This window comes from Bombina bombina, chromosome 4 (genome assembly GCF_027579735.1).
Source record: "Bombina bombina isolate aBomBom1 chromosome 4, aBomBom1.pri, whole genome shotgun sequence".
In the NCBI taxonomy this organism is placed as follows: Eukaryota; Metazoa; Chordata; class Amphibia; order Anura; family Bombinatoridae; genus Bombina; species Bombina bombina.
In genome coordinates, this window is record NC_069502.1 from 449,006,621 (window position 1) to 449,078,709 (window position 72,089).

Below are 72,089 nucleotides of genomic sequence, written 5' to 3' on the forward strand. Positions count from 1 at the left end.
GCATGTGACGTCTTACGCAGCATGGCGCATCCGATATCGTGGAACAACGTGATCCAATCAAATGACGAAATTTACACCTTTGCATGTGACGTCACGCAACATGACGCATGCAATATCGCGGAACAACGTGATCCAATCAAATTACGGAATTTGCATGTCAATAACAATTGTATTTCTATTTAAAAAAGTAAATTTATGCTTAACTGATAAATTAATTTCTTCTATGGTATGACGAGTCCACGGATTCATCCTTTACTTGTGGGATATTATCCTCCTGCTAACAGGAAGTGGCAAAGAGCACCACAGCAGAGCTGTCTATATAGCTCCTCCCTTAGCTCCACCCCCCAGTCATTCGACCGAAGGTACAGGAAGAAAAAGGAGAAACTACAAGGTGCAGAGGTGACTGAAGTTTCAAATCAAAAAATATAATCTGTCTTAAAATGACAGGGCGGGCCGTGGACTCATCATACCATAGAAGAAATTAATTTATCAGGTAAGCATAAATTTACTTTAATTCTATAAGGTATGACGAGTCCACGGATTCATTCTTTACTTGTGGGATACAATACCAAACCTAAAGGACACAGATGAATGGTAGGGACAAGACAGATGGTTAAACAGAAGGCACCACTGCTTGAAGAACCTTTCTCCCAAAAATAGCCTCCGAAGAAGCAAAAGTATCAAATTTGTAAAATTTGGAAAAGGTATGAAGCGAAGACCAAGTCGCGGCCTTACAAATCTGTTCAACAGAAGCATAATTTTTAAAAGCCCATGTGGAAGCCACCGCTCTAGTAGAGTGAGCTGTAATTCTTTCAGGAGGCTGCTGTCCAGCAGTCTCGTATGCCAAACGGATGATCCTTTTCAGCCAAAAAGAAAGAGAGGTAGCGGTAGCTTTTTGACCTCTACGTTTTCCAGAATAGACAACAAACAAAGAAGATGTTTGACGGAAATCTTTGGTTGCTTGCAAGTAAAACTTCAAAGCACGAACCACATCCAAGTTGTGCAACAGACGCTCCTTCTTAGAGGAAGGATTAGGACACAGAGAAGGAACAACAATTTCCTGATTGATATTCCTATTAGTAACAACCTTAGGAAGGAATCCAGGTTTGGTACGCAAAACCACCTTATCAGCATGGAAAACAAGATAAGGTGAGTCGCATTGCAATGCAGATAGTTCAGAAACTCTTCGAGCCGAAGAGATAGCAACTAAAAACAGAACTTTCCAAGATAGAAGCTTAATATCTATGGAATGCATAGGTTCAAACGGAACCCCTTGGAGAACTTTAAGAACTAAATTCAAACTCCATGGCGGAGCAACAGGTTTAAACACAGGCTTGATTCTAACTAAAGCCTGACAGAACAACTGAACGTCTGGAACATCTGCGAGACGCTTGTGCAGTAGCATTGATAAAGCAGATATCTGTCCCTTTAAGGAACAAGCTGATAGCCCCTTCTCCAATCCTTCTTGGAGAAAGGACAAAATCCTAGGAATCCTGATCTTACTCCCTGAGTAGCCTTTGGATTCGCACCAATAAAGATATTTACGCCATACCTTATGATAAATTCTCCTAGTGACAGGCTTTCGAGCCTGAATCAAGGTATCTATGACCGACTCAGAGAAACCCCGCTTGGATAAAAAAAGTGTTCAATCTCCAAGCAGTCAGCCGCAGAGAAACTAGATTTGGATGCTGGAACGGACCTTGAATCAGAAGGTCCTGTCTCAGTGGCAGAGTCCATGGTGGAAGAGATGACATGTCCACCAGGTCTGCATACCAAGTCCTGCGTGGCCACGCAGGGGCTATCAAAATCACCGAAGCTCTCTCCTGTTTGATTCTGGCAATCAAACGAGGAAGGAGAGGAAATGGTGGAAACATGTAAGCCAGTTTGAACGACCAGGGTACTGCTAGAGCATCTATCAGTACTGCCTGAGGATCCCTTGACCTGGACCCGTAACAAGGAAGTTTGGCGTTCTGACGAGACGCCATCAGATCCAATTCTGGTGTGCCCCATTGCTGAATCAATTGTGCAAACACCTCCGGATGGAGTTCCCACTCCCCCGGATGAAAAGTCTGACGACTTAGAAAATCCGCTTCCCAGTTCTCCACTCCTGGGATATAGATTGCTGATAGATGGCAAGAGTGAGTCTCTGCCCATCAAATTATTTTGGTAACCTCTATCATGGCTAGAGAACTCTTTGTTCCCCCCTGATGATTGATATATGCTACAGTCGTGATATTGTCCGACTGGAATCTTATGAATCTGGCCGAAGCCAGCTGAGGCCACGCCTGAAGCGCTTTGAATATCGCTCTCAGTTCTAGAATATTTATCGGGAGGAGAGGCCCCTCCTGAGTCCACAAACCCTGTGCTTTCAGGGAATTCCAGACTGCACCCCAGCCCAATAGGCTGGCGTCCGTTGTCACTATGACCCATGCTGGCCTGCGGAAACACATTCCCTGGGACAGATGATCCTGTGACAACCACCAAAGTAGAGAGTCTCTGGTCTCTAGATCCAGATTTATCTGAGGAGATAAATCTGCATAATCCCCATTCCACTGTTTGAGCATGCATAGTTGCAGTGGTCTGAGATGCAAGCGAGCAAACGGAACTATGTCCATTGCCGCTACCATTAGTCCGATAACCTCCATACACTGAGCCACTGACGGCCGAGGAATGGAATGAAGAGCTCGGCAGGTGGTTAAAATCTTTGAGTTCCTGATCTCTGTCAGAAAACTTTTCATGTCCACCGAATCTATCAGAGTTCCCAGGAATGGAACTCTTGTGAGGGGGATAAGCAAACTCTTTTTTACGTTCACCTTCCACCCGTGAGATCTTAGAAAAGCCAACACGATGTCCATGTGAGACTTGGCTAGTTGGCAAGTCGACGCCTGAATTAAGATATCGTCCAGATAAGACACCACTGCTATGCCCCGCGGCCTTAGAACCGCCAGAAGGGACCCTAGCACCTTTGTGAAAATTCTGGGAGCTGTGGCCAATCCGAAGGGAAGAGCCACAAACTGGTAATGCTTGTCCAGAAAGGTGAACCTGAGGAACTGGTGATGATCTTTGTGGATAGGGATGTGTAGGTCCTCATCTTATTTGTCTTATCCTGAGGAAGGGCATGGCCTTTCCCTCCAGTGATGTCTGAAATGATCTCTTTCAATTCAGGCCCGCATAGGGTCTTACCTTTGAAAGGGATGGCTAAAAGCTTACATTTTGATGACACATCAGCAGACCAGGACTTAAGCCATAACGCTCTACGCGCTGAAATGGCAAAACCTGAATTCTTTGCCGCTAATTTAGCCAGTTGAAAAGCGGCATCTATAATGAAAGAATTAGCTAGCTTGATAGCCCTAATTCTATCCGGAATATCATCTAATGTGGTCTCAACCTGAAGAGCCTCCTCCACAGCCTCGAACCAAAAAGCAGCTGCAGTAGTTACAGGAACAATGCACGCTATAGGTTGGAGAAGAAAACCCTGACGAACAAATATTTTCTTTAGGAGACCCTCTAATTTTTACCCATAGGATCTTTGAAAGCACAACTGTCCTCAATAGGTATAGTTGTACGCTTAGCCAGGGTAGAAATAGCGCCCTCCACCTTAGGGACCGTCTGCCATGAGTCCCGCATGGTGTCTGATATGGGAAACAATTTCTTAAAAGTAGAAGGGGGAGCGAACGGAATACCTGGTCTATCCCACTCTTTAGTAACAATGTCCAAAATCCTCTTAGGGACCGGAAAAACATCAGTGTAGGCAGGAACCTCTAGAAATCTGTCCATTTTACACAATTTCTCTGGAACTACAATAGGGTCACAATCATCCAGAGTCGCTAAAACCTCCCTGAGCAATAAGCGGAGGTGTTCTAGTTTAAATTTAAAAGCCGTCATATCTGAGTCTGTCTGAGGGAACATCTTTCCTGACTCAGAAATCTCTCCCTCAGACAGCAAATCCCTCGCCCCCAACTCAGAACATTGTGAAGGTACATCGGCTATGGCTAATAAAGCGTCAGAGGGCTCAGCATTTGTTCTCACACCAGACCTACTGCACTTCCCCTGCAACCCAGGCAGCTTAGATAAAACCTCTGTGAGGGTAGTATTCATAACTGCAACCATATCTTGCAGGGTGAAAGAATTAGACGAACTAGAAGTACTTGGTGTCGCTTGTGCGGGCGTTAATGGTTGTGACACTTGGGGAGAATTAGATGGCATAACCTGATTCCCTTCTGACTGAGAATCATCCTGCGACATACTTTTAGTAGCTAAAATATGTTCCTTGCAATTTATTGACCTTTCAGTACATGAGGGACACATTCTAAGTGGGGGTTCCACAATGGCTTCTAAACATATTGAACAATGACTTTCCTCAATGTCAGACATGTCGAACAGGCTAGTAATGACTACAAACAAGCATGAAAACACTTTATTTAGTGAAAAAAATAACAATCTTAAAAAACGGTACTGCGCCTTTAAGAGAAAAAAAAGCATACACGTTCTTCAAAACTGCTTTAAAATGCACCAAATTTTTCAAATTTTTGACAGCAGACCCAATATGTGTAGTTAAGTTTGCCCCACAAGAAAATTTAACATTTAACCCTTTATTGTGCAAACCGGATTGAAATAAGGCCTAAATTCGGAAAAAAAACACCCCCAGCACCTTGCCACAGCCCTGCTGTGGCGACTACCTGCCCTCAGGGATTGAAAATATGGGGTTAAAGCTTCGATTTGGCCCAAAACATCCACAAGGGCCCTCAGGAGTTGGAGCTTGCTGCGTGAAAACAACTGCGCATCTGAGGCGTGAAATTAGGCCCCGCCCATCTCACTCGATGTCTCTACAGCCTCAAAGAACCGCACCAGAGCGGTTTTAAACTAGCCATGTGGGTTCTGAGACCCAAAAAAGAAGCCAAGTGTACCCTCAATAAAGATGTCCAAAAACGTTATTGCCCACAAAACGTTAACAGCACTCCCAGTTCATCAAACGTTTGCCCACAAACATTCAAAAACTCTGTGTCAACCATTTTTTAATAGCCCCTTATGCAAGCTTAGTAATGCCTTTCTATAGCTCTTAGGATTACTGCTTACCCTTACCCTCATGGGGATACTGTCAGCCTTTCTGAAATACACAGTCACTCCAGAAAAAATGACTGAACATACCTCACTGCTGTATAGCATGAAAACGTTCCTCACACTGAAGTTTCTTGTACCCCTCAGCCTCTGTGGGAACTGCACTGGATCTTAGTTATAAATGCTAAGATCATCATCCTCCAGGCAGAAGTCTTCATCCATCTGCTGCCTGAGAGTAAATAGTACACACCGGTACAATTTAACACAAAAAACTCTTGCTTGAAGAAATGAAAAACTAATATTTTATCACCTCTTTCACTTTACCCTTCCTAGTACTTAGAGAAGGCAAAGAGAATGACTGGGGGGTGGAGCTAAGGGAGGAGCTATATAGACAGCTCTGCTGTGGTGCTCTTTGCCACTTCCTGTTAGCAGGAGGATAATATCCCACAAGTAAAGGATGAATCAGTGGACTCGTCTTACCTTTATAGAAGACATTTATATTTAAATCTGATGTTTTTTCAGTAAATATTTATATCTATATGATTATCTATAGGTATAGATATATACAGATTTATATAGGAATATCTATTTAAATATACAGTCCTGGTCAAAAGTTTTCAGAATGACACAAATATTAATTTTCCCAAAGTCTGCTGCTTCAGTGTTTTTAGAACTTTTTGACAGATGTTACTATGGTATACTGAAGTATAATTACAAGCATTTCATAAGTGTCAAATGCTTTTATCGACAATTACATTGTTTATGCAAAGAGTAAATATTTGCAGTGTTGACCCTTCTTTTTCAAGACCTCTGAAATTCACCCTGGCATGCTGTCAATCAATTTCTGGGTCACATCCTGACTAATGGCAGCCCATTCTTGCATAATCAATGCTTGGAGTTTGTCAGAATTTGTTTGTGTGTGTCGGGGGGTTTCACCCGCCTCTTGAGGATTGACCACAAGTTCTTAATCGTATTAAGGTCTGGGGAGTTTCCTGGCCATGGACCCAAAATGTTGATGTTTCTTCTGTTATGTGTGATCAGTCCACGGGTCATCATTACTTCTGGGATATAACTCCTCCCCAACAGGAAATGCAAGAGGATTCACCCAGCAGAGCTGCATATAGCTCCTCCCCTCTACGTCAGTCCCAGTCATTCTCTTGCACCCAACGACTAGATAGGATGTGTGAGAGGACTATGGTGATTATACTTAGTTTTTATGACTTCAATCAAAAGTTTGTTATTTTAAAATAGCACCGGAGCGTGTTATTACTTCTCTGGCAGAGTTTGAGGAAGAATCTGTCAGAGTTTTTTACTATGATTTTAACCGGAGTAGTTAAGATCATATTGCTGTTCTCGGCCATCTGAGGGAGGTAAAGGCTTCAGATCAGGGGACAGCGGGCAGATGAATCTGCATTGAGGTATGTAGCAGTTTTTATTTTCTGAATGGAATTGATGAGAAAATCCTGCCATACCGTTAAAATGACATGTATGTATACACTTCAGTATTCTGGGGATGGTATTTCACCGGAACTACTCTGTTAAAGGTCACTAATCCTTTTTAATAACTATTTATCATGTTAAACGTTTTTGCTGGAATGTAGAATCGTTTACATTGCTGAGGTACTGTGTGAATAAATATTTGGGCATTATTTTCCACTTGGCAGTTTTTTTGCTTTAATTGTGACAGTTTCGTTTCTCCTCACTGCTGTGTGGGAGAGGGAGGGGCCGTTTTTGGCGCTCTTTGCTACGCATCAAAAAATACCAGTCAGTTACTTTTATATTTCCTGCATGATCCGGTTCATCTCTGATAGATCTCAGGGGTCTTCAAACTTCTTTGAAGGGAGGTAAATTCTCTCAGCAGAGCTGTGAGAATTCTTATAGTGACTGTGAATAAAAACGTTGCTTTGTATTTTTTATGTCAAATTTAATTATTGTTATTTTCTAATGGGAACAAACCTTTGCTAAAAGTTTTGTTGTTTTAAAGTTTGATGCTATAACTGTTTTTTTCAGTTCATTATTTCAACTGTCATTTAATCGTTAGTACCTCTTTGAGGCACAGTACGTTTTTTGCTAAAAAAGATTATAACCAAGTTGTAAGTTTTTTGCCAGTGTGTTAAACATGTCTGACTCAGAGGAAGATATCTGTGTCATTTGTTCCAATGCCAAGGTGGAGCCCAATAGAAATTTATGTACTAACTGTATTGATGCTACTTTAAATAAAAGTCAATCTGTACAATGTGAACAAATTTCACCAAACAGCGAGGGGAGAGTTATGCCGACTAACTCGCCTCACGCGGCAGTACCTGCATCTCCCGCCCGGGAGGTGCGTGATATTTTGGCGCCTAGTACATCTGGGCGGCCATTACAGATAACATTACAAGATATGGCTACTGTTATGACTGAAGTTTTGTCTAAATTACCAGAACTAAGAGGCAAGCGTGATCACTCTGGGGTGAGAACAGAGTGCGCTGACAATGCTAGGGCCATGTCTGATACTGCGTCACAGCTCGCAGAGCATGAGGACGGAGAGCTTCATTCTGTGGGTGACGGTTCTGATCCAAACAGATTGGACTCAGATATTTCAAATTTTAAATTTAAATTGGAGAACCTCCGTGTATTACTAGGGGAGGTCTTAGCAGCTCTCAACGATTGTAACACCGTTGCAATACCAGAGAAACTGTGTAGGTTGGATAAATACTTTGCGGTACCGGCGAGTACTGACGTTTTTCCTATACCTAAGAGACTAACTGAAATTGTTACTAAGGAGTGGGATAGACCCGGTGTGCCGTTCTCACCCCCTCCAATATTTAGAAAGATGTTTCCAATAGACGCCACCACTCGGGACTTATGGCAAACGGTCCCCAAGGTGGAGGGAGCAGTTTCTACTTTAGCTAAGCGTACCACTATCCCGGTGGAGGATAGCTGTGCTTTCTCAGATCCAATGGATAAAAAATTAGAGGGTTACCTTAAGAAAATGTTTGTTCAACAAGGTTTTATATTACAACCCCTTGCATGTATCGCGCCGATTACGGCTGCGGCAGCATTTTGGATTGAGTCGCTTGAAGAGAACCTTAGTTCATCTACGCTAGACGACATTACGGACAGGCTTAGAGTCCTTAAACTAGCTAATTCCTTCATTTCGGAGGCCGTAGTACATTTAACCAAACTTACGGCTAAGAACTCAGGATTCGCCATACAGGCACGTAGGGCGCTGTGGCTAAAATCCTGGTCAGCTGATGTTACTTCTAAGTCCAAATTACTTAATATACCTTTCAAGGGGCAGTCTTTATTTGGGCCCGGTTTGAAAGAGATTATCGCTGACATTACGGGAGGTAAGGGCCACGCCCTACCTCAAGACAAAGCCAAAGCTAAGGCTAGACAGTCTAATTTTCGTCCCTTTCGGAACTTCAAAACAGGAGCAGCATCAACCTCCACTGCACCAAAACAGGAAGGAGCTGTTGCTCGTTACAGGCAAGGCTGGAAGCCTAACCAGTCCTGGAACAAGAGCAAGCAGGCCAGGAAACCTGCTGCTGCCCCAAAGACAGCATGAACCGAGAGCCCCCGATCCGGGACCGGATCTAGTGGGGGGCAGACTCTCTCTCTTCGCCCAGGCCTGGGCAAGAGATGTTCAGGATCCCTGGGCACTAGAGATCATATCTCAGGGATACCTTCTAGACTTCAAATTATCTCCCCCAAGAGGGAGATTTCATCTGTCAAGGTTGTCAACAAACCAGATAAAGAAAGAAGCGTTTCTACGCTGCGTACAAGATCTGTTAATAATGGGAGTGATCCATCCGGTTCCGCGGTCGGAACAAGGACAAGGGTTCTACTCAAACCTGTTTGTGGTTCCCAAAAAAGAGGGAACTTTCAGGCCAATCTTAGATTTAAAGATTCTAAACAAATTCCTAAGAGTTCCATCGTTCAAAATGGAAACTATTCGGACAATCTTACCCATGATCCAAGAGGGTCAGTACATGACCACAGTGGATTTAAAGGATGCTTACCTTCACATACCGATCCACAAAGATCATCACCGGTATCTAAGGTTTGCCTTCTTAGACAGGCACTACCAGTTTGTAGCTCTTCCATTCGGATTGGCTACGGCTCCAAGAATCTTCACAAAGGTTCTGGGTGCCCTTCTGGCGGTACTAAGACCGCGAGGGATTTCGGTAGCTCCATACCTAGACGACATTCTAATACAAGCTTTCAAACTGCCAAGTCTCATACAGAGTTAGTTCTGGCATTTCTAAGGTCGCATGGATGGAAAGTGAACGAAAAGAAGAGTTCTCTTTTTCCTCTCACAAGAGTTCCATTCTTGGGGACTCTTATAGATTCTGTAGAAATGAAGATTTACCTGACAGAGGACAGGTTAACAAAGCTTCAAAATGCATGCCGTGTCCTTCATTCCATTCAACACCCGTCAGTAGCTCAATGCATGGAGGTGATCGGCTTAATGGTAGCGGCAATGGACATAGTACCTTTTGCACGCCTACACCTCAGACCTCTGCAATTATGCATGCTAAGTCAGTGGAATGGGGATTACTCAGATTTGTCCCCTACTCTGAATCTGAATCAAGAGACCAGAAATTCTCTTCTATGGTGGCTTCATCGGCCACACCTGTCCAGGGGGATGCCATTCAGCAGGCCAGACTGGACAATTGTAACAACAGACGCCAGCCTACTAGGTTGGGGCGCTGTCTGGAATTCTCTGAAGGCTCAGGGACTATGGAATCAGGAGGAGAGTCTCCTTCCAATAAACATTCTGGAATTGAGGGCAGTTCTCAACGCCCTTCTAGCTTGGCCCCAATTAACAACTCGGGGGTTCATCAGGTTTCAGTCGGACAACATCACGACTGTAGCTTACATCAACCATCAGGGAGGGACAAGAAGCTCCCTAGCAATGGTGGAAGTATCAAAGATAATTCGCTGGGCAGAGTCTCACTCTTGCCACCTGTCAGCAATCCACATCCCGGGAGTGGAGAACTGGGAGGCGGATTTCTTGAGTCGTCAGACTTTTCATCCGGGGGAGTGGGAACTTCATCCGGAGATCTTTGCCCAAATACTTCAACGTTGGGGCAAACCAGAGATAGATCTCATGGCGTCTCGCCAGAACGCCAAACTTCCTCGCTACGGGTCCAGATCCAGGGATCCGGGAGCGGTTCTGATAGATGCTTTGACAGCACCTTGGGACTTCGGGATGGCTTATGTGTTTCCACCCTTTCCGCTGCTTCCTCGATTGATTGCCAAAATCAAGCAGGAGAGAGCATCAGTGATTCTAATAGCGCCTGCATGGCCACGCAGGACTTGGTATGCAGATCTAGTGGACATGTCATCCTGTCCGCCTTGGTCTCTACCTCTAAGACAGGACCTTCTGATACAGGGTCCATTCAAACATCAAAATCTAACTTCTCTGAAGCTGACTGCTTGGAAATTGAACGTTTGATTTTATCAAAACGTGGTTTTTCTGAGTCGGTTATTGATACCCTGATACAGGCTAGGAAGCCTGTTACCAGAAAGATTTACCATAAAATATGGCGTAAATACCTATACTGGTGCGAATCCAAACATTACTCCTGGAGTAAGGTTAGGATCTCTAGGATATTGTCTTTTCTACAAGAAGGGTTAGAAAAGGGTTTATCAGCTAGTTCATTAAAGGGACAGATTTCAGCTCTGTCCATCTTGTTACACAGGCGTCTGTCAGAAAATCCAGACGTCCAGGCTTTTTGTCAGGCTTTAGCTAGGATCAAGCCTGTGTTTAAAGCTGTTGCTCCGCCATGGAGTTTAAACTTAGTTCTTAACGTTTTACAGGGTGTTCCATTTGAACCCCTTCATTCCATTGATATAAAATTGTTATCTTGGAAAGTTCTGTTTTTAATGGCTATTTCCTCGGCTCGAAGAGTCTCTGAGTTATCAGCCTTACATTGTGATTCTCCTTATCTGATTTTTCACTCAGACAAGGTAGTTCTGCGTACTAAACCTGGGTTCTTACCTAAGGTGGTCACTAACAGGAATATCAATCAAGAGATTGTTGTTCCATCCTTGTGTCCAAATCCTTCTTCAAAGAAGGAACGTCTTCTACACAATCTGGATGTAGTTCGTGCCCTCAAGTTCTACTTGCAGGCAACTAAAGATTTTCGCCAAACTTCTTCCCTGTTTGTCGTTTATTCTGGACAGAGGAGAGGTCAAAAAGCTTCTGCTACCTCTCTCTCTTTTTGGCTTCGTAGCATAATACGTTTAGCCTATGAGACTGCTGGTCAGCAGCCTCCTGAAAGAATTACAGCTCACTCCACTAGAGCTGTGGCTTCCACTTGGGCCTTTAAGAATGAGGCCTCTGTTGAACAGATTTGCAAGGCTGCAACTTGGTCTTCGCTTCATACTTTTTCCAAATTTTACAAATTTGACACTTTTGCTTCTTCGGAGGCTATTTTTGGGAGAAAGGTTCTTCAGGCAGTGGTTCCTTCTATATAATGAGCCTGCCTATCCCTCCCGTCATCCGTGTACTTTTGCTTTGGTATTGGTATCCCAGAAGTAATGATGACCCGTGGACTGATCACACATAACAGAAGAAAACATAATTTATGCTTACCTGATAAATTCCTTTCTTCTGTTGTGTGATCAGTCCACGGCCCGCCCTGTTTTAAGGCAGGTAAATATCTTTTAAATTATACTCCAGTCACCACTTCACCCTTGGTTACTCCTTTCTCGTTGATTCTTGGTCGAATGACTGGGACTGACGTAGAGGGGAGGAGCTATATGCAGCTCTGCTGGGTGAATCCTCTTGCATTTCCTGTTGGGGAGGAGTTATATCCCAGAAGTAATGATGACCCGTGGACTGATCACACAACAGAAGAAAGGAATTTATCAGGTAAGCATAAATTATGTTTTTGTTCCCCAAGCCACTTAGTTATCATTTTTTGCCTTATGCCAAGGTGCTCCATCATTTTGGAAAATGCATTTGGTTTTTTTCTATCAATCAAGGTCGAAACATAATGTTTTAATTGCCAGTAACAGAACTGATATGACATGGAAACATTATATAACGATTGATACAAATAAAAATCAATAGATTTCTGTGTTAAACAATTTATTATTGCCGATATATTATTAATTCCCTTTTCTTCCCATGTTTTAAATATTTTACACATATATTCTACTGGAAAGGCTGGATTCCCTGTAATAGGCAAATAGGGAGAACTTCTATAATTTATTCCTAGGATCTTGTGAAATGTATAAATACTTTAAAGGGACATGAAGCCCAAATTGTTTCTTTCATGATTTAAACAGAGCATGCCATTTTAAACAACTTTCTAATGTACTTCTATTATCTAATTTGCATTCATTCTCTTGATATTCTTTCTAGATAGGCTCAGTAGCTGCTGATTGGTTGCTGCACATAGATGCCTCGTGTGATTGGCTCACCCATGTGCATTGCTCTTTCTTTAACAAAGGATATCTAAAAAATGAAGCAAATGAGATAATAGAAGTAACTTGGAAAGTTGTTTAAAAACAGAATTTATGCTTACCTGATAAATTACTTTCTCCAACGGTGTGTCCGGTCCACGGCGTCATCCATTACTTGTGGGATATCCTCCTCCCCTACAGAGAAAGGCAAGGAGAGCACACAGCAAGAGCTGTCCATATAGCTCCCCCTCTGGCTCCGCCCCCTAGTCATTCGACCGACGGTTAGGAGAAAAAGGAGAAACTATAGCGTGCTGTGGTGACTGTAGTGTATAAAGAAAAAGAATTTTTTTTTCAAACCTGATTAAAAAACCAGGGCGGGCCGTGGACCGGACACACATTCTGTTTTCTCCAACATTGGTGTGTCAGGTCCACGGCGTCATCCATTACTTGTGGGAACCAATACCAAAGCTTTAGGACACGGATGAAGGGAGGGAGCAAATCAGGTTACCTAAACAGAAGGCACCACGGCTTGCAAAACCTTGTTCCCAAAAACAGCCTCTGAAGAAGCAAAAATATCAAATTTGTAAAATTTGGCAAAAGTGTGCAGAGAAGACCAAGTCGCTGCCTTACATATCTGATTAACAGAAGCCTCGTTCTTGAAGGCCCATGTGGAAGCCACAGCCCTAGTGGAGTGAGCTGTGATTCGTTCAGGAGGCTGCCGTCCGGCAGTCTCATAAGCCAATCGGATAATGCTTTTCAGCCAGAAAGAAGGAGAGGTAGCAGTAGCTCTTTGTCCTCTCCTCTTACCAGAGTAAACGACAAACAAGGATGAGGTTTGTCTAAAATTCTTTGTTGCTTCTAAATAGAACTTTAAAGCACGGACTACATCTAAATTGTGTAACAAACGTTCCTTCTTTGAAACTGGATTCGGGCACAGAGAAGGAACAACTATTTCCTGGTTAATATTCTTGTTGGAAACAACTTTTGGAAGAAAACCAGGCTTGGTACGCAAAATAACCTTATCTGAATGGAACACCAGATAGGGTGGATCACACTGCAAAGCAGATAATTCAGAAACTCTTCTAGCAGAAGAAATAGCAACCAAAAACGGAACTTTCCAAGATAGCAACTTGATATCTATGGAATGTAAGGGTTCAAACGGAACCCCCTGAAGAACTGAAAGAACTAAATTTAGACTCCAAGAAGGAGTCAAGGGTCTGTAAACAGGTTTGATTCTGACCAAAGCCTGTACAAAAGCATGTACCTCTGGCACAGCTGCCAGTCGTTTGTATAACAAGACAGATAAAGCAGAAATCTGTCCTTTTAGAGAACTCGCTGACAATCCCTTATCCAAACCTTCTTGGAGACAGGAGAGGATCTTAGGAATTTTAATCTTACTCCAGGAGAATCCCTTGGATTCACACCAACAGATATATCTTTTCCATATTTTATGGTAAATCTTTCTAGTCACAGGTTTTCTGGCTTGGACCAGATAATCTATCACTGAATCTGAAAACCCACGCTTGGATAAAATCAAACGTTCAAGTTCCAAGCAGTTAGCTGCAGAGAAATTAGATTTGGATGTTCGAATGGACCTTGTACTAGAAGATCCTGTCTCAAAGGTAGCTTCCATGGTGGAGCCGATGACATATTCACCAGGTCTGCATACCAAGTCCTGCGCGGCCACGCAGGAGCTATCAGAATCACCGAGGCCTTCTCCTGTTTGATCCTGGCTACAAGCCTGGGAAGGAGAGGGAACGGTGGAAACACATAAGCTAGGTTGAACGACCAAGGCGCCACTAATGCATCCACTAGAGCGGCCTTGGGATCCCTGGATCTGGACCCGTAGCAAGGAACCTTGAAGTTCTGACGAGACGCCATCAGATCCATGTCTGGAATGCCCCATAATTGAGTCAACTGGGCAAACACCTCCGGGTGGAGTTCCCACTCCCCCGGATAGAAAATCTGACGACTCAGATAATCCGCCTCCCAGTTGTCTATTCCTGGGATGTGGATTGCAGATAGGTGGCAGGAGTGATCCTCCGCCCATTTGATGATGTTGGATACCTCTCTCTCATCGCCAAGGAACTCCTTGTTCCTTCCTGATGGTTGATGTAAGCTACAGTCGTCATGTTGTCTGACTGGAATCTTATGTATCCGGCCTTCGCTAGATGAGGCCAAGCCCGGAGAGCATTGAATATCGCTCTCAGTTCCAGGATGTTGATCGGGAGAAGAGACTCTTCCCGAGACCATAAACCCTGAGTTTTCAGGGAATCCCAGACCGCGCCCTAGCCTGATAGACTGGCCTCGGTCGTGACAATGACCCACTTTGGTCTGCAGAAACTCATTCCCTGAGACAGGTGATCCTGTCTACTGGAGCATGCACAGTTGTAATGGTCTTAGATGAATTCGAGCAAAAGGAACTATGTCCATTGCTGCAACCATCAACCCTACTACTTCCATGCACTGAGCTATGGAAGGCTGCAGAATAGAGAGAAGAACTTGACAAGCGTTTAGAAGCTTTGACTTTCTGACTTCTGTCAGGAAGATCTTCATTTCAAAAGAATCTATTATTGTTCCCAAAAAGGGAACTCTTGTCGACGGAGACAGGGAACTCTTTTCTACGTTCACCTTCCACCCGTGAGATCTGAGAAAGGCTAGAACAATGTCTGTATGAGCCTTTGCCGTGGAAAGAGACGACGCTTGAATTAGAATGTCGTCCAGATAAGGTGCCACTGCAATGCACCTTGGTCTTAGAACCGCTAGAAGGGACCCGAGCACCTTTGTGAAAATTCTGGGAGCAGTGGCAAGTCCGAATGGGAGAGCCACGAACTGATAATGTTTGTCCATAAAGGCGAACCTTAGGAACTGATGATGATCTTTGTGGATAGGAACATGTAGATACGCCTCCTTTAAATCCACGGTAGTCATATATTGACCCTCCTGGATTGTAGGTAAAATTGTTCGAATGGTTTCCATTTTGAACGATGGAACTCTGAGAAATTTGTTTAGAATTTTTAAATCCAGAATTGGTCTGAAAATTCCCTCTTTTTTGGGAACTACAAACAGATTTGAGTAAAAACCCCTGACCTTGTTCCACAGTTGGAACTGGGTGTATCACTCCCATCTTTAACAGGTCTTCTACACAATGTAAGAATGCCTGTCTACTTATTTGGTTTGAAGATAAGTGAGAAATGTGGAATCTTCCCCTTGGGGGTAGTTCCTTGAATTCTAGAAGATAACCCTGAGAGACTATTTCTAGTGTCCAGGGATCCTGAACATCTCTTGCCCAAGCCTGAGCAAAGAGAGAGAGTCTGCCCCCTACTAGATCCGGTCCCGGATCGGGGGCTACCCCTTCATGCTGTCTTGGTAGCAGCAGCAGGCTTCTTGGCCTGTTTACCCTTATTCCAGCCTTACATTGGTTTCCAAGCTGGTTTAGTCTAGGAAGCGTTACCCTCTTGTCTAGAGGCTGCCGAGTTAGAAGCCGGTCCGTTCCTGAAATTGCGAAAGGAACGAAAATTGGAATTATTCTTAGCCTTGAAAGGCCTATCCTGTGGGAGGGCATGGCCCTTTCACCCAGTGATGTCTGAAATAATTTCTTTCAATTCTGGCCCAAAAAGGGTCTTACCTTTGAAAGGGATATTAAGCAATTTTGTCTTGGAAGATATATCCGCCGACCAAGACTTTAGCCAGAGCGCTCTGCGCGCCACAATTGCAAACCCTGAATTTTTCGCCGCTAATCTCGCTAACTGCATAGCAGCGTCTAAAATAAAGGAATTAGCTAACTTAAGTGCGTGAATTCTGTCCATGACTTCCTCATACGGAGTCTCCCTACTGAGCGACTTTTCCAGTTCCTCGAACCAGAACCACGCCGCTGTAGTGACAGGAATAATGCACGAATATAGGCTGAAGGAGGTAACCTTGCTGTACAAAAATCTTTTTAAGCAAACCCTCCAATTTTTTATCCATAGGATCTTTGAAAGCACAATTGTCCTCAATGGGAATGGTCGTGCGTTTGGCTAGTGTAGAAACCGCCCCCTCGACCTTAGGGACTGTTTGCCATATGTCCTTCCTGGGGTCAACCATAGGGAACAATTTCTTAAATATAGGAGGAGGGACAAAAGGTATGCCTGGCTTCTCCCACTCCTTATTCACTATGTCCGCCACCCGTTTAGGTATCGGAAAGGCATCAGGGTGCACCGGGACCTCTAGGAACTTGTCCATCTTGCACAAGTTTTCTGGGATGACCAGATTGTCACAATCATCCAGAGTAGATAGCACCTCCTTAAGTAATGCGCGGAGATGCTTTGATTTAAATTTAAATGTCACAACATCAGGTTCTGCCTGCTGAGAAATTCTTCCTGTATCAGAAATTTCTCCATCTGACAAACCCTCCCTCACTGCCACTTCATACTGGTGTGAGGGTATGACAGAAAAATTATCATCAGCGCCCTCCTGCTCTACAGAGTTTAAAACAGAGCAATCGCGCTTTCTCTGAAATGCTGGCATTTTGGATAAAATATTAGCTATGGAGTTATCCATTACTGATGACAATTGTTGCATAGTAACAAGCATTGGCGCGCTAGAAGTACTAGGGGTCGCCTGCGCGGGCATAACTGGTATAGACACAGAAGGAGAATATGTAGAACTATCTCTACTTCCTTCATCTGAGGAATCATCTTGGGCAACCTTACTATTTGTGACAATACTGCCCTTACTGTGTTTGGACGCTATGGCACAATTATCACATATATTTGAAGGGGGAACCACATTGGCTTCCATACATACAGAACATGATCTATTTGAAGGTACAGACATGTTAAACAGGCTTAAACTGGTTAATAAAGTACAAAAACCATTTAAAAACAAAACCGTTACTGTCTCTTTAAATGTTAAACAGGGCACACTTTATTACTGAATATGTGAAAAACTATGAAGGAATTATCTAATCTTTACCAAATTTTCACTACAGTGTCTTAATGCATTCAAAGTATTGCACCCCAATTTTCAAGCTGTTAACCCTTAAAATGTGGAAACCGGAGCCGTTTGCAATTTTAACCCCACTACAGTCCCAGCCACAGCCTTTGTTGTGACTTCAACTATCCCAGAGGGGTATTTCAAGCCTTCTAGGAACGTTTTCAGAGGACACCAGACCCTCTCACATGCATGTGCATGCACTGTACTTAAAAGAAACTGCGCAATAATGGCGCGAAAATGAGGCTCTGCCTAATACAGTGAAAGGCCCTTCCTGACTGGGAAGGTGTCTTAACTAGTGCCTGGCGATAAAAAACGTTCCCCAAATAATAAAAGTGTGAAATCCACTACAAACTTTAAATAAAAACTTAAATAAACAATCGATTTAGCCCTTAAGAGTGTCCACCAGTTAATAGCCCATAATTAGCCCTTTATTCTATCTGAGTCTAAGAAAATGGCTTACCGATCCCCATGAGGGAAAATGACAGCCTTCCAGCATTACACAGTCTTGTTAGAAAAATGGCTAGTCATACCTTGAGCAGAAAAGTCTGCAAACTGTTCCCCCCAACTGAAGTTCTCTGAGCTCAACAGTCCTGCGTGGGAACAGCAATTGATTTTAGTTACTGCTGCTAAAATCATACTCCTCTTTAAAACAGAACTCTTCATCTCTTTCTGTTTCAGAGTAAATAGTACATACCAGTACTATTTCAAAATAACAAACTCTTGATAGAAGAAATAAAAAACTACAACTAACACCACAAACTCCTCACCATCCCCATGGAGATGCTACTTGTTCAGAGCGGCAAGGAGAATGACTGGGGGGCTGAGCCAGAGGGGGAGCTATATGGACAACTCTTGCTGTGTGCTCTCCTTGCCTTTCCCTGTAGGGGAGGAGAATATCCCACAAGTAATGGATGACGCCGTGGACCGGACACACCAATGTTGGAGAAAATGTATTCTGAATCATGAAAGAAATCAAATTGGGTTTAGTGTCCCTTTAAACTATCCACTTCTGTAAAAGGGTAGGATATTTCAGATTTACATTTTTTTGTAACCAGAGTATTTCTAATTTAGAAACATTTATTTTATATACAGAAATTCTTCCATATGTTTCATTTAACGGAAATATCTTTGGAGTATAAATATTAGGATGTATCACAAATATCAAGAGATCATCTGCAAAAAGTGCTAGTTCTATTTTTTTCATTTCCCATTTTGATACCTGGTAAAAGTGCCCTAAGTTTAATTGCCACTGATTCCAAAACCAAGTTAAAAAGGAGTGGGGACTGTGGGCAGTTTTGCCTTGTTCCTCTTGTCAACGAAAAAAACCAAAACGGTTTAGAAACCACTTGATTGATTAAAATATATGCTGGACTCCTAGCATCCATTTTCTTGATCATATGCATAACTGAAAAAAAATTTTTTTTCTAATGTGTGAAAAAGACACGACCATTCTACTTGGTTGAAGGCCTTCTCTGCATCTATTGATAGGAGGAAGGCCTTGTCCGAGAACTAATAATCTCTTCTCTTGCTGTGTATGATTCATTAGCAATAACTTGCAATATTTTCCTAATATTTGTTTTACCAGAATTCCTTCCTGGAACAAATCCTGATTAATCTGGATGAATTAAACTAGGGATAACATTTTAAAGTGACATTCCAGTGCTAAGCGCAATTAACCAGAGGTCAGGTTAGTGGGACTGAGAACCTCACGTAAAGGGTTAGGGTTAAAAAAAAAAAAAAAAATTTCATTAAACACAACATAAATAGATTAAAAATCCATTTACACTCATACATATACACTATCTAATAAAAATGATTCATACAAATATTAATAAAATAAAGTTATAATGGTTAAAATGTATATGGTATATGACAAGGTGTTTGACTGCAGATGGCTATATATATATATATATATGAGATCACTGCAACATTATCACTGTCTCTAGTTTTACTATTTATAGGTATGTGTTTGAGTAAAAATTAAAAATGTTGTTTTATTCTATAAACTACTGACATTTCTCCCAAATTCAAATGTCATTCAGAGCATTTATTTGGCGAAAATGAAACTGGTCAAAATATCTAAAAAGAGAAGATGTCCTGGAAACAGGCAGAGTCTTCTTTATGAAGGACACATGAATCAAGCGAAGTACAAGGTTATTCTGGAAGAAAACGTGCTTCCTTCTGCTCTGACAATGTTCCCCAAATCTGAGGATTGGTTTATCCAGCAGGACAATGCTCCATGCCACACAGCCAGGGGGGTGGAGGACCATCAGATCAAAACCCTGTCATGGCCAGCCAAATCTCCAGACCTGAACCCCATTAAAAACCTCTGGAATGCGATCAAGAGTAAGATGGCAAACACCCACATTTGCACATATATACAGACACCCACATGCACCCAGAGACACAAACACCCACATTTGCACATATATACATGCACCCAGAGACACAGACACCCACATTTGCACATTTATACAGGCACCCAGAGAGGCAGATACCCACATTTGCACATATATACATGCACCCAGAGATGCAGACACCCACATTTGCATGTATATATATATATATATATATATATATATATACACATATATATATATATACACACACAGGCACCCACATGCTTCCAGAGGCACAGACACCCACATTGGCACATACATACAGGCAAGCATATGCACATACATACTGACAGCCACATGCACCCAGAGAAGCACATATATACAGACACCCACATCCACCCAAAGATGCAGACACCCACATATGCACATAAATACAGGCACCCACATGCACCTAGAGGCACAGGCACCCACATGCACCCAGAGACACAGATAAGTAGCCACAATCACATGTACAACTATACAGGAATTTAGACATTCACAGGGACTCATAAAACACCACATACACAAACCTAGAATGGAAATCCAAACACAATCAAACACACACATATATATAGGCAAGTTTGATATAGAAGCTTAGGGGGGGTTAAAAGGCTTTTATAAGGAACATTTTAATTCCAGCAAGTGTTGCATAAGTAGATTGAAATGGTTAACAACTGTGTTCAAACAAGAATCCCCAGACCCATTCTTCACTATACTTTTTCTTTCATGATTTTTTTTAATGATATAGCTTTCACAACGCCTTAAAAAATGTAATCCTATCTTATAGCAGACATTTTCCTGCAGTGAAGTGTGCTCCTGGAGTGAGGCAGGACAGGCAGATGAAACGATCATTGAAAAGGAGGGAAGGAGATCAGAGCCGGCTGAAAGTGAGGGGAAATAATGAGCCGCTTCAGCTTTGCTCTGAATTGCTACCCTGTTCATCCTGCTAGCTGGTGCACCTGGCAAACTCTAGTTTGTATAATATGAAGAAGCACCCTCTTTATCAGTGGTTCGCAAACTTTTTCCAGTCACTCTCCCATTGGTTCTATTAACTCACCACCAGCACCCACTATCTTACCTGGTAAAAATATTATTCAGATGAACAGCATAATACCAAAGAGTGTAAATTAATTAAACATTTTAAAATGAAACCTTTTTTTTATTAAATATGTATTATTTTGTGACGCAAACTATTTTATGTCGTGCAAGAGTATTATACACCAGTGTTTATCAACTTCAGTCCTCAAGTACCCCTAACAGGACAGATTTTCATGATACTTTAACACAGGAGAAATAATTTGATGAATGAGAGCAAGCCAGTAACCATGGTTACTGATTAGCTCATTATCTTACCTGTGCTCTAGCTCAAATATCATTAAAGTCTGGCCTGTTAGAGGTACTTGAGGAATAGATTTGAAAAACACTGTTATACACCACATTTAGAGCCAGATTACAAGTGGAGCGATATTTAACGCTCCAGATCGAGCGCTAACTCCGCTAGAAGAAAGCTTTTTGCGCACGTCGGGTAGCACTCGTATTACAAGTTGAAAGAAAACTATTTTTGCTAGCGCGCTAACGCAACAAGCATAAAGAGCCGAACTTATTTATAATGTATTTATATGTGTATATTTGCCTGTAAATACATATAAATACATATCCATGTTTAGACATGTATGTGTATGTATCTCTATGTTAAAGCACTTTGTCTACTTTTTTTTCTCTAACACCTGAGAACTCATATCTTTGGGCCCTTATAACTTTTTTGTGCCATTTTTATTTTAAATATGTTTAATCAGATAGTGTTATTATGAGTATAACTGCACTTTGTAATGTATTTCTGATGTGTTTTGTGACACCTTTTATAATTTTGTGAGTCAAGGCAGTTCCAGATTCATTTTGGGTAGGATGATGGTAAGCCTCTCTGTATAGGTGGGTTTTCAAAGATTGTGTGAATCTATGCCAGGCTGGAGTCTGATGGAGCAGGGTAGAACGTTCCACAGGAAAGGTGCAGCTTGGAGGCGTACTGTACTGATCTCACCAAAGTCACTGCCAGATACACTCTCACAATAATCGCAATACTGAGAAAGATATATATATATTTTTTTTCCTTATTCATTTGGTAAATTATGAACCAACAGTCCGCATACCAAAATAATCCTAGAAACTCAAGGGGTTAAATTGAACTAACGTAAATTTATATGACAGAGCGCAATTTTGTGAGGTGCAACACTCATTGCGTAATATAAGTCAACTCAGTTTAATTGCAGACTGTAATCACAAATTTATGTGCTCACCACATTAAAACTGTCACATAAGATACTCTGTGTTGTACACACAATTGCATTATAGATACACATGTTTGTACAATAAAGTAATATATCAGGATATTATTTGAACTATAACAGTCGCAAATAAATAAGGGGGTTGAAAACCATGAGCCCCTAATTATATGATCTAATGTAAGTCTGTACCTCTTAGTGTAGATATTAACAACCACTGTACAACTGATGAAAGTATAATCTAAGTGTTGAAGTCATAACAGCATCAACATTGTTACCAGTGTAACGGTTGAAACCTAACAACACACATTAATCTGGGAGATGGTAACTAATTGTATCACAATAAAGTGGTGTGCTACTAGGATAATACATACATTAGTAAGTCACAAGACTATGGGGCCAATTTATCATATGTCTGTCCGACATGATCCGCTCAGACATTGCTGAGTGAACTGCTTGTGCAATGCCGCCCCCTAGCAGGGGATGTCAATCAACCCGATCGTATCTGATCGGGTTGATTGCTGTCCACCGCTTAGAGGCAGTGGACCAGTTAAGGAGCAGCAGTCTTCGGACCGCTGCTTCTTAACTGCTGTTTCCTGGAGTGCCTGAAGGCCCGCACGGAAACAGATGTTCTAGGCACCATACAGTGCTTAAAGGGCCAGTAAACCCACAAAATAATGTTATATAATTCAGCACATAGTGCATATTTCTACCTTAAAAGATTTTAGTGAAAAATTGCTATGAAAGTTGCACCAGGGCCCTGTGAATTCTAGTTACGCCTCTGCTCGCTCCTGCTACCAGACCAGGAGCGAGTTACATTGAGTTTAATTGCGCGATCGGGCCAGCTGTAAATAGACAGCGTGGCCGAAGGTTTAGGGAAAACAAACAGACCCGCTCAGTAGAGCCAGGAGCAATTTTTCACTAAAATCTTTTAAGGTAGAAATATGGCGCTAAGATGATGTTATATAATTCTGCACTATGTGCAGAATTATATAACATTTTGTGGGTTTACTGGCCCTTTAATAATTAGGCCCCTATATATCAGAAGTGGAACTATTAACAATTATTAGTTTACACATTATCATCGGCGAGATTGTTGCGACATTTTGGATACGATCACACTATAATTGTGTTATTTATTGTGTTTCCCTATATTACACACTAACGATAAATGCCGGATTGTTTGCAAATAGGAAACACTCACTCTATTATTGGAACACAGCAAGTTATTACTCTTGATATACATTTTTATTGTTCACCCATCTTTTAAAATTAATTAATAAATTTTGTTGATTTAGTCTGGACACAGAGTGCTATTAGGGCATTTCTTATTTTTGGAATTCTTTCCAATTTTTCTTTGGAGGCGAGAGAGGGACAAAGAGATTATATAAATGGAGAGACATAGGTCAAAGGTTGGTTGAAGAGGACAAGTCGGGGGGTATTTGGAGATGAGAGGAAATATAGTTGGGAGTAAGTCTGTTGAGTGCTTTATAGGTTAGTGTTATGAATTGTATTTCTAGAGTGTTTGGGGAGCCAGTGTAGAGACTGTCAGAGTGGAGCAGCTGATGTAGTTTGGCAACTTAGGTGGATTAGTCTAGCTGAAGCATTCATGGTAGATTGGCAGGGGAGAGGGTTTGGGAAGGCCATTTAGAAGTAGATTTCAGTAGTCAATGCATGACAAAATGAGGGAATGAATTAGTATTTGTGTAGTTTCTTGAGTAAGGAAAGAAAAAGGGTATTAATGCTGGTGTTTGCGCACATCGAGTTTATCGCTCGTATTAAAGTTGAAAGTAAACAAGATAAAAGGTGTCACTATGTGCAGAATTATTTAACATTATTTTTTAGGTTTACTGGCCCTTTAATATAACTGTGTTGGTTATGCAAAACTGGGTAATGGGTAATAATGGTATTATGTATCTTTTAAAACAATAAAAATTCTATTGTGGACTGTCCCTTTAAATAGCTCTACTAGACAGGTTCCTCTCTTTATTGTACTAGAAGCAGGATTAATTACCTTTCTGCCTACAGTTAAAGGGATAGTCTACAATAGAATTGTTATTGTTTTAAAAAGGAAATTTATGCTTACCTGATAAATTTATTTCTTCTACGATACGACGAGTCCACGGATTTCATCCTTACTTGCGGGATATTATCCTCCTGCTAACAGGAAGTGGCAAAGAGCACCACAGCAGAGCTGTATATTTAGCTCCTCCCTTCCCCTCCACCTCCAGTTATTCGACCGAAGGTTATAGGAAGAGAAAGGAAAAACTAAAAGATACAGAGGTGACTGTAGTTGTAAATAAAAATAATCTGTCTTAAATTGACAGGGAGGGCCGTAGACTCGTCGTATCGTAGAAGAAATCAGTTTATCAGGTAAGCATACATTTCCTTTTCTTCTACAAGATACAACGAGTCCACGGATTTCATCCTTACTTGTGGGATACAATACCAAAGCAACACGGATGAAAGGGAGGGACAAGACAGAGACCTAAACAGAAGGCACCACTGCTTGAAGAACTTTCCTCCCAAAATCAGCCTCAGAAGAAGCAAAAGTATCAAATTTATAATATTTGAAAAAGTATGAAGGGATGACCAAGTCGCAGCCTTACAAATCTGTTCAACAGATGCATCGTTTTTAAAGGCCCATGTGGAAGCCACAGCCCTAGTAGAATGAGCCGTAATTCTTTCAGGAGGCTGCTGTCCAGCAGTCTCATATGCCAGGCAGAAGATACTTCTCAGCCAAAAAGAAAGAGAGGTAGCCGTAGCTTTCTGACCCCTACACTTTCCAGAATAAACAATGAATAAAGAAGATGATTGACGGAAATCCTTAGTTGCCTGTAAGTAAAACTTTAAGGCACGGACCATGTCCAGATTATGCAACATACGCTCCTTCCTAGAAGAAGGATGAGGACATAAGGAAGGAACAACAATTTCCTGATTAATATTTTTGTTCGAAACAACCTTAGGAAGAAATCCAGGTTTAGTACGTAAAACCACCTTATCAGAATGAAAAATGAGATAAGGCGAATCACACTGTAACGCTGAAAGCTCAGAAACTTTTCGAGCAGAAGAAATATCAACCAAAACAGAACTTTCCAAGATAATAGCACATCTGCCAAACGTTTGTGAAACAAAATTGACAAAACAGAAATGTGTCCCTTTAAGGAACTTGCTGATAACCCTTTCTCCAGTTCTTCTTGGAGAAAAGACAGAATTCTAGGAATCCTAACTTTACTCCATGAGTAACCCTTGGATTCACACCAATAAAGATATTTACGCCATATCTTATGATAGATTTTTCTAGTGACAGGCTTTCTAGCCTGTATCAAAGTATTGATGACCGAATCAGAGAATCCTTGCTTCGATAAAATCAAGTGTTCAATCTCCACGCAGTCAGCTGCAGAGAAAGTAGATTTGGATGTTGGAAAGGACCTTGAATGAGAAGGTCCTGTCTCAAAGGAAGTTTCCACGGTGGCAGAGAGGACATGTCCACTAGATCCGCATACCAAGTTCTGCTTGGCCACGCAGGCGCTATCAGGATTACTGAAGCTCTCTCCTGTTTGATTCGAGCAATCACGCGTGGAAGGAGAGGAAATGGTGGAAACACATAAGCTAGGCTGAACAACCAAGGCACTGCCAAGGCGTCTATCAGTTCGGCCTGAGGATCCCTCGACCTGGATCCGTATCTTGGAAGCTTGGCATTCTGTTGAGATGCTATCAGATCCAATACCGGTCTGCCCCATCGTAAAATCAGTGAGGCAAACACCTCCGGGTGGAGTTCCCACTCCCCCGCATGAAAGGTCTGTCGACTTAGAAAATCCCCTTCCCAGTTCTCTACTCCTGGGATGTAGATTGCCGACAGATGACAAGAGTGGGCCTCCGCCCATCGGATTATCTTGAATATTTCTATCATCGCTAAGGAACTCCTTGTTCCCCCCTGATGATTGATATATGCCACAGTCGTGATGTTGTCCAACTGGAATCTGATGAATTTGGCCGAAGCCAACTGAGGCTACGCCTGAAGCGCATTGAATATTGCTCTCAGTTCCAGAATATTGATTGGAGTCCACACACCCTGAGCCTTCAGGGAATTCCAGACTGCACCCACAGCCCAGTAGAATGGCGTCCGTTGTCACTATCACCCACAAGGGTCTGCGGAAACAAGTTCTTTGGGACAGATGATCCGGCGACAACCACCAAAGAAGAGAGTCTCTGGTTTCTTGATCTAGATTTATCTGAGGAGATAAATCCGCATAATCCCCATTCCACTGTCCAAGTATGCACAGCTGCAGTGGTCTGAGATGAAAGCGAGCAAACAGAATGATGTCCATTGCCGCTACCATTAATCCAATTACCTCCATACACTGAGCCACTGATGGCCGAGGAATGGACTGAAGTGCTCGGCAAGTATTTAGAATCTTTGATTTTCTGACCTCCGTCAGAAATATCTTCATGGCTACCGAGTCTATCAGAGTTCCCAGGAAAGGAACCCTTGTCTGTGGAATTAGTGAACTTTTCTCTATGTTCACCTTCCAACCGTGAGTTCTCAGAAAAGACAACACTGTGTCCGTGTGAGATTTTGTCAGATGATATGTTAACGCCTGGATCAGAATATCGTCCAAATAAGGCGCCACTGCTATGCCACGCGGTCTGAGAACCGCCAAAAGAGACCCTAGAACCTTTGTGAAGATTCTGGGTGCTGTGGCCAACCCGAAGGGAAGAGGCACAAACTGATAATGTTTGTCCAGGAAGGCAAACCTTAGGAACTGATTATGATCCTTGTGGATAGGAATATGAAGGTAAGCATCCTTCAAGTCCACGGTAGTCATATATTGACCCTCCTGGATCATTGGTAAAATTGATCGTATAGTCTCCATCTTGAATGATGGACTCTGAGAAATTTGTTTAGACACTTGAGGTCTAAGATGGGTCTGAAAGTTCCAACTTTATTGGGAACCACAAATAGATTTGAGTAGAACCCCTGTCCCTGTTCCAATTGTGGAACTGGACAAATTACTCCCATGGTAAAAAGGTCTTTTACACAGCGTAAGAACGCCTCTCTTTTTATCTGGTTTGCAGATAATCTTGAAATATAAAATCTCCTGCTTGGGAGAAAATCCTTGAATTCCAATTGATAACCGTGGGTCACTATTTCTAGTGCCCAGGGGTCCTGAACATCTCTTGCCCAAGCCTGGGCAAAGAAAGAGAGTCTGCCCCCTACTAGATCCGGTCCCGGATCGGGGGCCGCCCCTTCATGCTGTCTTAGTAACAGCAGCGGGCTTTTTGGATTGTTTATCTTTATTCCAGTTCTGGTTGGATCTCCAGACTGACTTAGATTGGGTAAAATTCCCTTCCTGATTTGTGGAAGAAGAGGAAGCGGAGGGTCCTCCTTTAAAGTTCAGAAAGGAACGAAAAATATTTTGTTTACCCCTCATCTTAACAAACTTATCCTTAGGTAGGGCATGGCCTTTACCTCCTGTAATGTCAGAAATGATTTCCTTCAATTCAGGCCCAAAAAGGGTCTTACCTTTAAAAGGAATAGTTTTTGATGAGACATCAGCAGACCAAGATTTGAGCCACAACGCTCTACGTGCTAGGATAGCAAATCCTGCATTTTTCGCCGCTAATCTAGCAATTTGAAAACCAGCATCAGTAATAAAAGAATTAGCTAGCTTGAGAGCCTTAATTCTATCCAAAATGTCATCTAATGGGGTCTCAACCTTAAGAGACTCTTCTAGAGCTTCAAACCAAAAAGCTGCTGCAGTAGTTACTGGAACTATGCAAGCCGTAGGTTGTAAAAGAAAACCCTGATTATTAAATAATTTCTTTATTAGACCCTCTAATTTTTTGTCCATAGGGTCTTTGAAAGCACAACTGTCCTCAATGGGTATAGTTGTCCACTTAGCCAGAGTAGATATTGCTCCCTCTACCTTAGGGACCGTTTGCCACGAGTCCCGAATGGCGTCTGAGATGGGAAACATTTTCTTAAAATTAGGAGTGGGAGAAAATGGTATAACTGGTATATCCCATTCCTTTCTTATAATTTCCTAAATTCTTTTAGGAACCAGAAAAACATCAGTGTAAGTGGGCACTTCTAGATATTTATCCATCTTACACAACTTCTCTGGAGGTATTACAATAGGGTCACAATCATCCAGAGTCGCTAAAACCTCCCGGAGTAACAGGCGGAGGTGTTCAAGCTTAAATTTAAAGGACATAGTGTCCGAATCTGTCTGAGGTAGTACATTCCCTGAGTCTGAAATTTCTCCCTCAGACAGCAATTCCCTGACCCCCAACTCAGAACACTGTAAGGGTACATCAGAAATAGCTAATAAAGAATCAGAGGATTCAGTATTTACATTAATACCTGGCCTACTGCGTTTACCCTGTAACACTGGTAATGTAGATAATACCTCTGTAAGGGTAGTTGACATCTCCTGCAGAGTAAAAGAATTAGACGCACTAGAGGTACTAGGCGTCGCTTGTGTGGGCGTTAAAGGTTGTGGGGAGAATTAGATGGCATATCCTGATTCTCTTCAGACTGAGAATTATCCTTAGACACACTTTCATTACGTGAAAAGTAAATTTATGCTTACCTGATAAATTAATTTCTTCTATGGTACGACGAGTCCACGGATTCATCCTTTACTTGTGGGATATTATCCTCCTGCTAACAGGAAGTGGCAAAGAGCACCACAGCAGAGCTGTCTATATAGCTCCTCCCTTAGCTTCACCCCCCAGTCATTCGACCGAAAAAGGAGAAACTAAAAGGTGCAGAGGTGACTGAAGTTTAAAATAAAAAAATATAATCTGTCTTAAAATGACAGGGCGGGCCGTGGACTCGTCGTACCATAGAAGAAATTAATTTATCAGGTAAGCATAAATTTACTTTTCTTCTATAAGGTACGACGAGTCCACGGATTCATCCTTTACTTGTGGGATACAATACCAAAGCTACAGGACACGGATGAACGGGAGGGACAAGACAGATGGTTAAACAGAAGGCACCACTGCTTGAAGAACTTTTCTCCCAAAAATAGCCTCCGAAGAAGCAAAAGTATCAAATTTGGAAAAGGTATGAAGCGAAGACCAAGTCGCAGCCTTACAAATCTGTTCAACAGAAGCATCATTTTTAAAAGCCCATGTGGAAGCCATCGCTCTAGTAGAGTGAGCTGTAAACCTTTCAGGAGGCTGCTGTCCAGCAGTCTCGTATGCCAAACGGATGATGCTTTTCAGCCAAAAAGAAAGAGAAGTAGCCGTAGCTTTTTGACCTCTACGTTTTCCAGAATAGACAACAAACAAAGAAGATGTTTGACGGAAATCTTTGGTTGCTTGCAAGTAAAACTTCAAAGCACGAACCACGTCCAAGTTGTGCAACAGACGCTCCTTCTTAGAGGAAGGATTAGGACACAGAGAAAGAACAACAATTTCCTGATTGATATTCCTATTAGTAACAACCTTACCACTAGATTTAGAGTTTTGCGTTAGCCGTCCAAACCAGCGTTAAGGGGTCCTAACGCTGGTTTTGGCCGCCCGCTAGTATTTAGAGTCAGTCAGGAAAGGGACTAACGCTCACTTTCCAGCCGCGACTTTTCCATACCGCAGATCCCCTTACACCAATTGCGTAGCCTATATTTTCAATGGGATCTTCCTAACGCCGGTATTTAGAGTCTTGGCTGAAGTGAGCGTTAGAACTCTAACGACAAAACTCCAGCCGCAGAAAAAAGTCAGGAGTTAAGAGCTTTATGGGTTAACGCCGGTTAATAAAGCTCTTAACTACTGTGCTCTAAAGTACACTAACACCCATAAACTACCTATGCACCCCTAAACCGAGGTCCCCACACATCGCCGCCACTATAATTAAATTTTTTAACTCCTAATCTGCCGACCGCACACCACCGCAACCTACATTATCCCTATGTACCCCTAATCTGCTGCCCCTAACATCGCAGACACCTACATAATATTTATTAACCCCTAATCAGCCCCCCCCAACGTTGCCGCTACCTTACATACACTTATTAACCCCTAATCTGCCGACCGGACCTCGCCGCTACTCTAATAAAGTTATTAACCCCTAAAGCTAAGTCTAACCCTAACCCTAACACCCCCCTAAGTTAAATATAATTTAAATCTAAAAATAAAATAAATCTTATTGGGGGGCGGAGCCAACAGCCAAGCAGAGAAGACGTGTTTTAGAGAGCTCCTGTAAAGATTTATTTAAAATAACAGCAAAATGGCATTTTTTCATTGTAATCTGTCTCAACCCTAATAGTGTGCAAGCAGGACTGTTCTTGCAGTGATTGTGAATCACCTTACTTGTTGATCAAGTCAGATAATTATCCTACTTGCCTCCGCTAACTGATAGATGCCTAGCCCGCTGCGGCCTATAGCAGTTGTGGTGTCAGATATGGAGTGAGACTTCGCAGATATATATGAAGCACTGTGGAAGCTTGGCATACAACTGGATGCTGGCTATGAGGAACTATCAGCCTGCCTAAGGCCCACAGTAAATCAGCAAGTGTCCCTGACGCAAGACAGATGGGACAATAAGAAACTGCCGACTCTCAAAAAGCAACACCCTTTACGAGGGGAACAGATAAGAGAGGTGACTGGAGAAGTTATGCCTAGAATAGCCGGTATCACGATGGGACCGATTCTGCTGCACAGTGGCCATATCACGGATGCTAGAGGAACACCATGCGCTCAAACCAAAATTCCTGCGCTGACACAGCAATCCGGAGATCTATATGCCCAAGGAGAGTTTGTGCACCTTCAAGTTGGCGCCATTACCTCTGCATCCTCTGACACAGAGCCTACAGAGCTGTTAACAGGGTCACTCATAGCTCTGCACCTGGTCGAGAAGAGCAAAAGACTTGTGGTTAGTGCCACGGATATCAGGGAAGATATCGGAGCTATGCTGTGCAACGCTGATTGCCCGACACGCTTATGTAAGAATCCTACATGCACTGACACCGGTCATTTTACGTTTACTAAACCAGGCTGGTTTTTTGAAATGACAATCCTCATGCAGTCTCAATTAGTGCCTATATTGCTTTTGAGGGCTTTTAATCTACGGGCCGTTGTGCAGTGTGGGAGTTGGGTCCGCCTGGGTATTGGTTAGAGTGGAGGCTTTTGCCAAGATGGGTATGGAGGCAAGCTGAGGCTGGATTGCCCTTCTTTCTTTACTGGTACCTCCTGGATGCCTACGTATGCCCAAGGAAATAACTGCTAACTTGGACTGTTTTATAGTGTCTAGGGCAATCTGAAAAACCCCAAGTATCCCACACAACGTATCCCCAGTCACTGTAAACTGCAGCATATATGGCAAGCTTTATTTTACATGCTGTTTAACTGTTCTTAGTTACAAGATGGCAATCGCCCGAGTTGTATTAACCCTCCATGACTATTAAGTTAGATCTCTCTGTTCTCATTCCTGCACCCCATTTGCTGCTGAAGCTGGACTCTTGACACATGGTTCACCTAGCCGGAACTTCCCTGCTGAACTTTTGCTGAGGCTAGACTTTTGTAAAGTTTAGACTAATATAGCATGTAGCTATAGTTATATAAATGATGTAATACTGTTGAATATGCATATTAGCTGTCTGCTGTGATGATATTACCTCTTTACTGACCCTAAGTTTGAAGTATACATGGTGCTCTCACCTTCTTACCCTTGTACTAACAGGCATGCTCATATCACATAGGATTGGGTCTAATATTCCCAAGTACTACATTAGTATGTAGGGTGGCTGAGCTAGGTGCCTATTTAATGTGCAGCTGAACTTTATATAGATTTAGAGAATGCTGTATACACATGTTTATATATGCAACATAGTAATGTCCTAAGCTTGACATTAGTAGCTCTAAAAACTTTCAGCATAGTGTAATCTCCCAATACTAATAAGTTTATACCCCTCTGTTTAGTTTAGATAGAGTGGTGCTCGCAGCCAGGATAATACACCACTGTCTTGCTTATGAGTTCATTGCTTTCCCTACTGAAATGCTGGTAAGCCTCTTATAAGCGGGGTTTTGTTACCAATACTGTCTTATGAACTGAGATCCTCCACTTGCTCCTATTTCCTGCATATTTCAGGACATCTAATTCTGCATAGTTCTGTTGTGGGGCCTAGTTCTTTTATATGCCATAAAGGATTCATTGTAAAATTGGAAGGTCATATATTTGACCATGCTTAAACTGTATAATGTGGTGTTTTCTAAGCCCAAGTTGTAGCTATTTAGCTATTCTATGGCCAATTTCCCTTTCCCAGTTCGAATAGCACTAGCTTAGACCACATGTCTGTTTATCCCTCCACAGTTTTTATAGCATTTACCAATTCTGTTAATTATTGCATTAAGATGTTTTACATTCATATACATGCTCCAAAAGGTTTGTTAAAGCCCCAGTAGTATAATATCTGACTTACACCAGTGGCTGACCTATACCACATATTTAACTTTTAGTTCCTCTTGTATCATGCTGTAGTTTAATACCATGTTCTGTATATATCAAAGGTCTCAAGTTTGTATTTGAATCATAATTAACCTGAACATAAGTGTTAGATTTATGCCCGGCTTAGTTTAAGACTAGATGTAGTATTTATTATACAATAGCATTTAGGATTGATATATTAATATATGCACGTATTGGCTAACAACTGTTTTACAGTACTATCGTGATATAGTAGATAGCTACCTTTAACTTCTGAACCCATCTCTGTTTATTAGTCTTATAACTGGAAGGTTTACTCTCCATTCAGTTTAGTACATATGTCACCTGTACATATAGTAATAACGGAATTCATTGATAGGCTGATGGCGTATTCAGAGCTCACTAATATTTATATGCTTTTTATCTACACCTATATGTCTCTGTTATATTGCCTGATAGGTAGTTCCCCCAATATGCGGAACCATTCTACTCACTATATGATTGTACCTTATAATCGTTTTGCTTCCACCTATAACAGATATAACAGTCATTTTGTTTGCATAAGTTAAAATTACTACCACTGTTCTATATTAACTACTTCCTATTAGTCTAATGACAACTCTCTCTTACAAAGTTATGTAATACTGCGATGTCATATGTTACTCCATATATTTTAGAGATGTTACTAAAAATCTTATCGCTTACATGCTTCAAACTGGAGCTCCCAAGCTAGATAGGGTTACTCCTATATAAGGTGTTTTTCTTTTGCTAATGTCGACCTAAGCTTTGTGTTATATAATTCCACCTCCACATACTCCTTATAATCTTTATGGCCCATGACATCTATGGTTAATGCGCATTACCTATAGGTTTATTGTTACTTATAACATAAATACTTCAAATAACCTTCTATGTGCCTTGACCTTATGCCAGGCATATACAAATATGTCCTACTAGGGGAGATTCTCAACTTTTGTTAAACCTCTTATATGATATGGGATATCCGTAAATTTATTAACTCCCGTATAGCTTAGTCTTGCACGCCACGCATTATGTTGTAATGAATAATTGACCTAGTCAATTAACATCTCTATGGTCTTCTGCCCCCCCCCCCCCCATTATTGGTGACCATAGCTAGTTACATTGCTATCCCTATTATTTTCATCAAATAACTTAAGCACGTAATAATATAAATACATCGAAAAATCATTTGTATAAGCGGTGCTTACCCGATGACATTTCCCTAATTTCCCCACTCGCTCTTTATTTTGCTCTTGATATCATGACCCTACCCTTAACAATAAGAAGCATTCAATCATATGACGAATTAGTTCATAAAAAATTGGGTCTATCTAGTAGCTACAGTGCTCTTTCAGAGCATCTTTTACCACTATGGCCCGGAATAATAGCTACCCACAGTATCCTATAAAAAACATAAATGGAGGGTTTCAGATATGTTTTGACATTCATGTTATGTTTTCTTTTCCTGTCATATTGTTGTTAAAACAATCACTGCTATGTTTTGTAATATGTATATGTCATGGTTTTATGTTGTCATTTTGAAAAACCCTCAATAAAAATTATTCAAAAAAAAAATAAATAAATAAATAAATCTTATTAAATAAATTAATCCTATTTAAAGCTAAATACGTACCTATAAAATAAAACCTAATATAGCTACAATATAACGAATAATTATATTGTAGCTATTTTAGGATTTATATTTATTTTACAGGCAACTTTGTATTTATTTTAACTAGGTACAATAGCTATTAAATAGTTAATAACTATTTAATAGCTACCTAGTTAAAATAATTACAAAATTACCTGTAAAATAAATCCTAACCTAAGTTACAATTAAACCTAACAATACACTATCAATTAATTAATTAATTAACTAAACTACCTACAGATTAGGGGTACATAGCTATAATGTAGGTTGCGGCGGTGTACGCAGCGGCAGATTAGGGGTTAATAAGTGTAAGGTTAGGGGTGTTTAGACTCGGGGTTCATGTTAGGGTGTTAGGTGCAGACATAAAATGTATTTCCCCATAGGAAACAATGGGGCTGCATTAGGAGCTGAACGCTGCTTTTTTGCAGGTGTTTGGTTTTTTTTTTCACCTGGCTCAGCCCCATTGTTTCCTATGGGGAAATCGTGCACGAGCACGTTTAGCCAGCTCACCGCTACCGTAAGCAGCGCTGGTATTACAGTGAGATGTGGAGCTAAATTTTGCTCTAAGCTCACTTTTTTGTGGCTAACGCCGGGTTTTAAAATAACCTGTAATACCAGCGCTGTCTTAAGTGAGCGGTGAGAATAAAAGGCTCGTTAACAAGGCAAGCCTTACCGACAAAAACTCGTAATCTAGCCGAATGTGTTCACGCCCGAGTAAATGTTAGGGTGTTAGGTGCAGACTTAGGAAGTGTTTCCCCACAGGAAACAATGGGGCTGCGTTAGGAGCTGAACGCTGCTTTTTTGCAGGTGTTAGGAGCACGTTTTTGAAGCTGGCCGCGTCCGTAAGCAACGCTGGTATTGAGAGTTGAAGTGGCGGTAAATTATGCTCTACGCTCCCTTTTTGGAGCCTAACGCAGCCCTTCAGAGAACTCTAAATACCAGCGTTATTTAAAAGGTGCGGGGGAAAAAAAACATGTGTAGCTAACGGTTAGGAAGGAATCCAGGTTTGGTACACAAAACCACCTTATCAGCATGGAAAACAAGATAAGGCGAGTTGCATTGCAATGCAGATAGTTCAGAAACTCTTCGAGCCAAAGAGATAGCAACTAAAAACAGAACTTTCCAAGATAGAAGCTTAATATCTATGGAATGCATAGGTTCAAACGGAACCCCTTGAAGAACTTTAAGAACTAAATTCAAACTCCATGGTGGAGCAACAGGTTTAAACACAGGCTTGATTCTAACTAAAGCCTGACAGAACGACTGAACGTCTGGAACATCTGCCAGATGCTTGTGCAGTAGAATTGAGAAAGCAGATATCTGTCCCTTTAAGGAACTAGCTGATAGCCCCTTCTCCAATCCTTCTTGGAGAAAGGACAAAATCCTAGGAATCCTGATCTTACTCCATGAGTAGCCTTTGGATTCGCACCAATAAAGATATTTACGCCATATCTTATGATAAATTTTCCTAGTGACAGGCGTTCGAGCCTGAATCAAGGTATCAATGACCGACTCAGAGACACCCCGCTTGGATAAAATAAAGCGTTCAATCTCCAAGCAGTCAGCCTCAGAGAAACTAGATTTGGATGCTGGAACGGACCTTGAATCAGAAGGTCCTGTCTCAGTGGCAGAGTCCATGGTGGAAGAGATGACATGTCCACCAGGTCTGCATACCAAGTCCTACGTGGCCACGCAGGTGCTATCAAAATCACTGAAGCTCTCTCCTGTTTGATTCTGGCAATCAAACGAGGAAGGAGAGGAAATGGTGGAAACACATAAGCCAGGTTGAAAGACCAGGGTACTGCTAGAGCATCTATCAGTACTGCCTGAGGATCCCTTGACCTGGACCCGTAACAAGGAAGTTTGGCGTTCTGACGAGAAGCCATCAGATCCAATTCTGGTGTGCCCCATTGCTGAATCAATTGTGCAAACACCTCCGGATGGAGTTCCCACTCCCCTGGATGAAAAGTCTGACGACTTAGAAAATCCGCTTCCCAGTTCTCCACTCCTGGGATATAGATTGCTGATAGATGGCAAGAGTGAGTCTCTGCCCATCTAATAATTTTGGTAACCTATATCATCGCTAGAGAACTCTTTGTTCCCCCTGATGATTGATATATGCTACAGTCGTGATATTGTCCGACTGAAATCTTATGAATCTGGCCGAAGCCAGCTGATGCCACGCCTGAAGCGCGTTGAATATCGCTCTCAGTTCCAGAATATTTATCGGGAGGAGAGCCTCCTTCTGAGTCCACAAACCCTGTGCTTTCAGGGAATACCAGACTGCACCCCAGCCCAATAGGCTGGCGTCCGTCGTCACTATGACCCATGCTGGCCTGCGGAAACACATTCCCTGGGACAGATGATCCTGTGACAACCACCAAAGAAGAGAGTCTCTGGTCTCTTGATCCAGATTTATCTGAGATAAATCTGCATAATCCCCATTCCACTGTTTGAGCATGCATAGTTGCAGTGGTCTGAGATGCAAGCGAGCAAACAGAACTATGTCCAATGCCGCTACCATTAGTCCGATTACCTCCATACACTGAGCCACTGATGGCCGAGGAATGGAATGAAGAGCTCGGCAGGTGGTTAAAATCTTTGATTTCCTGACCTCCATCAGAAAAATTTATGTCCACCGAATCTATCAGAGTTCCCAGGAATAGAACTCTTGTGAGAGGGATAAGTGAACTCTTTTTTACGTTCACCTTCCACCCGTGAGATCTTAGAAAAGCCAACACGATGTCCGTGTGAGATTTGGCTAGTTGGTAAGTCGACGCCTGAATTAAGATATCGTCCAGATAAGGCGCCACTGCTATGCCCCGTGGCCTTAGAACCGCCAGAAGGGACCCTAGCACCTTTGTGAAAATTCTGGGAGCTGTGGCCAACCCGAAGGGAAGAGCCACAAACTGGTAATGCTTGTCCAGAAAGGCGAACCTGAGGAACTGGTGATGATCTTTGTGGATAGGGATGTGTAGATACACATCCTTTAAGTCCACGGTGGTCATATATTGACCCTCCTGGATCATTGGTAAAATAGTTCGAATGGTCTCCATCTTGAAGGATGGGACTCTGAGGAATTTGTTTAGGATCTTGAGATCTAAAATTGGTCTGAAGGTTCCCTCTTTTTTGGGAACCACAAACAGATTGGAGTAGAACCCCTGCCCTTGTTCTGTTTTTGGAACTGGACAGATCACTCCCATGGTATATAGGTCTTCTACACAGCGTAAGAACACCTCTCTTTTTGTCTGGTTTACAGACAATTGAGAAAGATGGAATCTCCCCCTTGGAGGAAAATCTTTGAAATCTAGAAGATGCCCCTGGGTTACGTTTTCTAAAGCCCAGGAGTCCTGAACGTCTCTTGCCCAAGCCTGGGCAAAGAGAGAAAGTCTGCCCCCTACTAGATCCGGTCCCGGATCGGGGGCTACCCCTTCATGCTGTCTTGGTGGCAGCAGCGGGCTTCTTGGCCTGTTTACCTTTGTTCCAAGTCTGGTTAGGTCTCCAGACTGACTTGGATTGAGCAAAATTCCCCTCTTGCTTTTGAAGTTTCGAAAGGAACGAAAATTATTTTGTTTGGTCCTCATCTTATTTGTCTTATCCTGAGGAAGGGCATGGCCTTTCCCTCCAGTGATGTCTGAAATGATCTCTTTCAGTTCAGGCCCGAATAGGGTCTTACCCTTGAAAGGGATGGCTAAAAGCTTGGATTTTGATGACACATCAGCAGACCAGGACTTAAGCCATAACGCTCTACGCGCTAAAATGGCAAAACCTGAATTCTTTGCCGCTAATTTAGCCAGTTGAAAAGCGGCATCTGTAATGAAAGAATTACCTAGCTTGAGAGCCCTAATTCTATCCAGAATATCAGCTAATGGGGTCTCAACCTGAAGAGCCTCCTCCAGAGCCTCGAACCAAAAAGCAGCTGCAGTAGTTACAGGAACAATGCACGCTAAAGGTTGGAGAAGAAAGCCCTGATGAACAAATATTTTCTTTAGGAGACCCTCTAATTTTTTATCCATAGGATCTTTGAAAGCACAACTGTCCTCAATAGGTATAGTTGTACGCTTAGCCAGGGTAGAAATAGCTCCCTCCACCTTAGGGACCGTCTGCCACGAGTCCCGCATGGTGTCTGATATGGGAAACATTTTCTTAAAAGTAGGAGGGGGAGCGAACGGAATACCTGGTCTATCCCACTCCTTAGTAACAATGTCCAAAATCCTCTTAGGGACCAGAAAAACATCAGTGTAGGCAGGAACCTCTAGAAATCTGTCCATTTTACACAATTTCTCTGGAACTACAATAGGGTCAAAATCATCCAGAGTCGCTAAAACCTCCCTGAGCAATAAGCGGAGGTGTTGTAGTTTAAATTTAAAAGCCGTCATATCTGAGTCTGTCTGAGGGAACATCTTTCCTGAATCAGAAATCTCTCCCTCAGACAGCAAATCCCTCACCCCCAACTCAGAACATTGTGAGGGTACATCGGATATGGCTAATAAAGCGTCAGAGGGCTCAGCATTTGTTCTCACACCAGACCTACTGCGCTTCCCCTGCAACCCAGGCAGCTTAGATAAAACCTCTGTTAGGGTGTATTCATAACTGCGGCCATATCTTGCAGGGTGAAAGAATTAGACGCACTAGAAGTACTTGGCGTCGCTTGTGCGGGCGTTAATGGTTGTGAACAATGACTTTCCTCAATGTCAGACATGTTGAACAGGCTAGTAATGACTACAAACAAGCATGAAAACACTTTATTTAGTGAAAAAAAAGTAAATTTATGCTTACCTGATAAATTGATTTCTTCTATGGTAAGACGAGTCCACGGATTCATCCTTTACTTGTGGGATATTATCCTCCTTCTAACAGGAAGTGGCAAATAGCACCACAGCAGAGTTGTCTGTCACGGATACCAGACGGCTAAGGCTATCCCCCACCCCCCCTACAACCTCACCCCTGTTTATTCTCAGTGGTTTGGGGCTCCTCAGAGCAACCACCATCTCTGGAAGCTGTTTGTTTGCTTTGTGTTGGCTTGTTTTTGTGTTCAGAGAAAAGTTGGTGTATGAACAGGAAAACCCTCCTAGGCTGGCCGGGCTCCTGGAACTCCCGGTCGGCTGCCTCACAACGGACACCCGCCTAACCCCTCTCAGGCTGGCCAAGCTCCTGGAACTCCCAGTCGGCCACAGGACAGCAGAACACCTGCTAACTTTAACCCAGGTCGCTCCAGCAACCATGTGCCCCAGAGCTCCGCTCTTTTTGGGATTAGTAGCCCCTGGGGAGTACAAGGGGTGGTGGAATTACCGGAGGCAAGCTCCTTTGGGAACCGGGGGTTTTGGACACCCCTAAGCCAATAACTTTAACGGACTGTAACTCCGGTCCCCAGTAACGAATCATGCTGATTTTTGGACTCTGAAAACTGGGGACAGAGAGCTTTAAAATGACACCCTGGAAGTGCCGCCGCTCCACCGGGATCACCCCGAAACCACCACCCATATGTATTGGGATTATGTGGGACTGTGGCTCCTATGGAGGTGCCGGGCTGTCTGGAGGGGCGGGAATGGAGGGAAAATAGTGGGATTGTTCAGGGTCTTATCAAGATGAGCTGTCTGTATAAAAGGAGTGCATGTTTTCAATAAAATCAGTTCCTGTCTAACCTGAATGCTAGTGTGTCTAGTTATTTGGGTTGGTTTCAGCTAAAATCACTTTCCTGCGCTACATAGCAGCCTGTTCCAAGCAGAGAAAGGATCCTCAGGCAGAGCTATCCAGCCTGGGTAGCTGGAGTCTGCCACAGGGTGGGACCCTGAGTACTGGTGCTGTCGGGCATCAGGGGTGGCTACAGGTTGTGGTCACTTGCCAGCTACATAGCTGCAGTCGGCAGGAAGGAAGCAGGACCCGTTTGTCGGAGATACCCAGTCGGGGTAGCCGGGGGTATCTGTCACACTGTCTATATAGCTCCTCCCTTAGCTCCACCCCCCAGTCATTCGACCGAAAGTACAGGAAGAAAAAGGAGAAACTACAAGGTGCAGAGGTGACTGAAGTTTAAATAAAAAAAATATCATCTGTCTTAAAATGACAGGGCGGGCCGTGGACTCGTCTTACCATAGAAGAAATCAATTTATCAGGTAAGCATAAATTTACTTTTCTTCTATAAAGGTAAGACGAGTCCACGGATTCATCCTTTACTTGTGGGATACAATACCAAAGCTACAGGACACGGATGAACGGGAGGGACAAGACAGATGGTTAAACAGAAGGCACCACTGCTTGAAGAACTTTACTGCCAAAAATAGCCTCCGAAGAAGCAAAGGTATCAAATTTGTAAAATTTGGAAAAGGTATGAAGCGAAGACCAAGTCGCAGCCTTACAAATCTGTTCAACAGAAACATCATTTTAAAAAGCCCATGTGGAAGCCACGCTCTAGTAGAGTGAGCTGTAATTCTTTCAGGAGTCCAGCAGTCTCGTATGCCAAATGGATGATGCTTTTCAGCCAAAAAGAAACAGAGGTAGCCGTAGCTTTTTGACCTCTACGCTTTCCAGAATAGACAACAAACAGAGAAGATGTTTGACGGAAATCTTTGGTCGCTTGCAAGTAAAACTTCAAAGCACGAACCACGTCCAAGTTGTGCAACAGACGCTCCTTCTTAGAGGAAGGATTAGGACACAGAGAAGGAACAACAATTTCCTGATTGATATTCCTATTAGGAACAACCTTAGGAAGGAACCCAGGTTTGGTACGCAAAACCACCGTATCAGCATGGAAAACAAGATAAGGCGAGTCGCATTGCAATGCAGATAGTTCAGAAACTCTTCGAGCCGAAGAGATAGCAACTAAAAACAGAACTTTCCAAGATAGAAGCTTAATATCTATGGAATGCATAGGTTCAAACGGAACCCCTTGAAGAACTTGAAGAACTAAATTCAAACTCCATGGCGGAGCAACAGGTTTAAACACAGGCTTGATTCTAACTAAAGCCTGACAGAACGACTGAACGTCTGGAACATCTGCCAGACGCTTGTGCAGTAGAATTGATAAAGCAGATATATGTCCCTTTAATGAACCAGCTGATAGCCCCTTCTCCAATCCTTCTTGGAGAAAGGACAAAATCCTAGGAATCCTGATCTTACTCCATGAGTAGCCTTTGGATTCGCACCAATAAAGATATTTACGCCATATCTTATGATAAATTTTCCTGGTGACAAGCTTTCGAGCCTAAATCAAGGTATCTATGACCAACTCCGAGAACCCCCGCTTGGATAAGATCAAGCGTTCAATCTCCAAGCAGTCAGTCGCAGAGAAACTAGATTTGGATGCTGGAACGGACCTTGAATCAGAAAGTCCTGTCTCAGTGGCAGAGACCATGGTGGGAAAGATGACATGTCCACCAGGTCTGCATACCAAGTCCTGCGTGGCCACGCAGGTGCTATCAAAATTACCGAAGCTCTCTCCTGTTTGATTCTGGCAATCAAACGAGGAAGGAGAGGAAATGGTGGAAACACATAAACCAAGTTGAACGACCAGGGTACTGCTAGAGCATCTATCAGTACCGCCTGAGGATCCCTTGACCTGGACCCGTAACGAGGAAGTTTGGCGTTCTGACGAGACGCCATCAGATCCAATTCTGGTGTGCCCCATTGCTGAATCAATTGTGCAAACACCTCCGGATGGAGTTCCCACTCCCCCGGATGAAAAGTCTGACGACTTAGAAAATCCACTTCCCAGTTCTCCACTCCTGGGATATAGATTGCTGATAGATGGCAAGAGTGAGTCTCTGCCCATCTAATTATTTTGGTAACCTCTATCATCGCTAGAGAACTCTTTGTTCCCTCCTGATGATTGATATATGCTACAGTCGTGATATTGTCCGACTGGAATCTTATAAATCTGGTCAACGCCAGCTGAGGCCACGCCTGAAGCGAGTTGAATATCGCTTTCAGTTCTAGAATATTTATCGGGAGGAGAACCTCCTCCTGAGTCCACAAACCCTGTGCTTTCAGGGAATTTCAGACTGCACCCCAGCCCAATAGGCTGGCGTCCGTCGTCACTATGACCCATGCTAGCCTGTGGAAACACATTCCCTGGGACAGATGATCCTGTGACAACCACCAAAGAAGAGAGTCTCTGGTTTCTTGGTCCAGATTTATCTGAGGAGATAAATCTGCATAATCCCCATTCCACTATTTGAGCATGCAAAGTTGCAGTGGTCTGAGATGCAAGCGAGCAAATGGAACTATGTCCATCGCCGCTACCATTAAGCCGATTACCTCCATACACTGAGCCACTGACGGCCGAGGAATGGAATGAAGAGCTCGGCAGATGGATAACATTTTTGATTTCCTGACCTCCGTCAGAAAATTTTTCATTTTTACCGAATCTATCAGAGTTCCCCGGAATGGAACTCTTGTGAGAGGGATAAGAACTCTTTTTTACGTTCACCTTCCACCCGTGAGATCTTAGAAAAGCCAATACGATGTCCATGTGAGACTTGGCTAGTTGGTAAGTCGACGCCTGGATTAATATATTGTCCAGATAAGGCGCCACAGCTATGCCCTGTGGCCTTAGAACCGCCAGAAGGGACCCTAGCACCTTTGTGAAAATTCTTGGAGCCGTGGCCAACCCGAAGGGAAGAGCCACAAACTGGTAATGCTTGTCCAGAAAGGCGAACCTGAGGAACTGGTGATGATCTTTGTGGATAGGAATGTGTAGATACGCATTCTTTAAGTCCACGGTGGTCATATATTGACCCTCCTGGATCATCGGCAAAATAGTCCGAATGGTCTCCATCTTGAAGGATGGGACTCTAAGGAATTTGTTTAGGATCTTGAGATCCAAAATTGGTCTGAAGGTTCCCTTTTTTTGGGAACCACAAACAGATTGGAGTAGAACCCTTGTCCCTGTTCTGATTTCGGAACTGGGAAGATCACTCCCATGGTATATAGGTCTTCTACACAGCGTAAGAACGCCTTTCTTTTTTCTGGTTTACAGACAATTGAAAAAGATGGAATCTCCCCCTTGGGGGAGAATCTTTGAAATCTAGAAGATACCCCTGGGTTACTATTTCTAAAGCCCAGGAGTCCTGAACGTCTCTTGCCCAAGCCTGAACGAAGAGATAAAGTTTGCCCCCTACTAGATCCGGTCCCGGATCGGGGGCTACCCCTTCATGCTGTCTTGGTGGCAGCAGCGGGCTTCTTGGCCTGTTTACCCTTGTTCCAAGTCTGGTTAGGTCTCCAGACTGACTTGGATTGAGCGAAATTCCCCTCTTGCTTTGAGGCAGGGGAAGAGGTAGAGGGACCACCTTTGAAGTTTCGAAAGGAACGAAAATTATTTTGTTTGGTCCTCATCTTATTCGACTTATCCTGCGGAAGGGCATGGCCCTTCCCTCCAGTGATGTCTGAAATGATCTCTTTCAGTTCAGGCCCGAATAGGATCTTACCCTTGAAAGGGATGGCTAAAAGCTTAGCTTTTGATGACACGTCAGCAGACCAGGACTTAAGCCATAACGCTCTACGCGCTAAAATGGCAAAACCTGCATTTTTCACCACTAATTTAGCCAGTTGAAAAGTGGCATCTGTAATGAAAGAATTAGCTAGCTTGAGAGCCCTAATTCTATCCAGAATCTCATCTAATGGGGTCTCAATCTGAATAGCCTCTTCCAGAGCCTCGAACCAAAAGGAAACTGCAGTAGTTACAGGAACAATGCACGCTATAGGTTGGAGAAGAAAACCTTGATGAACAAATATTTTCTTCAGGAGACCCTATAATTTTTTATCCATAGGATCTTTGAAAGCACAACTGTCCTCAATTGGTATAGTTTTATGCTTAGCCAGGGTAGAAATAGCTCCCTCCACCTTAGGGACCGTCTGCCACAAGTCCCGCACGGTGTCTGATATGGGAAACATTTTCTTAAAAGTAGGAGGGGGAGCGAACGGAATACCTGGTCTATCCCACTCCTTAGTAACAATGTCCGAAATCCTCTTAGGGACCGGAAAAACATCAGTGTAGGCAGGAACCTCTAGGAATCTGTCCATTTTACACAATTACTCTGGAACTACAATAGGGTCACAATCATCCAGAGTCACTAAAACCTCCCTGAGCAATAAGCGGAGGTGTTCTAGTTTAAATTTGAAAGCCGTCATATCTGAGTCTGTCTGAGGGAACATATTTCCTGAATCAGAAAACTCTCCCTCAGCCAGCGAATCCCTCACCCCCAACTCAGAACATTGTGAGCGTACATCGGATATGGCTAATAAAGCGTCAGAGGGCTCGGCGTTTGTTCTCACACCAGACCTATTGCGCCTCCCCTGCAACTTAGATAAAACCTCTGTGTGGGTAGTATTCATAACTGCGGCCATATCTTGCAGGGTGAAAGAATTAGACGCACTAGAAGTACTTGGCATCGCTTGTGCGGGCGTTAATGGTTGTGACACTTGGGGAGAATTAGATGGCATAACCTGATTCCCTTCTGACTGAGAATCATCCTGTGACATACTTTTAGTAGCTAAAATATGTTCTTTGCAATTTATTGACCTTTCAGTGCATGAGGGACACATTCTAAGTGGAGGTTCCACAATGGCTTCTAAACATATTGAACATTGACTTTCCTCAATGTCAGACATGTTGAACAGGCTAGTAATGACTACAAACAAGCATGAAAACACTTTATTTAGTGAAAAAAATAACAATCTTAAAAAACGGTACTGCGCCTTTAAGAGAAAAAAAGCATACACGTTCTGCAAAACAGCCTTAAAATGCACCAAATTTTCCAAAATTTTGTAGGCAGACACAATATATGTAGTTAAGATTGCCCCACAAGGAATTATAACATTTAACCCCTTAATGTGAAAACTGGATTGAAATTAGGCCTAAATCCGGAAAAAACACCCTCAGCACCTTGCCACAGCCATGCTGTGGCCCTACCTACCCTCAGGGATAGTAAATGTGGAGTTAAAGCTTCGATTTGGCCCAAAACATCCACCAGGGCCCTCAGGAGTTAGAGCTTGCTGCTTGCTGAGAGAAACTAACTGCGCATCTGAGGCATGAAAATAGGCCCCGCCCATCACACCCGATGTCTCTACAGCCTCAAAGAACCGCACCAGAGCGGTTTTAACTAGCCATGTGGGTTCTGAGACCCAAAAATTAAGCCAAGTGTTACCCTCAATAAAGTTGCCCAAAACGTTATTGCCCACAAAACGTTAACAGCACTCCCAGATCATAAAAACGTTTGCCCACAAACATTTACAACTCAGTGTCAACCATCTTTGTAATTGGCCCCTTTTATGCAAGCTTAGTAATGCCCTTCTTATTAGCTCTAGGATTACTGCTTACCCTTACCCTCCTGGGTATAATGTCAGCCGTTCTGAAATACACAGTCTCTCCAGAAAAATATGACTGAACATACCTCGCTGCATAGCATGAAAACGTTCCTCACACTGAAGTTTCCTGTACTCCTCAGCCTCTGTGGGAACAGCACTGGATCTTAGTTACAAATGCTAAGATCATCATCCTCCAGGGAGCAGTCTTCATCCATCTGCTGCCTGAGAGTAAATAGTACACACTGGTACCATTTAAAATAACAAACTCTTGCTTGAAGAAATTAAAAACTAATATTTTATCACCTTTCACTTTACCATTCCTAGTACTTAGAGTAGGCAAAGAGAATGACTGGGGGGGTGGAGCTAAGGGAGGCGCTATATAGACAGCTCTGCTGTGTTGCTCTTTGCCACTTCCTGATAGCAGGAGGATAATATCCCACAAGTAAAGGATGAATCCGTGGACTCATCTTACCTTATAGAAGAAACGTTAATAGCACTACCAGTTCATAAAGCGTTTGCCCACAAACATTCAAAAACCAGTGTCAACCATTTTTTAAATAGCCCCTTATGCAAGCTTAGTAATGCCCTTCTAAAGCTCTTAGGATTACTGCTTACCCTTACCCTCATGGGGATACTGTCAGCCTTTCTGAAATACACAGTCTCTCCAGAAAAAATGACTGAACATACCTCATTGCTATAAAGCATGAAAACGTTCCTCACACTGAAGTTTCCTGTACCCCTCAGCTTCTGTGGGAACTGCACTGGATCTTAGTGACAAATGCTAAGATCATCATCCTCCAGGCAGAAGTCTTCATCCATCTGCTGCCTGAGAGTAAATAGTACACACCGGTACCATTTAAAACAAAAAACTCTTGCTTGAAGAAATTAAAAACTAATATTTTATCACGTCTTTCACTTTACCCTTCCTAGTACTTAGAGTAGGCAAAGAGAATGACTGGGGGTGGAGCTAAGGGAGGAGCTATATAGACAGCTCTGCTGTGGTGCTCTTTGCCACTTCCTGTTAGCAGGAGGATAATATCCCACAAGTAAAGGATGAATCCATGGACTCGTCGTACCTTATAGAAGAAATATGTTCTTTACAGTGTAAGGCCCTTTCAGTACAAGGACACAATGTAAGAGTGGGTTCCACAATGGGTACTTAACACATAGAACACTGACTTTCTTCAATGTCAGACATGTTGAACAGACTAGTAATAACCACAACAGTTGTTAAATACTATATTTATTGAATTAAACAATATTTGAAAAAAACGTGTACTGTACCTTTAAAAAATAAAAGCGCACAATTTTTTCCCAAACTGCTAGAAAATGCTAATAACGTTAAATAGTTAAATACACTTATACATAAGTGCCAAAAATTATTGCACCCTAAGACAAGGGGTGAAATTACCCTCTACAGGATGAATAAACATAGAAAACTGTATTAGAATGAAAAAACAACCCCTGCACCTCGCCACAGCTCTGCTGTGGCGCCTACCTGCCCCCAGGGAACTGCATAACGACTCAACACCAATCCGGTCCGGTCAGCAAAAACAAGGTTTGGGCCCAACTGGAGCTAAGGCCTGCTGCCTCTCTCCTCAAAGTAAACTGCGCGTCTAAGGCGCAAAAATTAGGCCCCCTGCCCACTATGGACGTCGCATTAGCCGACTAAGCAACCGCATGGGAAGAGGTTTAGAATAAGCCATGTGGAATTAAAATATGTTCTTTATCCAAACATAAATGTATAAACATGCCAATCTTTAGATTTTTAATCGTTATACATGTAATGAGTAAAACCGGAAAAATCTAAACCATGTGGTCCCAATCACCAATTCTCATATCACAGCCATCTCTCCCAGTGTCTTTTGCAATAAAACTCTGCATGAAGCCCATTTATATAAAACATACAAGGAGCTCAGTAATACCCTCTTACTAGTTAAAGGTGTACTGCTTACCCCTTTCCCCATTTTGGAATTAAGTCAGCCAATTCTGATGTACAAAGTCTCCTCAGAAATAAATGACTGAACATACCTCAATGCTGCTTGTAGCTTACAAACGTTCTCCACACTGAAGATTTCTCTTGTACTACCTTCAGGACTTCTGTGGGAACCAGCCAGGATCTTAGTGACAGCTGCTAAGATCATCAACCTCAGGGAAGAAATCTTCTTCTATGTTCTTCCCTGATGAAAATAGTACTCACCGGTACCATTTAAAATAAAAAACTTCTTGATTGAAGAAACTAAAAATTAACACCTCTTTCACTTTACATCTTCCTATTACTACATAGGCAAAAAGAATGACTGGAGGTGGAGGGGAAAGGAGGAGCTATATATACAGCTCTGCTGTGGTGCTCTTTGCCACTTCCTGTTAGCAGGAGGATAATATCCCACAAGTAAGGATGAAATCCGTAGACTCGTCGTATCTTGTAGAAGAAATATAGATAATCCAGGTATTCTTTATACCTCTATGATTACCTTGTATCTAAGCATCTTCTGACAGTCCCCTGATCACGACTGTGATTATTTATTATCTATTGAGTTGCATTTAGTACTGTGTTGTGTTTACTCTTAAATAACTTCCCGGGCGTGAACACATTCGGCTAGATTACGAGTTTTTGTCGGTAAGGCTTGCCTTGTTAACGAGCCTTTTATTCTCACCGCTCACTTAAGACAGCGCTGGTATTACAGGTTATTTTTAAACCCGGCGTTAGCCACAAAAAAGTGAGCTTAGAGCAAAATTTAGCTCCACATCTCACTGTAATACCAGCGCTGCTTACGGTAGCGGTGAGCTGGCTAAACGTGCTCGTGCACGATTTCCCCATAGGAAACAATGGGGCTGAGCCAGGTGAAAAAAAAAACCAAACACCTGCAAAAAAGCAGCGTTCAGCTCCTAATGCAGCCCCATTGTTTCCTATGGGGAAATACATTTTATGTCTGCACCTAACACCCTAACATGAACCCCGAGTCTAAACACCCCTAATCTTACACTTATTAACCCCTAATCTGCCGCCCCCGACATCACTGACACCTACACTATATTATTAACCCCTAATCTGCAGCTCCGGACACCGCCGCCACCTACATTATACTTATGAACCCCTAATCTACTGCCCCCAACATCGCCGAACCCTACATTATATTTATTAACCCCTACTCTGCCCCCCAACGTAGCCGCAACTATATTAAATTTATTAACCCCTAATCTGCCGCCGCTAATGTCACCGCTACTGGAGGTCCACTTGTGCCCGGCTGGGTGAAGACGTCTCAAGGTAGGGTGATCTTCAAGGGGTTAGTGTTAGATTTTATTAAGGGGGTATTGGGTGGGTTTTAGAGTAGGGTTGGGTGTGTGGATGGTGGGTTTTAATGTTGGGGGGATATTGTATTTTATTTTACAGGTAAAAGAGCTGATTACTTTGGCGCAATGCCCCGCAAAAGGCCCTTTTAAGGGTTATTAGTAATTTAGTATAGGGTAGGGAATTTTATTATTTTGGGGGGCTTTTTATTTTATTAGGGGGATTAGATTAGGTGTAATTAGTTTTAAAAAATTGTAATTATTTTTTTTATTTTCTGTAATTTAGTATTTGTTGATTTTCGTACTTTAGTTTATTTGATTTAATTGTAATTAATTGTAGGTAGTTTAGGTAATTAATTTAATGATAGTGTAGTGTTAGGTGTAATTGTAACTTAGGTTAGGTTTTATTTTACAGGTAAATGTGTCTTTATTTTAGCTAGGTAGCTATTAAATAGTTAATAACTATTTAATAACTATTCTACCAAGTTAAAATAAATACAAACTTGCCTGTAAAATAAAAATAAATCCTAAGCTAGATACAATATAACTATTAGTTATATTGTAGCTATCTTAGGGTTTATTTTACAGGTAAGTATTTAGTTTTATTAAAAATTGTAATTATTTTTTATTTTCTGTAATTTAGTGGGGGGGGGGTTTGTACTTTAGTTTATTTTATTTAATTGTAGTTAGTTTAGGTAATTCATTTAATGATAGTGTAGTGTTAGGTGTAATTGTAATTTAGGTTAGTATTTATTTTACAGGTAAATTTGTACTTATTTTAACTAGGTAGTTATTAAATAGTTAATAACTATTTAATAACTATTGTACCTAGTTAAAATAAATACAAAGTTGCCTGTAAAATAAATATAAACCCTAAGCTAGATACAATGTAACTATTAGTTATATTGTAGCTAGCTTAGGGTTTATTTTACAGGTAAGTATTTAGTTTTAAATAGGAATAATTTAATTAATTGTATTAATTTTATTTAGATTTATTTAAATTATATTTAAGTTAGGGGGTGTTAGGGTTAGACTTAGGTTTAGGGGTTAATACCTTTAATATAGTTGCGGCGACATTGGGGGCGGCAGATTAGGGGTTAATAAATGTAGGTAGGTGTCGGCGATGTTAGGGACGGCAGATTAGGGGTTAATAAAATGTAACTAGTGTTTGCGAGGCAGGAGTTCGGCGGGTTAGGGGTTAATACATTTATTAAAGTGGCGGTGATGTCCGGTTGGCAGATAAGGGGTTAAAATTTTTATTTAAGTGTTTGCGATGTGCGGGGGGGGGGGGGGGGGGGGGCTCGGTTTAGGGGTTAATAGGTAGTTTATGGGTGTTAGTGTACTTTTTAGCACTTTAGTTGAGTTTTATGTTACGGCGTTAGCCCATAAAACTCTTAACTACTGACTTTTAAATGCAGTATCAGTCTTGACAGGAGAGGGTGTACCGCTCACTTTCTCCAAGACTCGTAATACCGGCGCTAGGAAAATCCCATAGAAAAGATAGGATACGCAATTGACATAAGGGGATTTGCGTTATGCTCGAGTCGCGGAAGAAAAGTGAGCGGTACACCTGTACCTGCCAGACTCATAATACCAGCGGGCGTTAAAAAGCAGCGTTGGGACCTCTCAACTCTGCATTTTAAGGCTAACGCAAGACTCGTAATCTAGGCGATTGTTATCTATATGGCCCACATGAACTATCACTTTACTGTTGTGAAAAGCAAATACAAAAGCATATGATTAAGAGGCTGTCTATAGAGCCTTTGAAACAGGAAGAAATTTAGAGGTTTAAATGTTATAAAGTATATTAATCTAACAATGTTGGTTGTGCAAAGCTGGGGAATGGGTAGTAAAGGCATTATCTATCTTTTTAAACAATAACAATTTTTGTGTAGACTGTCCCTTTAACTCTTATCAGTATACACATGTAATTTAAACTGTGCACTATAAACTAGAATCTAGATTATCCAAATGTTTGACTTCACCAATAATGACAAGCAACACACGTTTTTGAAGTATATCAGTTTTATTACTACGGTTACTGTTTTTGTTGAATTTTTTTACAGTCTTAAATTGTACTTCTTTACATGAGTATCTTGGACAGTAATAAAGCAAATGCAAACTTAGATTAAAAGATGGGAAAAGATAGGAAAATACTTAAAAAGACGAAGATCCAAGGACCTTTTCTTAATTTACCCATCTTTGCTTTTCCTTTTTAACAGTATAAGGCTCAAGATCTTGCTTTATTTGTTGTATACATCATTATGTATTATCGTAATGTATGAAGCTATGTTTAATAAAAAAAATTTAATAAAAATAACAAAACACAAAAGAAGGGAAAGTTTAAAACTGAATACTTTATGTATTTGCATGTTTATTTGTTTATTTATTTTTAAATATTGTACTTTCATATGAATGGTAGAAATTCTATGGATTTTAGGCCCTTTTAAGTCTTCTGTCTATGTTTTCAATGATAATGAATGAGGAAATAAGTTTAGATGAGTCGAAGAAAGTTTAGAGTTTGCCAGTTACCAAACTAAGGGCTCGTTTCCACTGAGCCGTAATTCAGTTTGTGTGCACTAGCAAACCGTTAAATAAGCTGTCGGAAGCAATATCGTTCACCGACTGCTTCCAACGGCCCGTTATAACTCAATTTCAGCAACCGGACTCTAGCTGCCAAAAACATTATCGTGTCCCATACAAACTATCAGAAGCCACTAATCTTTAAATAATACCCGGTTTCCAATACCTGCGCAAACTGTTAATACACTGTCGGAGGCTACCGATACATTAACAAAAATTACACCCAGCTCAACTAGGTGAAAACAGGAAAAAGGTGTTTTTTGAGACATTTTTCCCATTGAAATCTAACCCGACACGTCAAAACCTCTAATCCGCCATGCCCCCACAACGCAAGCTAGCTATTTAAACTATTAATCCCTAAACTGCTATGCCCCCATATCGCAAATAACTAATAACTAAGCCCCTTAACCTAACACCCCCTAAATTAACCCCATTACATAAATTAAAATAAACTTAATTACAATTAAAATAATAAATCCTAAATTACAATTAAAATAAAAAACCTAACATTACTTTAAAAATAAAAAACCTTAGTTTAAATTAATCTAAAATTACAAAAAATAAAAAGTCTAACATTACATAAAATAATTAACCAAATTATCAAAAATAAAAAAATGATACCTAATCCCAATTAAAATAAAAAAAGCCCCCCGAAAATAAAAACACCACCTAATCTAATACTAAACTACCAATAGCCCTTAAAAGGGTTAAACAGCTCTTTTACCTTTAAAAAAAACCTAAGTTCCCCCTAACAGTAAAACCCCCCCTACCCACCAACCCCCCCCCAAAAAAAAAACAAACTAACACTAAAAAATCCTAAATTATCCATTGCCCCTAAAGGGGCATTTGTATGGACATTGCCCTTAAAAGGGCATTCAGGTCTTCTACAATTGCCCAAAATCCCTAATCTAGAAATTTTTAAAAAAATACCTAAGTATAACCCCCAGATAGGTACTCACAGTTCCTGAAGTCCGGTGGTGAAGTCTTCTTCCAAGCGGCGACCTCTTCTATCTTCATCCAGGACCACGGAACTGAGGACCGGCGACCAAGGAACTGAAGACCGGGTGACCGCGGAGCCAAGGAGCGTGGAGGATCCTCTTTGTATGATCACCGCCGTACACTGAATATTGAATACAAGTTACACGTTTAAATATGGCGCACCTTGCATTCCTATTGGCTGATTTGATTCTTCAAATTTCAATTAGCCAATAGGATGAGAGCTACTGAAATTCTATTGGCTGTTTAGGGGTTGGCGGATAGGGGTTAATAGTTTAAATGGCTAGATTGCGTTGTGGGGCATGGCGGATTAGGGGTTAATAGTTTAAATAGATACTTTGCAATATGTAGTTGGCGGATTAGGGGTTAATACATTAGTTATTGCGGTGGGGGTTGCGGTTGAGAGGTAGTTATTGCGCATGCGTTAGGTGTTTATTTTAGGATTTTATTTTAACAGCGAGCGACGGGTAAAATATACACGCCACACTTGTATGTGGCGCTGTATAGGCGATCGAGTGTAGTGTAAGGTCTGGTTACCATAGTAACCTATTGTTTTAGAAATCCGGCATCGGGTGGAAGTGTTAACACAACGCTATTTTACACCTACACGATAAGAGCGATTGCACTCAAAGCGTTAACTTTTTCAATGGAAACCTGGTACTAAAATTACTTTTAGCTGTCGGCCGCTTATGGCTCAATGGAAACGAGCCCCATCACAGCAAAGCCTCTCATATTAATGTGTATGTTGATTATGAGAAGTAATGCAGAAGGGAACATATATACAGTGTTTCTGACATTAAAATTAGTTTGCAAGGACTGTCCTAAGGTAATGAAGATGTGAAACTGAGAAATCTTTTTATATTTCACCAGTATTTGGAGTAAATGTACTCCATTCTAGCATGCTGTGATGACCTTCTGCATTGTATGTGTCTCAGAGCTGACAGAATTGGACCTTAGTGAAAACATAAATTATGCTTACCTGATAATTTTATTTCCATCGTGGGGAGGAGAGTCCACGGCTTCATTCATTACTTTTGGGAATTAAAAACCTGGCCACCAGGAGGAGGCAAATACACCCCAGCCAAAGGCTTAAATACCTCTCCCACTCCCCTCATCCCCCAGTCATTCTGCCGAGGGAACAAGGAACAGTAGGAGAAATATCAGGGTATAAATGGTGCCAGAAGAATAAAAATTAAATTTAGGTCCGCCCACCGGAGTTACACTCCATCTAAAGGGGAGGAGAATACACGGCTTCATTCATTACTTTTGAGAAACATATACCCAAGCTTAGAGGACACTGAAAGAAACCGGGAGGGTAAAGGGCGGACCCTAATCTGAGGGCACCACAGCCTGTAAAACCTTTTCTCCCAAAAGCAGCTTCCGCAGAAGCAAAAACGTCAAATTTGTAAAACTTTGCAAAAGTGTGTAAGGCGGACCAAGTAGCCACCTTACAAACCTGCTCCATAGAGGCCTCATTCTTGAAGGCCCAAGACGAAGCAACAGCTCTAGTTGAATGAGAAGTGATCCTCTGAGGAGGCTTATGTCCAGATTATGAAGTAACCTCTCCTTAGAAGAAGAAGGGTTAGGACGCAAAGAAGGAACAATTATTTCCTGACTGATGATACGGTTAGACACCACCTTGGGAAGGAACCACTGTTCCCTCTAAGGTGCGCGGCAGCGCGGCCACGCACCTTCCCTCCCTGTGTAGCGCAGGCAGTACATCAGGCCGCGCAAAACAGGAGAATGTGGAAAGTGATTTATTAATTGGAGAAAGCAAAGCAGTCATTTATAAAAAAATATATATATTTTTTTTAACATTTTATCAGTGGCGGAACATCCAGGATCCAAAAGGTCGCATAAAACATTCGCGGCCACCAGACCCTAGAGATCCGCCACTTTAGGACTCCCAGCAGGCTGCCAGCACTGCAGCACCATTTTCCTCTTAGGTGCCACAGTACTGTGCCAGCAGTCAGTGCCAGTTAAGCTCCTCCTCCATCCGGCTCCTCCTCCATCCGGTCCCTAACATGCTCACAGTGCTCACCCACCACTTATCCCTCTAGCCTGGTCTCTTCCATCCCGGCCGGCATTGCGCAGCGCAGAAGTCACGTGACAGAGCAGACAGTGTGTTCAAGTTCAGGCGGGCCAGCAGTCAAGTTGGGGACTAAGTTCAAGACAGAGCTTGCTGTGTGTCACCCTGGCACCGCACTCCTCATATGCTCAATCCTTCCTTGGCGGCGGCGGGCACTCTCTAGCTGTCTCCTCAGACTGTGAGTACCGCGGGTTGTTAGGGAACTGAACTGGCCTGGCTGGATGTGTCCCGTTCTGAGATCAGAGCGTTGCAGCGGGTTACCATGGCAACGCTCTGAAACATTTCCTGCTTAGCGGGAAAGAAGATTGGAGGATTGCATACGAGAGCATGTGGACACTGTTGTATCAGCTAGCTCTGGTACTTCTCTGCCGCTTGTTCCCAAGGTACAGTGAGTGTGTGACATGATCTTTCTTGTCTGTAGGAAACGGATCAGTATCAGTTAAATATACTATTGAGTACAGTAGTTTTTATTACAACATGAAGTCTGCTCTGTTTCTCCTCTCCCTGTATGTCATTTAGTACTTTAGCATCTGAGCAGACTTGTTCTTACCCACCAACCAAGCGCCTGGTGCAGGTCATGGGAAATTACTAACGCATACCAGGTAACTGTAGTTGTGAAAGCAGTAGCACTGTCCTTCATATCTTTTTCTTCTAGTATAAACTGTTTACAGTACACTCAGCCACAGCCAGTAGTTTCCTTTATGGGAGCACAAACTGCTGGGTGTAGTAATGTTTAATTTACAGTCCTTAGTTCTTCCTGTAATGATGACAGTCAGATCTTCTGTTTTTTTCGTTATATGGTGCTGTGCTCATTTCCCTGTCTCTGCTCTGCAATGCGCTGCAGCCCTCTCTGTTAAATTTACCTATTTTCAGGCATTGACTAGCTGTTAGAGCAAGAGGGTCTAATTTTTTTTCCCCCCAAATGAAAGAGCTAGGTTGTATTATTTCCCCTTAGGGTGTAATTTATATGTGTGCCTCTCTCCCCCCTCTTTCCCTGTGTCTCTCTCCCCCCTCCTCCCCTGTGTCTCTCTCTCCCCCCTCCCCTGTGTCTCTCTTCCCCCCTCCCCTGTGTCTCTATTCCCCCCTCCCCTGTGTCTCTCTTCCCCCCTCCCCTGTGTATCTCTCCCCCCCTGTGTCTCTCTCCCCCCCTCCCCTGTGTCTCTCTCCCCCCCCCTCACCTGTGTCTCTCTTCCCCCCTCCCCTGTGTCTCTCTCCCCCCTTCCCCTGTGTCTCTCTCCCCCCCTCCCCTGTGTCTCTCTCCCCCCCTCCCCTGTGTCTCTCTGCCCCCCCTCCCCTGTGTCTCTCTCCCCCCCTCCCCTGTGTCTCTCTCCCCCCCTCCCCTGTGTCTCTCTCCCCCCCCTCCCCTGTGTCTCTCCCCCCCCTCCCCTGTGTCTCTCTCCCCCCACCTCCCCTGTGTCTCTCTCCCCCTCCCCTGTGTCTCTCTCCCCCCTCCCCTGTGCCTCTCTCCCCCCCTCCCCTGTCTCTCTCTCCCCCCCCTCCCCTGTGTCTCTCCCCCCCCCTCCCCTGTGTCTCTCTCCCCCCTCCCCTGTGTCTCCCCCCCCCCCCCCTCCCCTGTGTCTCTCTCCCCCCCCCTCCCCTGTGTCTCTCTCCCCCTCCCTCCCCTGTGTCTCTCTCCCCCTCCCTCCCCTGTGTCTCTCTACCCCTCCCTCCCCTGTGTCTCTCTCCCCTCCCTCCCCTGTGTCTCTCTCCCCCTCCCTCCCCTGTGTCTCTCTCCCCCCCCCTCCCCTGTGTCTCTCTCCCCCCCCTGTGTCTCCCCCCCCTCCCCTGTGTCTCTCTCCCCCCCTCCCCTGTGTCTCTCTCCCCCCCCTCCCCTGTGTCTCTCTCCCCCCCCCCTCCCCTGTGTCTCTCTCCCCCCCCTCCCCTGTGTCTCTCTCCCCTCCCCTCCGTCTCTCTCCCCCCCCTCCCCTGTGTCTCTCCCCCCCCCCTCCCCTGTGTCTCTCTCCCCCCCCTCCCCTGTGTCTCTCTCCCCCCCCTCCCCTGTGTCTCTCTCCCCCCCTCCCCTGTGTCTCTCTCCCCCCCCTCCCCTGTGTCTCTCTCCCCCTCCCTCCCGTGTCTCTCTCCCCCTCCCTCCCCTGTGTCTCTCTCCCCCTCCCTCCCCTGTGTCTCTCTCCCCCTCCCTCCCCTGTGTCTCTCTCCCCCTCCCTCCCCTGTGTCTCTCTCTCCCCCTCCCTCCCCTGTGTCTCTCTCTCCCCCTCCCTCCCCTGTGTCTCTCTCTTCCCCTCCCTCCCCTGTGTCTCTCTCTCCCCCTCCCTCCCCTGTGTCTCTCTCTCCCCCTCCCTCCCCTGTGTCTCTCTCTCCCCCTCCCTCCCCTGTGTCTCTCTCTCCCCCTCCCTCCCCTGTGTCTCTCTCTCCCCCTCCCTCCCCTGTGTCTCTCTCTCCTCCTCCCTCCCCTGTGTCTCTCTCTCCTCCTCCCATCCCTGTGTCTCTCTCTCCTCCTCCCTCCCCTGTGTCTCTCTCTCTCTCCCCCTCCCTCCCCTGTGTCTCTCTCTCTCTCCCCCTCCCTCCCCTGTGTCTCTCTCTCCCCCTCCCTCCCCTGTGTCTCTCTCTCCCCCTCCCTCCCCTGTGTCTCTCTCTCCCCCTCCCTCCCCTGTGTCTCTCTCTCCCCCTCCCCCCTGTCTCTCTCTCCCCCTCCCTCCCCTGTGTCTCTCTCCCCCTCCCTCCCCTGTGTCTCTCTCTCCTCCTCCCTCCCCTGTGTCTCTCTCTCCCCCTCCCTCCCCTGTGTCTCTCTCTCCCCCTCCCTCCCCTGTGTCTCTCTCTCCCCCTCCCTCCCCTGTGTCTCTCTCTCCCCTTCCCTCCCCTGTGTCTCTCTCTCCCCCTCCCTCCCCTGTGTCTCTCTCTCCCCCTCCCTCTTCTGTGTCTCTCTCTCCCCCTCCCTCCCATGCGTCTCTCTCTCCCCCTCCCTCCCATGCCTCTCTCCCTCCCTCGCCTCTCTCCCTCCCTCCCATGTCTCTCTCCCTCCCTCCCATGTCTCCCTCCCTCCCTCCCATGTCTCTCTCCCTCCCTCCCATGTCTCTCTCCCTCCCTCCCTCGTCTCTCTCCCTCCCTCTCTCCCTCCCTCCCATGTCTCTCTCCCTCCCTCCCATGTCTCTCTCCCTCCCTCTCTCCCTCCCTCGTCTCCCTCCCTCCCATGTCTCTCTCCCTCCCTCCCATGTCTCTCTCCCTCCCTCCCATGTCTCTCTCCCTCCCTCCCATGTCTCTCTCCCTCCCTCCCTCCCTCTCTCCCATGTCTCTCTCCCTCTCTCCCTCCCTCTCTCCCTCCCCATCTTGACTGCTATAAATAAATCACAATAAAAATGATAAAAAAGTCAACTGTATATATAAGAATAAATATACATTTAAAAAAAAAATAATCTTGTGTTAATAATCATTTGATATTAAAACTTTTTATGGGTTAATATGTTGCAAATGATTAACCCATAAGAAGTTTTAATATCTAATGATTATTTACACAATATTTTTTTTTCTAATATGTACTGTATATATTTTTATATATACAGTTGGCTCTTTATCATTTACAGTATATTGTGATTTATTTATATAATTATACTATAAATTGTAGTGATAATGCACACATTATAATTTTACTGTTCTTTGTTGTACATGGCAGTGCAAATAAAGTTTATTTTGTCAACCATCTTTTTTTCTGTGAGCATTTCCCATTAGGAAAACCTAACCTATGTTGGTATTTTCTCTTTCTAAGAGGATTTTTTTTCTTTAAAAACCTTCCATTAGATTAATAAAGGTTTTCAAAAAACGTGAGAGGTTCAAGATCCTATACTTAAATGTTAGTTGATGCTTACAATATATGTTGTACTGTGTATAAAGCTTTTTTATCAAATTCTGCTTTCTTCTCTGTGCATGTGCCCCTTGCTTCTTTTACTAATGATTTAGAGAGGTGATGGGAGCAATAACTTATAAAGGAACAAATTACAAACTACAATACAATCTGAATATATATTGTGTGTGTACACAGTACAACATATATTGTAAGCATCAACCTACATTTAAGTATAGGATCTTGAAGTTCTCACGTTTTTGAAAACCTTTATTAATCTAATGGAAGGTTCTTGAAAAAAAAAATTCCTCTTAGAAAGAGAACAAGCTGGTCTAGGCATCTGAGGAGGCTATGCATGAGACTGAAGCTTCTCTGTGTCTGATATACAGTTTGAGCAATAATATCTGTAGTACTGTACTGTAGTTTGTGTAATGATATTGTTTTTACATGAGGCTCTATTTAATCAGTATTGCTTAGCTGTGTGTGTGTGTATGTATGTGTATGTAATATATATATATATATATATATATATATATATATATATATATATATATATATATCAAAATAACAAGAGTATTGCATTGAGCAATGATACTTTTTTTATTGGACTAACTATACATTTATAAGTTGACAAGCTTTCGGAAGAGTTCCTTCCTTTATCAAGTCTGAAGCAATACTCAGACTTGATAAAGGAAGGAACTCTTCCGAAAGCTTGTCAACTTATAAATGTATAGTTAGTCCAATAAAAAAAACATAATTTATGCTTACCTGATAAATTCCTTTCTTCTGTTGTGTGATCAGTCCACGGGTCATCATTACTTCTGGGATATAACTCCTCCCCAACAGGAAATGCAAGAGGATTCACCCAGCAGAGCTGCATATAGCTCCTCCCCTCTACGTCAGTCCCAGTCATTCGACCAAGAATCAACGAGAAAGGAGTAACCAAGGGTGAAGTGGTGACTGGAGTATAATTTAAAAGATATTTACCTGCCTTAAAAACAGGGCGGGCCGTGGACTGATCACACAACAGAAGAAAGGAATTTATCAGGTAAGCATAAATTATGTTTTCTTCTGTTATGTGTGATCAGTCCACGGGTCATCATTACTTCTGGGATACCAATACCAAAGCAAAAGTACACGGATGACGGGAGGGAAAGGCAGGCTCATTATACAGAAGGAACCACTGCCTGAAGAACCTTTCTCCCAAAAATAGCCTCCGAAGAAGCAAAAGTGTCAAATTTGTAAAATTTGGAAAAAGTATGAAGTGAAGACCAAGTTGCAGCCTTGCAAATCTGTTCAACAGAGGCCTCATTCTTAAAGGCCCAAGTGGAAGCCACAGCTCTAGTGGAGTGAGCTGTAATTCTTTCAGGAGGCTGCTGTCCAGCAGTCTCATAGGCTAAACGTATTATGCTACGAAGCCAAAAAGAGAGAGAGGTAGCAGAAGCTTTTTGACCTCTCCTCTGTCCAGAGTAAACGACAAACAAGGAAGAAGTTTGGCGAAAATCTTTAGTTGCCTGCAAGTAGAACTTGAGGGCACGAACTACATCCAGATTGTGTAAAAGACGTTCCTTCTTTGAAGAAGGATTTGGACACAAGGATGGGACAACAATCTCTTGATTGATGTTCCTGTTAGTGACTACCTTAGGTAAGAACCCAGGTTTAGTACGCAGAACTACCTTGTCTGAGTGAAAAATCAGATAAGGGGAATCACAATGTAAGGCTGATAACTCAGAGACTCTTCGAGCCGAGGAAATAGCCATTAAAAACAGAACTTTCCAAGATAACATTTTTATATCAATGGAATGAAGGGGTTCAAACGGAACACCCTGTAAAACGTTAAGAACTAAGTTTAAACTCCATGGTGGAGCAACAGCTTTAAACACAGGCTTGATCCTAGCTAAAGCCTGACAAAAGGACTGGACGTCTGGATTTTCTGACAGACGTCTGTGTAACAAGATGGACAGAGCTGAAATCTGTCCCTTTAATGAACTAGCTGATAAACCCTTTTCTAAACCTTCTTGTAGAAAAGACAGTATCCTAGCGATCCTAACCTTACTCCAGGAGTAACCTTTGGATTCGCACCAGTATAGGTATTTCCGCCATATTTTATGGTAAATCTTTCTGGTAACAGGCTTCCTAGCCTGAATTAGGGTATCAATAACCGACTCAGAAAAACCACGTTTTGATAAAATCAAGCGTTCAATTTCCAAGCAGTCAGCTTCAGAGAAGTTAGATTTTGATGTTTGAATGGACCCTGTATCAGAAGGTCCTGTCTTAGAGGTAGAGACCAAGGCGGACAGGATGACATGTCCACTAGATCTGCATACCAAGTCCTGCGTGGCCATGCAGGTGCTATTAGAATTACTGATGCTCTCTCCTGTTTGATTTTGGCAATCAATCGAGGAAGCAGCGGGAAGGGTGGAAACACATAAGCCATCCTGAAGTTCCAAGGTGCTGTCAAAGCATCTATCAGAACTGCTCCCGGATCCCTGGATCTGGATCCATAGCGAGGAAGTTTGGCGTTCTGGCGAGACGCCATGAGATCTATCTCTGGTTTGCCCCAATGTCGAAGTATTTGGGTAAAGACCTCCGGATGAAGTTCCCACTCCCCCGGATGAAAAGTCTGGCGACTCAAGAAATCCGCCTCCCAGTTCTCCACTCCCGGGATGTGGATTGCTGACAGGTGGCAAGAGTGAGACTCTGCCCAGCGAATTATCTTTGATACTTCCATCATTGCTAGGGAGCTTCTTGTCCCTCCCTGATGGTTGATGTAAGCTACAGTCGTGATGTTGTCCGACTGAAACCTGATGAACCCCCGAGTTGTTAACTGGGGCCAAGCCAGAAGGGCATTGAGAACTGCTCTCAATTCCAGAATGTTTATTGGAAGGAGACTCTCCTCCTGATTCCATAGTCCCTGAGCCTTCAGAGAATTCCAGACAGCGCCCCAACCTAGTAGGCTGGCGTCTGTTGTTACAATTGTCCAGTCTGGCCTGCTGAATGGCATCCCCCTGGACAGGTGTGGCCGATAAAGCCACCATAGAAGAGAATTTCTGGTCTCTTGATTCAGATTCAGAGTAGGGGACAAATCTGAGTAATCCCCATTCCACTGACTTAGCATGCATAATTGCAGCGGTCTGAGGTGTAGGCGTGCAAAAGGTACTATGTCCATTGCCGCTACCATTAAGCCGATCACCTCCATGCATTGAGCTACTGACGGGTGTTGAATGGAATGAAGGACGCGGCATGCATTTTGAAGCTTTGTTAACCTGTCTTCTGTCAGGTAAATCTTCATTTCTACAGAATCTATAAGAGTCCCCAAGAATGGAACTCTTGTGAGAGGAAAGAGAGAACTCTTCTTTTCGTTCACTTTCCATCCATGCGACCTTAGAAATGCCAGAACTAACTCTGTATGAGACTTGGCAGTTTGAAAGCTTGAAGCTTGAATTAGAATGTCGTCTAGGTACGGAGCTACCGAAATCCCTCGCGGTCTTAGTACCGCTAGAAGGGCACCCAGAACCTTTGTGAAGATTCTTGGAGCCGTAGCCAATCCGAATGGAAGAGCTACAAACTGGTAGTGCCTGTCTAAGAAGGCAAACCTTAGATACCGGTGATGATCTTTGTGGATCGGTATGTGAAGGTAAGCATCCTTTAAATCCACTGTGGTCATGTACTGACCCTCTTGGATCATGGGTAAGATTGTCCGAATAGTTTCCATTTTGAACGATGGAACTCTTAGGAATTTGTTTAGAGTCTTTAAATCTAAGATTGGCCTGAAAGTTCCCTCTTTTTTGGGAACCACAAACAGGTTTGAGTAGAACCCTTGTCCTTGTTCCGACCGCGGAACCGGATGGATCACTCCCATTAATAACAGATCTTGTACGCAGCGTAGAAACGCTTCTTTCTTTATCTGGTTTGTTGACAACCTTGACAGATGAAATCTCCCTCTTGGGGGAGATAATTTGAAGTCTAGAAGGTATCCCTGTGATATGATCTCTAGAGCCCAGGGATCCTGAACATCTCTTGCCCAGGCCTGGGCGAAGAGAGAGAGTCTGCCCCCCACTAGATCCGGTCCCGGATCGGGGGCTCTCGGTTCATGCTGTCTTTGGGGCAGCAGCAGGTTTCCTGGCCTGCTTGCTCTTGTTCCAGGACTGGTTAGGCTTCCAGCCTTGCCTGTAACGAGCAACAGCTCCTTCCTGTTTTGGTGCAGTGGAGGTTGATGCTGTTCCTGTTTTAAAGTTCCGAAAGGGACGAAAATTAGACTGTCTAGCCTTAGCTTTGGTTTTGTCTTGAGGTAGGGCGTGGCCCTTACCTCCTGTAATGTCAGCGATAATCTCTTTCAAACCGGGCCCAAATAAAGACTGCCCCTTGAAAGGTATATTAAGTAATTTGGACTTAGAAGTAACATCAGCTGACCAGGATTTTAGCCACAGCGCCCTACGTGCCTGTATGGCGAATCCTGAGTTCTTAGCCGTAAGTTTGGTTAAATGTACTACGGCCTCCGAAATGAAGGAATTAGCTAGTTTAAGGACTCTAAGCCTGTCCGTAATGTCGTCTAGCGTAGATGAACTAAGGTTCTCTTCAAGCGACTCAATCCAAAATGCTGCCGCAGCCGTAATCGGCGCGATACATGCAAGGGGTTGTAATATAAAACCTTGTTGAACAAACATTTTCTTAAGGTAACCCTCTAATTTTTTATCCATTGGATCTGAGAAAGCACAGCTATCCTCCACCGGGATAGTGGTACGCTTAGCTAAAGTAGAAACTGCTCCCTCCACCTTGGGGACCGTTTGCCATAAGTCCCGAGTGGTGGCGTCTATTGGAAACATCTTTCTAAATATTGGAGGGGGTGAGAACGGCACACCGGGTCTATCCCACTCCTTAGTAACAATTTCAGTTAGTCTCTTGGGTATAGGAAAAACGTCAGTACTCGCCGGTACCGCAAAGTATTTATCCAACCTACACAGTTTCTCTGGTATTGCAACGGTGTTACAATCGTTGAGAGCTGCTAAGACCTCCCCTAGTAATACACGGAGGTTCTCCAATTTAAATTTAAAATTTGAAATATCTGAGTCCAATCTGTTTGGATCAGAACCGTCACCCACAGAATGAAGCTCTCCGTCCTCATGCTCTGCGAGCTGTGACGCAGTATCAGACATGGCCCTAGCATTGTCAGCGCACTCTGTTCTCACCCCAGAGTGATCACGCTTGCCTCTTAGTTCTGGTAATTTAGACAAAACTTCAGTCATAACAGTAGCCATATCTTGTAATGTTATCTGTAATGGCCGCCCAGATGTACTAGGCGCCAAAATATCACGCACCTCCCGGGCGGGAGATGCAGGTACTGCCGCGTGAGGCGAGTTAGTCGGCATAACTCTCCCCTCGCTGTTTGGTGAAATTTGTTCACATTGTACAGATTGACTTTTATTTAAAGTAGCATCAATACAGTTAGTACATAAATTTCTATTGGGCTCCACCTTGGCATTGGAACAAATGACACAGATATCTTCCTCTGAGTCAGACATGTTTAACACACTAGCAAAAAACTTACAACTTGGTTATAATCTTTTTTAGCAAAAAACGTACTGTGCCTCAAAGAGGTACTAACGATTAAATGACAGTTGAAATAGTGAACTGAAAAACAGTTATAGCATCAAACTTTAAAACAACAAAACTTTTAGCAAAGGTTTGTTCCCATTAGTAAAATAACAATAATTAAATTTGACATAAAAAATACAAAGCAACGTTTTTATTCACAGTCACTAAGGATTCTCACAGCTCTGCTGAGAGAATTTACCTCCCTTCAAAGAAGTTTGAAGACCCCTAAGATCTATCAGAGATGAACCGGATCATGCAGGAAAAATAAAAGTAACTGACTGGTATTTTTTGATGCGTAGCAAAGAGCGCCAAAACGGCCCCTCCCTCTCCCACACAGCAGTGAAGAGAAACGAAACTGTCACAAATAAAGCAAAAAAACTGCCAAGTGGAAAATAATGCCCAAATAATTATTCACACAGTACCTCAGCAATGTAAACGATTCTACATTCCAGCAAAAACGTTTAACATGATAAATAGTTATTAAAAAGGATTAGTGACCTTTAACAGAGTAGTTCCGGTGAAATACCATCCCCAGAATACTGAAGTGTATACATACATGTCATTTTAACGGTATGGCAGGATTTTCTCATCAATTCCATTCAGAAAATAAAAACTGCTACATACCTCAATGCAGATTCCTCTGCCCGCTGTCCCCTGATCTGAAGCCTTTACCTCCCTCAGATGGCCGAGAACAGCAATATGATCTTAACTACTCCGGTTAAAATCATAGTAAAAAACTCTGACAGATTCTTCCTCAAACTCTGCCAGAGAAGTAATAACACGCTCCGGTGCTATTTTAAAATAACAAACTTTTGATTGAAGTCATAAAAACTAAGTATAATCACCATAGTCCTCTCACACATCCTATCTAGTCGTTGGGTGCAAGAGAATGACTGGGACTGACGTAGAGGGGAGGAGCTATATGCAGCTCTGCTGGGTGAATCCTCTTGCATTTCCTGTTGGGGAGGAGTTATATCCCAGAAGTAATGATGACCCGTGGACTGATCACACATAACAGAAGAAAAGTACCATTGCTCAATGCAATACTCTTGTTATTTTGATATCTAAATCTCTGGACTAACATGGCTACTGCAATCAACGTATATATATATACACATACAAGCACGTGTATATATGTGTATATATATATATATATATATATATATATATATATGTGTGTGTGTGTGTCTAGGCTCAATGCCGCACACAAGCGGTATCAAGCCTGCACAGAGAAATTTTTTTTTGCACACAATGAAAAAAAATTAGAGGGAACATTGGAAGGAACCCCAAACCGGTATGATGAACAGCCTTATCCGCATGAAAAACCAGGTAAGGAGGTTCGAATTGCAAGGCAGCAAGCTCAGATACTCTGCATGCCGATGTAAAAGCCAACAGGAAGAGCACCTTCCATGACAGAATCCTAATATCAATGGAATGCATAGGCTCAAACGGAACCCTCTGCGATACCTTAAGGACCAAGTTTAAGCAGCAGACTGCCTAAAGACAGGCCTGATTCTAGACAGAGCCTGAACAAAAGATTGAATGTCAGGAAGCTCAGCGAGTCTCCTGTGCAACAAGACTGATAATGCCGAAATCTGTCCCTTTAAGGAACTAGCGGCAAAACCCTTCTTCAAACCCTCCTGGAGAAAGGACAGAATCCTGGATACCTTCACCTTGTTCCAAGGATATCCATGCTTCTCACACCAGGACAAGTCCTCCACACCTTATGGTAGATGAGACGAGTGACTGGCTTCCTTGCCTGAACTAGAGTGTCAATCACACTTTCAGAAAAACCTCTCTTGGCTAAGACTAAGCGTTCAATTTCCATGCAGTCAGCCTCAGAGAAACAAGATTTTTATGTAAAAAGGGACCCTGTTCCAGCAGATCCCTGGGACAGGGTAACCTCCATAGCCGAGAGAATGACATCCCCACCAGATCCGCAAACAACGTCCTCCGCAGCCAAGATGGAGCAATCAGGATGGCCGAAGCTCGCTCCTGTTTGATGCGTGCCACTAGACGAGGTAGAAGTGGTAACAGTGGAAAAATGTAAGCTAGGCTGAATCCCCAAGACACCTATGAGCTCTGCCTGGGGTTCCCTCGACCTCGACCCGTATCGGGGTAGCTTGCAATTGAGTCTGGATGCCATGAGATCTATCTCCAGTGTTCCCCATCTGAGACAAATCTCTGCAAACACTTCAGGGTGAAGAGACCATTCCCCCGGATGGAAGGACTGCCTGCTGAGAAAGTCCACTACCCAGTTATCCACACCTGGAATTTGGATAGCTGAAAGCGAGCAGCTGTGGGACTCCGCCCACTCCAAAATCCGAGACACCTCCCGCATTGCTAGGGAGCTCCTCGTACCCCCCCTGATGGATGATGTAAGCCACCGAGGTAATGTTGTCGGTCTGGAATCTGATGAAGTTGAACGACCCCAGAGAAGGCCACACCCTCAGAGCATTGTAAATTGCTCGACGTTCCAGAATATTTATCGGGAGGAGAGACTCCTCCCGGGTCCATTTTAATTGTGCCATCCTGGCACCCCAAACAGCTCCCTATCCTGCGAGACTCACGTCCGTGGTCACAATCTCCCAGGACGGTCTCAAGAAGGATGTCCTCAGGGACTGATTCTCCGGACGGATCCGCCAAGAGAGGGAGTCCCTGGTCCAAGCATCCATGGATATCCGCTGTGATAGATCTGAATGATCGCCGTTCCACTGTCTCAACATGCACAATTGAAGAGGTCTGAGATGGAACCTGGCGACAGGGATGACGTCTATGCTGGAGACCATGAGCCTGATCATCTACATACAGCCCTCCTCCAAGCCACCAAAGGGCTTGAGGAGGGCTGAAGGGCAAGACAGGTGAACGCAATCATCCTGCATCGTTGATCTGTGAGAAATATTTTCATGGACATAGAGTCTATTATCGTGCTCAAGAACTCCACCTTGTTGCTGGGAACCAGGGAAGTCTTTCCTGAGTTGATCTTCCAACCGTGAGATTGAAGCAAGAAAAGAAGAGCCCTCGAATGATCCGCTGCGAGGCTGAACCACAGCGCCTGGACTAGGATGTCGTCCAAATAGGGTGCCACAACAATGCCTCTGGATCTGGCCACTACAAGTAGCACCCCCAGAACCTTTGTGAAGAATCTTGGGGCCGTTGCCAGACCGAAGAGAAGGGCCACAAACTGGAAGTGTTGGTCCAGAAAAGCAAAGCTTAAGAACTTGAAGTGGTCCCTGTGAATTGGAACATGAAGGTAAGCATCCTTCAAGTCTATTGTCGTTATCAACTGCCCATCTTGAACTAGGGGCAGAATAGATCTGATTGTTTCCATTTTGAACGATGGAATAGCCAGAAACTTGTTTAAACACTTTATGTCCATAATCGGGCGCAACGTGCTCTCCTTCTTTGGAACTACAAAAAGATTTGAATAGTACCCTAGACCCCTTTCTGCTTGGGGTACTGGTACGATAACACCTAGAGAAGAGAGAGCCCTCACACATTCTAGAAAGGCCTCTCTCTTTTCCGTTCTTGAAGACAGGTTTGACAGGAGAAATCTGCCCCTGGGCAGATGGGACCTGAATCCTATCCTGTAACCCTGGGCGACAACCTCCAGAACCCAAGGATCCTGAACGTCCTGCAACCAGGCTTCGGAGAAGAGAGACAATCTGCCCCCTACTTGGTCCGGAGATCGATCGGGGGCCGCCCCTTCATGCCGATTTTGTCTCGGCAGGCTTCTTGTTCTGCTTGGACTTGTTTCAAGACTGAGCAGGCTTCCAAGTTTCCTTGGACTGATCCGTTTTTGCTGCAGGCTGCTGGGCCTTGTCCGCATGAAAGGGACGAAAAAGTAGATCCTTTAGGCTTAGCCTTCTTATCCTGCAGAATGAAAGCTCTCTTGCCTCCCGTAACCGTGGATATGATCTAATCCAAGCTTGGACCGAACTGAATCTTTCCTTGAAAAAGCAGAGACAAGAGCCTCGACTTAGAGGTCATGTCCACAGACCAAGACATTAGCCACAGAGCCCTGCGAGCTAAAACTGAGAATCCTGAAACCTTTGTGTTCAGGGGAATAATTTGCATATTGGCGTCACAAATTAAAGAATTGGAGACCCTTAGCACCTTAATCTTATCCTGAAAATCAAACCCTGTGTGCTTAAACATCTTCCTTAACATGTTTTCCAACTTTTTATCCATGGGCTCCTTGAACGACAAACTATCCTCGAGAGGAATAGTTGTCCACTTCGCGAGCGTGGAAATAGCACCATCCACCTTAGGGACAGTCCCCCACAGCTCGAGCTGAGAGTCCGGGATGGGGAACAGTTTTTTAAAGGAAGAAGGGGAAAAGGAAGAACCTAATCGCTCCCATTCATTCTTAAAAATATTAGCCATCTTAACAGAAATCGGGAAGGTCTGAGGCACCAACCTGTACTCGTATAACTTATCAAGCTTAGGAATCTAAGGTTTCTGCGGAAGCTTCGGTTCCGGAACCTCCAGAGTAGCAAGCACTTGCTTCACCAAAAAGCGCAAATTCTTTAGCCTAAACCCAGTCAGGCTCCTCCGCAGCCGGAGGATGAGATGACACGGACTCTGACCCAGAAGGAGCCTCCTCCGAAGAGTGAGAGTGGGCCTCGTCATCGTATAACGCCTCTGATATTTCCATAGGCGTAGACAACCCCTAGGCCGGGCCGCCATGATACGCCCTACGCTTAGCAGAACGTGGTAAGGCATGGATCACTTACGATACCGCCGTTTGCAGTTGATCCGCAAAATCTGACGGCCAACTAATCTCTCCCGCAGGAGTAATGGTTGGATCCTGGGGCGCTGCATATGCACTCAGAGATGAAAGCAGGGAATGCACCTCACGGGATTGGGAACCCTCAGAGGTAGACGGCTCAGTAGTACTAGACATCCCTTTATTCTTAAATGTCGCAACTTTATCGAAGCATGTGGAACATAGTTGAGCAGGCTGATCTACAAGAACCTCCTCACAATAAACACAGGAATGAGACTTTGTTAAAGAGGGCATACCCTCTAACGCGTCAGAGTCCTCCATAGCTTGCACTTTTATTATGGACTAGATTAACCTAATAAACAGGCATCTTTATACCTCCAATGGCCGGGGCACTCACCACCTCCTATGACCCAGACTACAGAAACCGCTTTGTCTCCTGTATCACTGATCAACAGAGTAAGTGGAGACCGCCAAACCCAGTCACATGGGATGCCTCGCAGTATCGCCCCTGCACTAAGGAGAAAACGCGACCAAAACGGCCGTGCAAATACTCCCGGAAGTCAACCTGAAAGTTCCACCATTGCCAGAGCCTCATCTCGCACATAACGCAGCAATAACACAAAAAACAATATCATGTATAAACACTCCCCACCTGTTCAATAATCCCCTTACCAGGAATATTAACCCTGGATTCCATAAGATAAAAGGCACCACACACTGTGACCCTGTCTTCTGTGTTATCATTATGTATAAAAAAAGGAAACGATCTTACCAGAATCTATGCGTGGAACAGGAACACGGCCCTTCAAGTGTAGGGCTGCAACAACTAATCAGTAAGTTTGATCATAAAAATAGTTGTCAACAAATCTCATTATCAATTAGGTGGTCAGCGATTAGTTGGTCATTTGCACAGCACCAGCTGCTTTAATCTGATGATCTATTACAACTAAGATTGTACAAAAAAAAATGAATTTATTTATTTTTTTAATCTTTTTTCTATCCGATTAATCAGACAATAATAATCCGATTAATCGGATAGAAAAAAAAAAATGTTTGCACAATACCATGCAGGAGTTCATCGGATTGAAGCAGCTGGTGCTGTGCAATTAACCAACTAATCGCTGACCACCTAATTGATAATGAGATTCTTTGACAACTATTTTTATGATCAATCTTACCGATTAGTTGTTGCAGCCCTATTCAAGTGTGACAGGTAGAAGCATCACTCCTGACATGGACTTGAGTGCAGAAAGCAGGCAGCGAAACTCGTCAATGCTGATTGCTTGTGGAGCTGTTAATATGAGTCGGGATGGTTTCGCAGAAAGACTCTCCCTGCATCTCCGGACTCTAACTTTCACCTAGGCTCTCACTGAGAGGCTGACAGGGCTACTTAAAACTCCAGTCCCATTCTGAAGAGTACTGCCCTCCATAAGAGACTACTCTGAATCTTCAGAACCTCTCTGCCATCCTCCTGTGACGAAAGGCAAAGAATGACTGAGGGATTAGGGGAGTGGGGGAGGTATTTAAGCCTTTGGTTGGGGTGTCTTTGCCTCCTCCTCGTGGCCAGGTTCTTAATTCCCAAAAGTAATGAATGAAGCCGAGGACTCTCCTCCCCTTTAGATGGAAAAGATGTTTGTATTTAGAGAGTCTGTAAACATACTATGTATTTTTTTTTGTTTTAAATAAAACCAAACAGTTTGGAAATGTTGTTTGTAATCAAGTACTGAGGATTAAACATTTACTAGTAACATTAAGACAACCAATCCCAGGATGGATTTGTGACAGTGCACTTGTTATGCTTTGTTTACATTGGACACTTGTTGAACAGTACAAAGTTGGATGTTTTGTTACTAGCAGTTTATGAATTGAGCCATTCTTTAACTGTTGTTCTGTCTGACCCTGTAGTATGACTGATAATCAAATGTAATTGAAAAACCTGAGTTACTGAAATATTTGCACAATGATGCTTACATTGCATATACAAAAATATATAAAAAGGTATATATATATATATATATATATATATATATATATATATATATACACACACACACGTAGTAACAGAAGTCCATCAAGTTTAACCTATACAAATCTTAATATACTTACAATAAAAGCTCCAGTTGAGCTTAAATGAATCCCATTTAAAAAGGTGGCCATTTAACACAAGCAATAATATTCTTGAATTCTGTTTCTAGCCAGAAAAGTATCTAAACCATTTTTAAATGTATCTAAGGTACTGGCATTTACTACCTCCTTAGGTAATTAATTCCACAATGTGATTGCTCTTACAGTGAAAAAGCATTTACATGAAAAAGCATTTACATTGCTGGAGATTAAATCTCACAAAATTTTTCTTGGAATAAACAGAGCTTCGATCATCTCTGCAAATGGCCCTTGAATATATTTATATAAAATAATAATGTCACCTCTCAAGTGCCTTTTTTCTAGAGAAAACAGACCCAGTTTGGCTAACCTCTACTCATAGCTTAAATTCTCCATTCCCCTTATTAGTTTTGTGGCCCTTTTCTGAACTTTTTCTAAGTCTGCAATGTATTTTTTCAAGATTGGTCCCCCAGAACTCCATACTCGAGGTCAGGTCTTACCAGGTATTTATATAGTGATAGAATGATGCTTTCCTCCTTTGCATCAGTGCCTGTTTTAATACATGCTAGTACCTTATTAGCCTTATAAGCTGCTGCCCTGCATTGTGCGCCCATCTTTAGCTTGTTATCTATAAATACTCCCAAATCCCTTTCCTCCTCTTTTTTGCCGAGTCTAGTTCTATTAAATAATAGGTTGCCTTCTTATTTTTGCTTACAAAATTTAGAACTTTGCATTTTCCAGTATTAAATCTAATTTTCCATTTACCTGCCCATTCTTCTAATTTTTTAAATCCCCTTGTAAAGCAATTTCATCCTGCACTGACCTAATGATCTTAAACAACTTTGTATCATCTGCAAAAATAGAGATGTTGCTATTTATTCCTTGCTCTAAGTCATTAATAAATATATTAAAAAGAACAAGGCCCAGTACTGATCCATTGGGGACTCCAATGGTTACGTTTGTTCAATCTTGGTATGATCCATTTACTACTACTCATTCCCCCCTGTCTTTTATCCAGTTATTTATCCATGAGCTAACAGTTTTACATGCAATGTAGTACTGGGCCTGAGGAGGAGGGACTTGATCATTCCTAGACACAGCCTACTTGATTGTTTTATTGTTTAAAATGATAGATAACACCTTTAGTACATATTCCCCAGTTTTCATAACCATCATTGTTATATTAATATAATTTATAACCTCTAAGATTGCCTGTTTCAAAGCCCCTGCAAGCAGCCCCTTGTATTAGTGTTATTTTTAAGCTTTTTGCATTCTTGCAAAACAGCCAGACAGTGCTAGTTCATGTGTGCTATATATATATAAATATATATATATATATATACACACACACACACACATACAGTATATATATATATATATATATCATTGCACTCACTCCTCTGGAGAAT